The 56,222-nt window shown below is 43.9% G+C and overlaps 1 protein-coding gene across 4 annotated transcripts; it reads left to right on the plus strand.

Moving 5' to 3' along the window:
• Positions 1-21,800: 21,800 nt before the first annotated feature.
• Positions 21,801-33,052, plus strand: LOC106573055 (methionine aminopeptidase 2). Of its 4 annotated transcripts, none has more exons than XM_014147702.2 (11): positions 21,801-22,104; positions 22,857-22,973; positions 23,377-23,439; positions 25,371-25,473; positions 26,075-26,236; positions 26,716-26,897; positions 27,770-27,864; positions 28,218-28,314; positions 28,463-28,566; positions 30,263-30,378; positions 32,045-33,052. In XM_014147702.2, the coding sequence occupies exons 1-11, from the start codon at positions 21,951-21,953 to the stop codon at positions 32,364-32,366; spliced, it is 1,515 nt and encodes a 504-aa protein (XP_014003177.1). In that variant the 5' UTR covers positions 21,801-21,950; the 3' UTR covers positions 32,367-33,052. The 4 variants fall into 4 exon arrangements, with proteins under 4 accessions (XP_014003177.1, XP_014003179.1, XP_014003178.1 ...); XM_014147704.2 differs by having other exon boundaries at positions 32,114-33,052; XM_014147703.2 differs by lacking the exon at positions 23,377-23,439.
• The last annotated feature ends 23,170 nt before the right edge of the window (positions 33,053-56,222 follow it).

Raw genomic sequence — 56,222 nt, forward strand, 5'->3', positions numbered from 1 at the left:
CCCCGGCGTACAACGTTCGATCCATCCTGGATTCGAGACGTCGGGCGAGGGCCTTCAGTGCCCCGTGGACTGGGCGGGGGACGGTCCGGAGGAGAGATGCTGGGTTCCGGTGGAGGATGTGTTGGATCCTTCCCTGCTGCGAGAGTTCCATTGTCTCCATCCGGATCGCCCTGCACCTCGTCCTCCGGGTCATCCCCAAGGCTGGTGTCGACGCACGGCTGGAGCCGCGTCGGCGGGGGTACTGTCACGACTTCTACCGAAGTCAATGCCCCTCCTTGTTCGGGTGGTGCTCGGCGGTCAACGTCACCGGTCTTCTAGCCATCATTGATCCATTTTTCATTTTCCATTGGTTTTGTCTTGTCTTCCTACACACCTGGTTCCTATCCCATTAATTACATGCTCTGTATTTTACGCTCTGTTTCCCCGCATGTCCTTGTCGGAGATTGTTTGTGGTTATGTGTTCGTGTATTTTGTATTTTGTATAGGTGTGCGACGGGTTAGTTTACCCATGTTTAGTTTTTATGTACGTTGGTTTCTTGGAGTTTGTTTTATAAATACTAAACTACTCCAGTTACACCAAGTTGGTTTCTCCTGTGCCTGACTTCCCTGCCACCTACACATACGACAATGACAAGATGTAGAAGCACTGTGGCTAGGAAAAACTCCCTGGAAAGGCCAAAACCTAGGAAGAAACCTAGAGAGTAACCAGGCTATGAGGGGTGGCCAGTCCTCTTCGGGCTGTGCCGGGTGGAGATTATAACAGAACATGGCCAAGATGTTCAAATGTTCATAAATGACCAGCATGGTCAAATAATAATAATCACAGTAGTTGTCGAGGGTGCAACAGGTCAGCACCTCAGGAGTAAAGGTCAGTTGACTTTTCATAGCTGATCATTGAGAGTATCTTTACGACTCCTGCTGTCTCTAGAGAGTTGAAAACAGCAGGTCTGGGACAGGTAGCACGTCCGGTGAACAGGTCAGGGTTCCATAGCCGCAGGCAGAACAGTTGAAACTGGAGCAGCAGCACGGCCAGGTGGACTGGGGACAGCAAGGAGTCATCATGTCATCTATGTCCTCAGGCATGGTCATAGGGCTCAGGTCCTCCGAGAGAGAGAGAAAGAGAAAGAGAGAGAGCATACTTAAATTCACACAGGACACCGGATAAGACAGGAGAAACACTCCAGATAGAACAGACTGACCCTAGCCCCCCGACACATAAACTACTGCAGCATAAATACTGGAGGCTGAGACAGGAGGGGTCAGGAGACACTGTGGCCCCATCCTATGATACCCCCGGACAGGGCCAAACAGGCAGGATATAACCCCACCCACTTTGCCAAAGCACAGCCCCCACACCACTAGAGGGATATCTTCAAACACCAACTTACCATCCTGAGACAAGGCCGAGTATAGCCCAAAAAGATTTCCGCCATGGCACAACCCAAGGGGGGGCGCCAACCCAGACAGGAAGACTCAACCCACTCAAGTGACGCACCCCTCCTAGGGACGGCATGGAAGAACACCAATAAGCCAGTGACTCAGCCCCTGTAATAGGGTTAGAGGCAGAGAATCCCAGTGGAGAGAGGGGAACCGGCCAAGCATAGACAGCAAGGGCGGTTCGTTGCTCCAGTGCCTTTCCGTTCACCTTCACACTCCTGGGCCAGACTACACTCAATTATAGGACCTACTGAAGAGATGAGTCTTCAATAAGGACTTAACCTCTTTAGGGTAGGTGGCACCAAATCGTCCCACCTACGTAACAGCCAGTGTAATCCCGTGGCGCGTTATTCAAAAACCTCAAAAATGCAAAAACTTCAATTTTTCAAACATATGACTATTTTACACCATTTTAAAGACAAGACTCTTGTTAATCTAACCACACTGTCCGATTTCAAAAAGGCTTTACAACGAAAGCAAAACATTAGATTATGTCAGCAGAGTACCCAGCCAGAAATAATCAGACACCCATTTTTCAAGCTAGCATATAATGTCACATAAACCCAAACCACAGCTAAATGCAGCACTAACCTTTGATGATCTTCATCAGATGACAACCCTAGGACATTATGTTATACAATACATGCATGTTTATATCAAAAACCAGCTTTTTACATTAGCATGTGACTAGCATGTGACTAGCATTCCCACCGAACACTGCCGGTGAATTTACTAAATTACTCACGATAAACGTTCACAAAAAGCATAACAATTATTTTAAGAATTATAGATACAGAACTCCTCTATGCACTCGATATGTCCGATTTTAAAATAGCTTTTCGGTGAAAGCACATTTTGCAATATTCTCAGTAGATAGCCCGGCATCACAGGGCTAGCTATTTAGACACCCAGCAAGTTTAGCACTCACCAAAGTCAGATTTACTATAAGAAAAATGTTATTACCTTTGCTGTCTTCGTCAGAATGCACTCCCAGGACTTCTACTTCAATAACAAATGTTGGTTTGGTTCAAAATAATCCATAGTTATATCCAAACAGCGGCGTTTTGTTCGTGCGTTCAAGACACTATCCGAAAGGGTAAATAAGGGTGACGAGCATGGCGCAATTCGTGAGAAAAAATGTCTAAATATTTCATTACCGTACTTCGAAGCATGTCAACCGCTGTTTAAAATCAATTTTTATGCCATTTTTCTCATAAAAAAAGCGATAACATTCCGACCGGGAATCTGCGTTTAGGTAAACAGACGAAAGAAAATAAAGCATGGGGTCGACTCGGGCACGCGCCTAAGCCCATAGTACTCTGATCGGCCACTTGCCAAAAGCGATAATGTGTTTCAGCCAGAGGCTGCCTTCGATATCGTTCAGCTTTTTCCCGGGCTCTGAGAGCCTATGGGAGCCGTAGGAAGTGTCACGTTAGAGCAAAGATCCTCAGTCTTCAATAAAAAGAGCCAAGATGAAACACAACTTGTCAGACAGGCCACTTCCTGCATGGAATCTTCTCAGGTTTTGGCCTGCCATTTGAGTTCTGTTATACTCACAGACACCATTCAAACAGTTTTAGAAACTTTAGGGTGTTTTCTATCCAAAGCCAATAATTATATGCATATTCTAGTTACTGGGCAGGAGTAGTAACCAGATTAAATCGGGTATGTTTTTTATCCGGCCGTGTCAATACTGCCCCTAGCCCTAACAGGTTAAAGGTTGAGACCGAGTCTGCATCTCTCACATGGGTAGGCAGACCATTCCATAAAAATTGAGCTCTATAGGATAAAGCCTGCCTCCAGTTGTTTGCTTAGAAATTCTAGGGACAATTAGGAGGCCTGCGTCTTGTGACCATAGTGTATGTGTAGGTATGTATGGCAGGACCAAATCGGAAAGATAGGTAGGAGCAAGCCCATGTAATGCTTTGCAGGTTAGCAGTGAAACCTTGAAATCAGCCATTGCCTTAACAGGAAGCCAGTGTCGGGAGGCTAGCACTGGAGTAATATGATCAAATCTTTTGGTTCTAGTCAGGATTCTAGCAGCCGTATTTATCACTAACTGAAGTTTATTTAGTGCTTTTTCCGGGTAGCCGGAAAGTAGAGTATTGCAGTAGTCTAACCTAGAAGTGACAAAAGCATGGATTCATTTTTCTGCATAATCTTTGATAGAAAATTTCTGATTTTTGCAATGTTACGTAGATGGAAAAAAGCTGTCCTTGAAACAGTCTTGATATGTTCGTCAAAAGAGAGATCAGGGTCCAGAGTAACACAGAGGTCCTTCACAGTTTTATTTGAGACGACCGTACAACCATCAAGATTAATTGTTAGATTCAACAGAAGATCTCTTTGTTTCTTGGGACCTAGAACAAGCATCTCTGTTTTGTCCGAGTTTAAAAGTAGAACATTTGCAGCCATCCACTTCCTTATGTCTGAAACTCAGGCTTCCAGCGAGGGCAATTTTGGGGCTTCACCATGTTTCATTGAAATGTACAGCTGTGTGTCATCCGCATAGCAGTGAAAGTTAACATTATTTTTTAGAATGACATCCCCAAGAGGTAAAATATATAGTGAAAACAATAGTGGTCCTAAAATGGAACCTTGAGGAACACCGAAAATGTACAGTTGATTTGTCAGAGGACAAACCATCCACAGAGACAAACTGATATCTTTCCGACAGATAAGATCTAAACCAGGGCAGAACATGTCCGTGTAGACCAATTTGGGTTTCCAATCTCTCCAAAAGAATATGGTGATCGATGGAATCAAAAGCAGCACTAAGGTCAAGGAGCACGAGGACAGATGCAGAGCCTCGGTCTGACGCCATTAAAAGGTAATTTACCACCTTCACAAGTGCAGTCTCAATGCTATGATGGGGTCTAAAACCAAACTGAAGCACTTCGTATACATTGTTTGTCTTCAGGAAGGCAGTGAGTTGCTGCGCAACAGCTTTTACATTTTTTTTTGATAGGAATGGAGATTCGATATAGGCCAATAGTTTTTTATATTTTCTGGGTCAAGGTTTGGCTTTTTGAAGAGAGGCTTTATTACTGCCACTTTTAGTGAGTTTGGTACACATCCGGTGGATAGAGAGCCGTTTATTATTAGATTTACATTTACATTTAAGTCATTTAGCAGACGCTCTTATCCAGAGCCACTTACAAATTGGTGCATTCACCTTATGATATCCAGTGGAACAACCACTTTACAATAGTGCATCTGAATCTTTTAAGGGGGGGGGTTAGAAGGATTACTTTATACTATCCTAGGTATTCCTTAAAGAGGTGGGGTTTCAGGTGTCTCCAGAAGGTGGTGATTGACTCCGCTGTCCTGGCGTCGTGAGAAAGCTTGTTCCACCATTGGGGTGCCAGAGCAGCGAACAGTTTTGACTGGGCTGAGCGGGAACTGTGCTTACTCAGAGGTAGGGGGGCCAGCAGGCCAGAGGTGGATGAACGCAGTGCCCTTGTTTGGGTGTAGGGCCTGATCAGAGCCTGAAGGTATGGAGGTGCCGTTCCCTTCACAGCTCCGTAGGCAATCACCATGGTCTTGTAGTGGATGCGAGCTTCAACTGGAAGCCAGTGGAGAGAGCGGAGGAGCGGGGTGACGTGAGAGAACTTGGGAAGGTTGAACACCAGACGGACTGCGGCGTTCTGGATGAGTTGTAGGGGTTTAATGGCACAGGCAGGGAGCCCAGCCAACAGCGAGTTGCAGTAATCCAGACGGGAGATGACAAGTGCCTGGATTAGGACCTGCGCCGCTTCCTGTGTGAGGCAGGGTCGTACTCTGCGAATGTTGTAGAGCATGAACCTACAGGATCGGGTCACCGCCTTGATGTTAGTGGAGAACATTGTCCAGGATCACGCCAAGGTTCTTAGCACTCTGGGAGGAGGACACAAGGGAGTTGTCAACCGTGATGGCGAGATCATGGAACGGGAGGAAGAGCAGCTCCGTCTTGCCGAGGTTCAGCTTGAGCTGGTGATCCGTCATCCACACTGATATGTCTGACAGACATGCAGAGATGCGATTTGCCGCCTGGTTATCAGAAGGGGGAAAGGAGAAGATTAATTGTGTGTCGTCTGCATAGCAATGATAGGAGAGACCATGTGAGGATATGACAGAGCCAAGTGACTTGGTGTATAGCGAGAATAGGAGAGGGCCTAGAACAGAGCCCTGGGGGACACCAGTGGTGAGAGCGCATGGTGCGGAGACAGATTCTCGCCACGCCACCTGGTAGGAGCGACCTGTCAGGTAGGACGCAATCCAAGCGTGGGCCGCGCCGGAGATGCCCAACTCGGAAAGGGTGGAGAGGAGGATCTGATGGTTCACAGTATCAAAGGCAGCAGATAGGTCTAGAAGGATGAGAGCAGAGGAGAGAGAGTTAGCTTTAGCAGTGCGGAGAGCCTCCGTGACACAGAGAAGAGCAGTCTCAGTTGAATGCCCAGTCTTGAAACCTGACTGATTAGGATCAAGAAGGTCATTCTGAGAGAGATAGCAGGAGAGCGGGGCCAAGGACGGCACGTTCAAGAGTTTTGGAGAGAAAAGAAAGATTATTATGTTCAACATAGGAGGGCCAAGCACAGGAAGCAGCTCTTTCAGTAGTTTAGTTGGAATAGGGTCCAGTATGCAGCTTGAAGGTTTAAAGGCCATGATTATTTTTATCATTGTGTCAAGAGATATGGTACTAAAACACTTGAGTGTCTCCTTTGATCCTAGGTCCTGGCAGAGTTGTGCAGACTCAGGGCAACTGAGCTTTGGAGGAATACGCAGATTTAAAGAGGAGTCTGTAATTTGCTTTCTAATGATCATGATCTTTTCCTCAAAGAAGTTCATGAATTTATCACTGCTGAAGTGAAAGCCATCCTCTCTTGGGGAATGATGATTTTTAGTTAGCTTTGCAACAGTATGAAAAATACATTTAGGATTGTTCTTATTTTCCTCAATAAAGTTGGAAAAATAGGATGATCGAGCAGCAGTGAGGGCTCTTCGATACTGCACGGAACTGTCTTTCCAAGCTAGTTGGAAGACTTCCAGTTTGGTGTGGTGCCATTTCCGTTCCAATTTTCTGGAAGCTTGCTTCAGAGCTCGGGTATTTTCTGTATACCAGGGAGCTCGTTTCTTATGACAAATGTTTTTTGTTTTTAGGGGTGCGACTGCATCTAGGGGTTAAATTGAGTTCCTCAGTTCGGTGGTTAACTGATTTCTGTCCTCTGACGTCCTTGGGTAGGCAGAGGGTGTCTGGAAGGCCACCAAGGAATCTTTGGGTTGTCTGAGAATTTATAGCACGACTTTTGATGATCCTTGGTTGGGGTCTGAGCAGATTATTTGTTGCGATTGCAAATGTAATAAAAAGGTGGTCCAATAGTCCAGGATTATGAGGAAAAACATTAAGATCCACAACATTTATTCCATGGGACAAAACTAAGTCCAGAGTATGACTGTGGCAGTGAGTAGGTCCGGAGACATGTTGGACAAAACCCGCTGAGTCGATGATGGCTCCGAAAGGCTTTTGGAGTGGGTCTGAGGACTTTTCCATGTGAATATTAAAGTCACCAAAAATGTAAATATTATCTGCTATGACTACAAGGTCCGATAGGAATTCAGGGAACTCAGTGAGGAACGCTGTGTATGGACCAGGAGGTCTCTAAACAGTAGCTATAAAAAGTGATTGAATAGGCTGCATAGATTTCATGACTAGAAGCTCAAAAGACAAAAACTTTGTTATTTTTTTGTAAATTGAAATTTGCTATCGTAAATGTTAGCAACACCTCCGCCTTTGCGGGATACGCGGGGGATATGGTCATTAGTGTAACCAGGAGGTGAGGCCTCATTTAACACAGTAAATTCATCAGGCTTAAGCCATGTTTCAGTCAGGCCAATGACATCAAGATTATGATCAGTGATTAGTTCATTGACTATAACTACCTTGGAAGTGAGGGATCTAACATTGAGTAGCCGTTTTTTGAGATGTGAGGTATCACAATCTCTTTCAATAATGGCAGGAATGGAGGAGGTCTTTATTCCAGTGAGATTGCTAAGGCGAACACCGCTATGTTTAGTTTTGCCCAACCTAGGTCGAGGCACAGACACAGTCTCAATGGGGATAGATGAGCTGACTACACTGACTGTGCTAGTGGCAGACTCCACTAAGCTGGCATTCTGGCTAATAGCCTGCTGCCTGGCCTGCACCCTATTTCAATGTGGAGCTAGGGGAGTTAGAGCTAGGGGAGTTAAATCCCTAATACAGTCTAATAATTTATCAGTGGAGCTAAAATCCTCTGGTGACACTGAAATTTGAAGTTGTGTATTGTCTGTGTAGCAGTGAAAATCAATGCTGTGCTTTCTGATAATGCTGCTAAGGGGTAACATACTGTATATAAACTGAACAGTACCGGACCCAAAATCGAACCATGTGGAACGCGACATGTGATATGTATTTTCTCTGAATTAAGGTCACCAAGGGTTACGACCGAACTGGAGGAGAGGAAAATCAAGAAGTACAAATGCGATTTGGAAGACAAGAACAACGGACTAATATACCTCTGGTGAGATCCTGAGCACAAGAAACCACAAAACAGGAAGAGACAAGTGTGTCAGACGCAAAATTCATCTGTCAGACCAATTATCCACAGACAGCGCTAACTCTGGCTCCTCTCCCAACGTTGAGTGTTTTTTCTACAACAGAGGGTGGGGACCCCGGGGACAATGTCAAGGACAACACCCCCAGCATGTAAGAGGGTTCGGCGCATACGGCAGGGGAAGAAGAAATCCACTACCACCCTGCGACACCTACCAATTGAGTTACAGGACGGGCCCCCAGTCCAATAGGAGCTAAATGTCTTCAACTTATCAAGTAAGACCCTGACATCAGCTGTTGTTCTGGGATTGATGTGCACTTTTCACACCAAAGTACGTTCATCTCTAGGAGACAGAATGCGCCTCCTTCCTGAGGGGTATGATGACTGCGTGGTCCCATGGTGTTTTTACTTGCATACTATTGTTTGTACAGATGAACGTGGTACCTTCAGGCGTTTGGAAATTGCTCCCAAGGATGAACCAGACTTGTGGAGGTCTACAATTTTTTTTCTGAGATCTTGGCTGATTTCTTTTGATTTTCCCATGATTGCACTGAGTTTGAAGGTCGGCTTTGAAATACAGTACATCCACAGGTACACCTCCAATTGACTCAAATGATGTCAATTAGCCTATCAGAAGCTTCTAAAGCCATGACATCATTTTCTGGAATTTTCCAAGCTGTTTAAAGGCACAGTCAACTTAGTGTATGTAAACTTTTGACCCACTGGAATTGTGACACAGTGAATTAATTATAAGTGAAATAATCTGTCTGTTAACAGTTGTTGGAAAAATGACTTGTGTCATGCACAAGCAGATGTCCTAACCGACTTGCCAAACCTATAGTTTGTTAGCAAGCATTTGTGGAGTGTTTGAAAACCAAGTTTTAATGACTCCAACCTAAGTGTATGTAATCTTCCGACTTCAACTGTACTTACATTCAGTAATCTTGCTCTGATATGTCATCCTGAGGGTACCAGAGATCAAATGTAGCATAGTTTTGTTTGATAAAATCAATTTTTATATTCAAATGTGGGAACTGGGATCTATAGTTTGAACCCCTGCTATGTCTGGCTCCACACCCACCCTTTCCGGCCATCTAGATGTGTGAAAGTTAGTGTATAAGATAATCAACCATCATGTATGACATTCCTGGGAGCGTGTAAACTTACATTTTGTATTACCATTTAATTTTTGTATGTTCACTATAGTTATGCACTTGATAATGTATCAATTGACCCATTTGCCACATTTGGGCAGACTTGATACAAAATATTGTCCAGTATTTAAATGCTTCACTGGATCAATCTGAAACTTTGCACACACACTGTTGCCATCTAGTTGCCAAAATCTAAATTGCGCCTAAACTGCAATAATACATTATGGCCTTTCTCTTGCATTTCAAAGATTATGCTTTTTTTTTTTATAACGCATGTTTTTTTGTTTGTATTATCTTTTACCAGATCTAATGTGTTATATTCTCCTACATTAATTTCACATTTTCACAAACTTCAAAGTGTTTCTTTTCAAATGGTATCAAGAATATGTATATCCTTGCATCAGGTCCTGAGCTACAGGCAGTTATAATTGGATAAGTTACTTTATGGATTTTTTTTTTAATGGTTCTAAAAGCACCAGTGTGTGGGCCACTCTGCCCCTGGGGCATCTGCCTTGAGGTAATCAATGGAATAACAACCAAATTATTAATGTTACAACTACGTTTTCTGACAGTCTCCAATCTATCAGAATTGTAGGAGATAACAGTTTGTATAAACTCAGTAGAAGGCGGAGTTAAAGGAACATACAGTAAATTAGGTTACTCACAATAACCATAATGCCATTTCTACAGGAGTTGATATGCTTTCCAAGTCCTCTGTTGCTTATTCTTACAGGGAGAACTGGAGCACTACCAGACCCTGTCCGTCAGTCTAAAACAGTTTGCGATGTTGCTGGAAATAATCTTGGAATCTGTCACGTCCTGACCAGTAGAGGGTGTAGTTGGGTCAGGATGTGGCAGAAGGGAGTGTGTGTTTTTTATTGTTTCATTGATTTTGGCCGTGTGACTTCCAATCAGGCACAGCTGTAGAGGGTTGTGGTTGATTGGGAGTCACACATAAGTTGCCTATGTTTCCTTTGTGTTTCGTGGGTAATTGTGCTTGTAATTGTGGTTGCACCTGACAGGACTGTGTTGGCTGTCAGTTTTGTTGTTTTTGTAAATTGCATAGTGTTCGTTTAATTAAATATGACAAACCCTAACTCCGCCGCATTTTGGTCCACTTTTTCCTCAGACAGCCGTTACAGAATTACCCACCAAACCAGGACCAAGCGGCGGAAGAGGAAGGAGCAGCAGGAGTACAGCTTGATGGACCAATGGACTTGGGAACAGATCCTGGACGGAGAGGGACCATGGACTCAGGCTGGGGATTATCGCCTCCCGCAGTGGGAGATTGAAGCGGAGAGGCACTATTACGAGGAGAGAGAGCGCAACGAGCGCGAGAGGCAGCCCCAAGATTTTTTTTGGGGGGGGCACACGGGACAGTCGGTGGAGCTGAGGTCGGAACCAGAGCCAGTCGGGATGACATTGGAGGTGAGCGAGGGGTACGAGGCAGAGACTGTGACGGGGTTAATGGGGAAATTAAGAGAGAGAGAGATGAGAGAGGTGCTAGTGTGGTGCATAAAGTACGGCATTCGCCCTAATGAGCGTGTCGTGGGAATGATGTCACCTGAGGCAGCTCTCCATACTCGTCCTGAGGTGCGTGCTGGTTGTCTGGTAAAGACTGTGCCTGCGCCCAGAAACAGGCCTCCTGCATGTCTTCCCAGCCCTGCACGTCCTGTGCCTACGCCCAGAACCAGGCCTCCTGCATGTCTTCCCATCCTGATCAAGCCCGTGCCTCCTCCACGGACCAGTCCTCCAGTGGGTCTCCCTATCCTGGTCAAGCCCGTGCCTCCTCCACGGACCAGTCCTCCAGTGGGTCTCTCCACCCTGGTCCCTCCTGTGCCACCTCCTCAAACCAGGCCTCCAGCGGGTCTTCCCAGACTGGTGAGTCCAGGGCCTGCGCTCAGAGCCAGGCCTCCGTTATGTCTCCCCAGCCTGGTGAATCCTGAGCCGGAGCTGCCAGAGTGGCCAGACTGCCCGGAGCTGCCAGAGTGGCCAGACTGCCCGGAGCTGCCAGAGTGGCCAGACTGCCCGGAGCTGCCAGAGTGGCCAGAGTGCCCGGAGCTGCCAGAGTGGGCAGACTGCCCGGAGCTGCCAGAGTGGCCCTCCTGTCCTCCGGCCCAGCCCGAGTGGCCCTCCTGTCCTCCGGCCCAGCCCGAGTGGCCCTCCTGTCCTCCGGCCCAGCCAGAGTGGCCCTCCTGTCCTCCGGCCCAGCCAGAGTGGTCCGTCTGCCAGGGTCAGCCCCAGTGGCCCGTCTGCCCGGCGCAGCTATCGGCGCCACCGAAGTGGGCAACGCCGAAGGTGGAGCGAGGTCCACGTCCTGCACCTGAGCCACCTCCAGGATAGGTGGGTTGGGGAGGGAGGGTGTAGCACAGTGCCGTCGTTGACGGCAGCCACCCTCCCTTCCCTCCCTTTTTTTTGTTTAGGGGATTTTTTGGGGTTTGTTGTCGTTTTTTTTTTTTTTCTGTGTTTTGTGTAGATGCATTTCGGGGTATGCACCTTTGGGGGGGGGGGTACTGTCACATCCTGACCAGTAGAGGGTGTAGTTGGGTCAGGATGTGGCAGAAGGGAGTGTGTTTTTTATTGTTTCATTGATTTTGGCCGTGTGACTTCCAATCAGGCACAGCTGTAGAGGGTTGTGGTTGATTGGGAGTCACACATAAGTTGCCTACGTTTCCTTTGTGTTTCGTGGGTAATTGTGCTTGTCATTGTGGTTGCACCTGACAGGACTGTGTTGGCTGTCAGTTTTGTTGTTTTTGTAAATTGCATAGTGTTCGTTTAATTAAATATGACAAACCCTAACTCCGCTGCATTTTGGTCCACTTTTTCCTCAGACAGCCGTTACAGAATCCCTGCGGTTAGGGTGAATCCCGTCACTTTTAAAAAGTTCTGGTTGCTCCCAAAGCAAATAATTTTTTTTAAAAGAGACATTCTTGTCATTGCAAAGTATCTTCAAATCACATTTTATTGGTCTCTTACACATATTTTAGCAGATGTTATTGCGGGTGTAACGAAATGCTTATGTTCCTAGCTCCAACAGTACAGTAGTGTCTCACAATTTACAACAATGGTGATGGCAGCATCATGCTGTGGGGATGTTTTTCATCGGCAGAGACTGGGAAACGGGTCAGAATTGAAGGAATGATGGATGGCGCTAAATACAGGGAAATTCTTGAGCGAAACCTGTTTTAGTCTTCCAGAGATTTCAGACTGGGATGGAGGTTCACCTTCCAGCAGGAAAATGACCCTAATCATACTGCTAAAGCAATACTCAAGTGGTTTAAGGGGAAACACTTAAATGGTTTGGCCTTCGTGTGACATCGGGTGCTGTAGGTGTCCTGGAGGGCAGGCAGTGTGACCCCGGTGATGCGTTGGGCAGACCACACCACCCTCTGGAAAGCCCTACAGTTGTGGGCGGTGCAGTTGCCATACCAGGTGGTGATACAGCCCAACAGGATGCTCTCAATTGTGCATCTGTAAAAGTTTGTGAGGGTCTTAGGAGCCAAGCCGAATTTCTTCAGCCTCTGTTTGCTGTTTGCGCCTTCTTTACCACACTTGTCTGTGTGTATGGACCATTTCAGATTGTCAGTAATGTGTACGTCAAGGCACTTGAAGCTTTCAACCTTCTCCAGTGCGGTCCCATCGATGTGGATAGAGGCGTGCGCCCTCTGCTGTTTCCTGAAGTCCATGATCAGCCCCTTCATTTTGTTGATGTTGAGGGAGAGGTTGTTTTCCTGGCACCACTCCATCAGGGCCCTCACCTCCTCCCTGTAGGCTGTCTTGTCATTGTTGGGAATCAAGCATACTATTGTTGTGTTGTCTGCAAACTTGATGATTGAGATGGAGGCGTGCGTGGCCATGCAGTCAGGGGTGAACAGGGAGAAAAGGAGGGGGCTGAGCATACACCCTTGTGGTGCCCCAGTGTGGAGGATAAGCGAAGTGGAGGTGTTGTTTCCTACCTTCCTGGGGGTGGCCCGTCAGGAAGTCCAGGACCCAGTTGCACAGGGCAGGGTTCAGACCCAGGGCCCGAGCTTATTGATGAGCTTGGAGTGTACTATGGTGTTGAAGGCTGAGCTGTAGTCAATGAACAGTATTCTTACATAGGTATTCCTCTTGTCCAGAAGGGATAGGTCAGTGTGCAGTGCGATGGCGATTGCATCGACCTTGGATCTATTGGGGCGGTATGCAAATTGAAGTGGATCTAAGGTGTCAGGTAAGATAGATGTGATATGATCCTTAACTAGCCTCTCAAAGCACTATGATCCCCAATTAGAGACAATGATAAACAGCTGCCTCTAATTGGGAACCATACTCACAAACAAACGTAGAAATATCACGACTAGAACACCTGAGTCACGCCCTGACCAACAGCACCATAGAGAACCCCGAGGGCTAATTAGTACCTAAGTGTGCGCTGTACTTCACGTTCATTGGATGTTTTCTTGTTTTTGTTGTTGGTCAGGGCGTGACAGTACCCCCCCCCCCAAAGGTGCGGACTCCGGCCGCAAAACCTGAAACCAGATGGGGAGGGTTGGGGGAGTGACTAGCGTTGGTGGTGGCTCTGGTGCAGGTCTTATCACCCGCCCAGACCATGGATCTGGTCATGGAGCCGGGCTGAACGCCGTGCCCGGGCTGGGCACCGGAGCAGAGGAAGACTCCGGCCATGGAGCAGGACTGGACGCCATGCCTGGACTGGGCACCGGCGCAGAGGAAGGCTCCAGCCTAGGAGCGGGACTGGACATCGTGCCTGGACTGGGCACCGGCGCAGAGGAAGGCTCCGGCCATGGAGCAGGACTGGACGCCGTGCCTGGGCTGGGCACTGGTGCAGAGGAAGGATCCGGCAATGGAGCAGGGCTGGACGCGATGCCTGGACTGAGCACCACCCCAAAAGAAGGCTCCGGCCATGGAGCAGGACTCGACGCCATGCCTGGACTGGGCACCAGCGCAGAGGAAGGATCCGGCCATGGAGCAGGACTGGACGCCGTGCCTGGGCTGGGCACCAGTGCAGAGGAAGGATCCGGCACTGGAGCAGGGCTGGACGCCATGCCTGGACTGAGCACCACCCCAAAAGAAGGCTCCGGCCATGGAGCAGGACTCGACGCCATGCCTGGACTGGGCACCAGCGCAGAGGAAGGATCCGGCCATGGAGCAGGACTGGACGCCATGCCTGGAAGCTCCGGGCCGTTGACCGTCACTGGAAGCTCCGGGCTGTTGACCGTCACTGGAAGCTCCGGGCCGTTGACCGTCACTGGAGGCTCTGGGCCGTTGACCGTCCCTGGAGGCTCCGGACCGTTGACCGTCCCTGGAGGCTCCGGACCGTTGACCGTCGCTGGAGGCTCCGGACTGTGAACCGTCGCTGGAGGTTCCGTGCTGTAGACCATTGCTGGAGTCTCCGGACCGTACACACGCACTGATGGACGAGTGCAGGGAGCCGGCACAGGATGTACCGGGCTGGGGAGGCGCACTGGAGGCCTGGTGCGTGGAGCCGGCACAGGTGGCACCGGACTGATGACACGCTCTTCAGGGCAAGTGCAAGGAACCGGCACAGGTGGCACCGGATTGTGGAGGCGCACTGGAGACCTGGTGTGTGGAGCCGGTACAGGTGGTACCGGACTGGGGAGGCACACTGGAGACCTGGTGTGTGGAGCCGGCACAGATTGCACCGGACTGATGACACGCTCTTCAGGGCGAGTGTGAGGAACCGGCACAGGATGTACCGGGCTGGGGAGGCGCACTGGAGGCCTGGTGCGTGGATCCGGCACAGATGGAACCGGACTAATGACACGCTCTTCAGGGCGAATGTGGTGCAGAACACACCTAACTAGCATTTCTCTCCTTTCTCTCTCCTCCAACTGCTCCATCAGCTCACCGATGGTCTCTGGCTCTCTCCGCTGCTCGACCGACAGCCCTTTGTGCCCCCCCCAAAAAAAATCTTGCGGTTTCTGTGGCCGCGGACCCCGGCGTCGTCGCTGCCCTTCCACCTTCCTTGGTGTCTCCTTCCAAGGAAAGGTCTCACATCCTCCCAGGATTTCCTCACATGTCCAAAACTCCTTAACCTCCTTAACACGCTGCTTGGTCCTGCGTTGGAGGGATATTCTGTCACGATCGTCGTACAGAGTGGACCAAGGCGCTGCGTGAGTTGAGTTCCACATAATTTTAATTCACAGTGAAACAACAAAAACAACAAAACATCCAACGAACGTGAAGCACAGCGCACACTTAGGCACTAACTGAAACAATATTCCACAAAGCAGGTGGGAACAAATGACAACTTAAGTATGATCCCCAATTAGAGACAACAATAAACAGCTGCCTCTAATTGGGAACCATACTCACAAACAAACAGAAATATCACGACTAGAACACCCGAGTCACGCCCTGACCAAAAGCACCATAGAGAACCCCGAGGGCTAATTAGTACCTAAGTGTGCGCTGTACTTCACTTCATTGGATGTTTTCATGTTTCTGTTGTGACAATTCCGCCATAAGCAAACAAGAAAACGCTCACCCAGAGGCGGCGCTCCTAGTAGCGGGGGACTTTAATGCAGGGAAACTGAAATCCGTTTTACCAAATTTCTATCAGCATGTTAAATGTGCAACCAGAGGGAAAAGAACTCTGGACCACCTATACTCCACACACAGAGACACAACCAAAGCTCTCCCTCGCACTCCATTTGGCAAATCTGACCATAATGCCATCCTCCTGATTCCAGCTTACAAGCAAAAATTAAAGCAGGAAGCACCAGTGTCTAGATCAATAAAAAATGGACAGATGAAGCAGATGCTAAGCTACAGGACTGTTTTGCTAGCACAGACTGGAATATGTTCCAGGAGTCCTCCAATAACATTGAGGACTACACCACATCTGTCATTGGCTTCATCAATAAATGCATCGATGACGTCGTCCCCACAGTGACCGTACGTACATACCCCAACCAGAAGCCATGGATTACAAGCAGCATCCGCACTGAGCTAAAGGCTGGAGCTGCCTCTTTCAAGGAGCGGAACTCTAACCCGGAAGCTTATAAGAAATCCCGCTATGCCCTCCGACAAACCATCAAACAGGCAAAGCATCAATACAGGACTAAGAGCGAGTCATACTACATCGGCTCTGATGCTCGTCGGATGTGGCAGTGCTTGCAAACCATTACAGACTACAAAAGGAAGCACAGCCGAGAGCTGCCCAGTGACACGAGCATACCAGACGAGATAAACTACTTCTATGCTCACTTCGAGGCAAATAACACTGAAACATGCATGAGAGCACCAGCTGTACCAGAAGACTGTGTGATCACGCTCTCCGCAGCGAATGTGAGTAAGACCTTTAGACAGGTCAACATTCAGAAGGCCGCAGGACCAGACGGATTACCAGGACGTGTACTGCGAGCATGCGCTGACCAACTGGTAAGTGTCTTCACTGACATCTTCAACATCTCCCTGTCCGAGTCTGTAATACCGACATGTTTTAAGCAGACCAGCATAGTGCCTGTACGCAAGAACTCTAAGGTAACCTGCCTAAATGACTACCGACCCGTAGCACTCACGTCTGTGAGAATGGCTGGTCATGGCTCACATCAACACCATCATTCCCAGAAACCCTAGACCCACCCACTCCAATTTGCATACCACCCCAACAGATCCACAGATGATGCAATCTCTATTACACTCCACACTGCCCTTTCCCACCTGGACACCTATGGAACACCTATGTGAGTATGCTTTTCATTGATTACAGCTCATTGTTCAGCACCATAGTGCCCTCAAAGCTCATCACTAAGCTAAGGACCCTGGGACTAAACACCTCCCTCTGCAACTGGATCCTGGACTTCCTGACGGGCCACCCCAGGTGGTAAGGGTAGGTAACAACACATCCGCCACGCTGATCCTCAACACAGGGGCCCCTCAGGGGTGTGGGCTCAGCCCACCCACTCCAATTTGGGAGTGGGTGGGCCTGTACTCCCTGTTCACTCATGACTGCACGGCCAGGCACGACTCCAACACCATCATTAAAATTTGCCAATGACAGAACAGTGGTAGGCCTGATCACAGACAACAACGAGGCAGCCTACAGGGAGGAGGTCAGAGACCTGGCCGTGTGGTGCCAGGACAACAACCTCTCCCTCAACATGATCAAGACAAAGAAGATGATTGTGCACTACAGGAAAAAGAGGACTGAGCACGCCCCCATTCTCATCGACGGGGCTGCATTTGAGCAGGTTGAGAGCTTTAAGTTCCTTGGTGTCCACATCACCCACAAAATTAGCATGGTCCAAGTACACCAAGACAGTCATGAAGAGGGCACGACAAAACCTATTCCCCCTCAGGACACTGAAAAGATTTGGCATGGGTCCTCAGATCCTCGAAAGGTTCTACAGCTGCACCATCGAGAGCATCCTGACTGGTTGCATCACCGCCTGGTATGGCAACTGTTCAGCCTCTGACCGCAAGGCACTACAGAGGGTAGTGCGTACGGCCCAGTACATCACTGGGGCCAAGCTTCCTGCCATCCAGGATCTCTATACCAGGCGGTGTCAGAGGATGGACCTAAAAATTGTCAAAGACTCCAACCACCCTAGTCATAGACTGTTCTCTCTGCTACCGCACGGCAAGCGGTACTGGAGCGCCAAGCCTAGGTCCAAGAGGCTTCTCAATAGTTTCTACCCCCACGCCATAAGACTCTTGAACAGCTAATCAAATGACTACCCAGACTACTTGCAATGCCCCCCCCCCCCACCCCCTATTGTACGCTACTGCTATTCTCTGTTTATTATCTATTCATAGTCACTTTAACTCTATCTACATGTACATATTACCTCAATTACCTCGACTAACCGGTGCCCCCACACATTGACTCTGTACCGGTACCCCCTGTATGTAGCCTCACCATTGTTATTTTACTGCTGCTCTTTAATTATTTGTTACTTTTGTTTCTTATTTTTTACTCATCTATTTTTTACTTAACACGTATTTTTCTTAAAACTGCATTGTTGGTTAAGGGCTTGTAAGTAAGCATTTCACTGTAAGGTCTGCACCTGTTGTATTCGGTGCATGTGACAAATAACATTTGATTTGATTTGGTCCTCCTGGTTCATCTCTGGTATTTGAGGCATTCCATTCCACCATGAACGCCAGGCCGTCCCTCCTCCTCCTCCTGCTCCTCCCCCCCTTCTCCTCCTCCTTCTCCTCCTCCTAACTTGTGGCTTGAAGTCTCCATAGGGGCGGAGGATGGGTGGTTTGTTTAGGCCATTCTCTGCTTGCTTGGTTGTCTGCAATTTTCTGTATTAAATGAAGTCATACTTTATGAGAAAGAGCCCCACCTAACTCAGAGTGAAGTGAGAGGTCACACACATATTGATAAATTGACACACTCAAGTAATTGAAACAGTAACTACGGGAAATATGGATGTCTTGTGTTGCAGGCAAAGGTATAGAAATAGATCAAATAGAGTAGAATTGAATATAATAGAATACGAGCCAGTCTGGAATACATACCTCCTCGCTCCTCTGGTACTGTAGAAGCAAACTCCCCCAACTCGCTCAACAACTGAGGGGCCACATGCTTGTATGCATCCATTGGGTTCATGTCATCCAGCCAGTCCACTGGCACAGCTGGCACAGCTGGCACGTTGGCGGCCTCCAGATTCTTCCCACCACCCATGTTCATTACTCCGTTAACAGTGGGGAGGTATGAGGTTTATCACTTATGAAGGTTTTATTTTGAACTTTGTGTGCATTATCGTCGTTTAAAAAAAAAAAAAATTGATAACTCATCCTTATCCTCAACACACTCACTGTGCGTGCAAAGGCTATCAATAAATGAAAAGAATACAAAATATAGAAATGCCAAAAAATAACAATAATATTATTAACCACTAAGCAACAACAACAAAAAACACATACTTAATGCTCCAAATTTGCATTACCAATAAAGACCTACTTTGGATAAAGGACATACCTTTGTTTGTTGCCAAAAGTGCAACAGCATTTGCAGTGGTGGAAAAAGTAGGCTTACCCAATTTTCATACTTGAGTAAAAGTAAATATATGTTAATAGAAAATTACTCAAGTAAAATTTAAAGTAATCCATTAAAATACTACTTGAGTAAAATTCTAAAAGTATTTGGTTTTAAATATAATTAAGTATCAACAGTAAATGTAATTGCTAAAATATTCTTAAGTATCAAAAGTAAAAGAAAAAGTATAAATAATTTCAAATTCCTTATTTTAAGCAAACCAGACAGCATGATTTTCTGTTTTTATTTTATTTACAGATAGCCAGGGGCACACTCAAAATCTCAGACATAATTTACAAACAAAGCATTTTCGTTTAGTGAGTCCGCTAGATCAGATGCAGTAGGGATGACCAGGGATGTTCTCTTGGTAAGTGCATGAATTGGCCCTGTCCTGCTCTGCATTCCCCTTACGAAAAAAGATTGCAGTCAGTTAGAGTGCAATATAGCTGAAGTATGCTGCAAATACTGTGTTCAAAATAATAATGTAAATACTGCATCCAAAATATCACAGTCGACTGCAGGTACTGCACTTTTACTGCAGTTTCAAAACTGCAATCTTTTTTTGTAAGGGGCAAAATGCAAAAAGTACTTTTAGGTGTCAGGGAAAATGTTATGGAGTAGAAAGTACATTATTTTCATTAGGAATGTAGTGGAGTAAAAGTAAAAGTTGTCCCAAATATAAATAGTCAATAAAGTAAAGTACAGATACCCCCCCCCCCCAAAAAAAAATACAATGTAGCCCTTTCCTGCAGTCAAATGACCTAGTTGTCATAAGTTTCTTCATCTTCCGACGATATAGAGAAATCGTCGTCTGAGAACGTGGACCAATACGCAGCAGAGTTGGTGCTCATCATCTTAATTTATTAAATGACGTTGAACACGAGAAAACAAGAAAACAACAAGAACGACGAAGGACAGTTTCACAGGCTAAATGAAGGCTAGCAGTGCGAAATACAAAAGACCAGAGACCACATAGAAATACAAACATAGAACATTACCCAAAAACCCGGAAATAATAAATCAAACGCCCTACTAAATAAACCACCACCCCGAACCACATAAAACAAATACCCTCTGCCACGTCCTGACCAAACTACAATAACAAATAACCCTTATACTGGTCAGGACGTGACACTAGTGGCCTCATGGGTGGAATGTTATTCATATTTTTATTATTTCATAATTAATAAACATTATTTCAAAAACCTTCCAAAAATCCAGTGTTTCTAATGCCAAACGGTTTTGCTATATTTTAGTCTTCTGTGATGTATATAATGTGTAATATTGAAATGCAAACTCAAAATTGAATGCATTTCAACTCTTTATCTGACATGGTAAAGGTGACTTATTTTCTTTAAACCCATAAACATCTGTGTGAGGTATAATTTGTTTCAAAGTAGATTTGTTTAAGACTACCAAGAAACACTGTGTGACCCTGATTTACCCCACTGCAGTAAATGGTTATTAAGTAGTGCTTTAAAGTCATTTTACTGAAGTACTTTACAGCACTGTTCATTTGCCAAATCAAAGGAATGATCGATTCAACTGCATTCTCAAGGCCTCCTGCATCCGTGTCCTGTTCGCAAGAGAGGTGTAAAGTTATGATTAGCCTAATTATCCCATGTTTCCTCTATATTGCAGAATTATAGAACATTAATCATGTCCGTTGGTTACCTCACCTGGTCAAAGAAATACAGTGGTCGGGGGTCTTAAATCTGTCAATATTAATAATTCCACTTAATTACAAACTCAACATATTGTCTCGATCTGGTGCCAAATACACACATTTGAACCCAAGTAGAAGAAGAGAAGCGAGTGCAGGTGTCAGTCAGAATAACATTGGACAAACCTCCCTTTTCATCTAGCTATTAGTGTAAATGTAACCTTCATCCTTTTAGTTTGATTTTTGCGGAAACGTGTTGCTTGGATACACTGCACAGGGCGGTCTATAAATGTGTTCACGCACCAGAAATGATCAAATCCTGTAAACAATCTGAAAGCATAACATCGACAATACAAACCACCGGATCACTCCTCTTCTAAAAAATAGAATGTGGCTCGAGCGCTTGATAACTTGCAAACACAAGTTATGCGAAACAAAGTGGTCCCCGTCCCCCAGTGCACAGAGAGAGCCAAGTAACTTGAGATGGACGCGCTAGCACATATTTGGATGATAATTGTTCAAGAAAGAAAGTGGTGATTTGATTCTGGCCTGCATCCCTTATGGGCCATTCATCGAGGACATCAGAAGTGTCTCATGCCAGCTGTAGGCTAGTGAGTGATAACATTTTATAGACTTTGTCATTTTATATGTCATTTTAATACAGTTTAGATCAAGGGCTCTCTTTAAGATGTATTTATTACACATTTGAACGACAAGTGTCATAGTGATAATGTGTATGTGCATTTGATCATCTATTTGACTTTGATAGCACATCATATTTCATTTCATACTATATCTTGAAATGGGTCTATGTTTGGAACACAAACATCAGCAGAGTTAGTATAGAATCGCAAACTCAGGCTCTCCAAACAGCATTTATGCACTAGCCTACACTCCTATCTCGTCATTAAGATAGGACGGGTTTAGTTTTCTCTTGAGGTCAAGAAGTTGCACAAAGTGCCTAATAGCTCATTAATGGCTCAGCTGCCTCTGCCGGGGCAGGCAGGCTCTCCCTCGAGCACAGCCAGCTACAGGCTGCAGCTGATGACTGTTTCAGAATCTGTCCACTGGAGGCTCCCAGCAGTTCATGCGTCACTTCATTCCTGCCGCTGATCATGGCGGAGCTTGAGACAATGCAGTCTGAACTGGAGGCGCCCGAAGTTCTCAATGGGGACGCCGGCGAGAACGAAGAGAAAGAGGACGAGGAGCCCTCGGAATCAGGGAAGAAAAAGAGAAGAAAAAAGAAAAAGAATAAGACTGCTGCTCCAGGTAAGACGCATGACATTGTGGATAAATGCCGTTTTGAAAATAGCCAATTATTGAGGGCTCACATTTGTGCCATAGCGTAAAAAAACAGTAAAGTCACATTTGTCCCGTACCTGTAAGTGAAAACCGGGTCCCTGTCCCGTTATGAGGGCTAACTGGCGGATGCACATCTGGAAACTGGGCAATGCCTCTCTCGAGGCTTGACATGTCTCTTCTTCTATTGGTTTGATGGAATGCTGTCAAATTCGAATATTGAAGGATGTTGCTTTCAACGGGAATAGGCAGATACCATATCAATTGTCTGTGCATGACCGTGATATTCCAGTACTTTTCAGCACTTGCCTTGCCTTATAAAAGAGCTCCACTAGGGATAAAAATAAAGCATGCTTTAGCATTACATTAATTGCTGACAAAACTATGTGACAAGCAAAGGCTATCTTATCTTGTAAAAACACATGTGAACTTGATCTTATTTCCTGGAGCACGTTTAACTATTTCTCTACAGACTAGAGTAGTCCAGTTTCAGAAGGGCTAAATGGCATGGCATAATCCTGCAAGGTACCTACATATGCCCTTGGGATATTGATTCCTAAGGTATAGATTGAAATTATGCATGGCTCCTGCCAAGTTCTGATCACAGTAGATGCACTTTCTCAAAATGACTCAGAACTATGAACAATTTACTCACTGAGTGTGTGTGTGTGTGTGTGGGTGTGTGTGTGCGCACATGTGTGTATGTGTGTATGACTTTGCAGCAGGGACAAATGAGGCTGAGGGGGATGGAGATACCGGAGGTGTTGGTGATGTGACGAAACAGTTGAAGCAGCAAGCTCTGCTGGAGGACAAAGAGAAAGAGGACGATGGAGTGGATGGTACGACTCTTTGACTTCATCATCATCATCATCATCATTCACTATCATCATTCTCATACTCAAACTCAACATGTGACATGGGCTTGGTGTCATTTCGTGTGGTGCATTAACATACTACATTAACTGCCAGAACTGCACTGGGTATTGTGACTGAACCACTTCTCAAGTCCTCTTTCACTTCATTATCATCATTGTCATTATCATTCTCACACGGATCTTGATGTCCCGATTTGCTCCTTTAATCGAACAAACTCAGAATTTGACGTGACATGAGTTGGCATCTTCGGTGGTGGTGCATGAACGTAACTTCTTAAGTGTAAACAGTTAACTGCAAGCACTGTGAATTGTGACTGAACACGCCACGTCATGTTTGTTAAGGGAATAAACAATGTGTTTTCAACAGATGGGGAAGATGTTGAGAACTCAGCAGGGAAAAAGAAAAAAAAGAAAAAGAAGAAGAAAGGAGGTGATGTTGGCATTTTTTCCTCCACTGCATGGTTTGAGTTCCTTCTGTTACATCAGTGGGTACAGGACAACCTTTGATGGCTCACAGATGGCATAAAAAAACATGTTGGCATTTTTTGACCCGAGGAGGTTTGTTTCTTGAGAAGAGATTGCCTCTAGAACACTGTTTGTACACCTGTAATGTTATACACGTAACATTATACATTGTAAGCATACATTGTCATACTCCCTGTAGCACAGGGATCCCTAATTACATTCAGCCTTAGGAGGATTTTTCCTTCAGCTGATGGTCTGGGGGCCGGAACATAGTTATAAATAATTTGTACATTCCAAATTGACCTCAAGAATCCCAAACAGACATAATATTTGACATAAACAGAATCATTTCAGTTCTGCATTACATTGGGATACGATCAGATACAGTTGAATTCGGAAGTTTACATACACTTAGTTTGGAGTCATTAAAACTCGTTTTTCAACCACTCCACAAATTTCTAGTTAACAAACTATAGTTTTGGCAAGTCGGTTAGGACATCTACTTTGTGCATGACACAAGTAATTTTTCCAACAATTGTTTACAAACAGATTATTTCACTTATAATTCACTGTGTCACAATTCCAGTGGGTCAGAAGTTTACATACACTAAGTTGACTGTGCCTTTAAACAGCTTGGAAAATTCCAGAAAATGATGTCATGGCTTTAGAAGCTTCTGATAGGCTAATTGACATCATTTGAGTCAATTGGAGGTCTACCTGTGGATGTATTTCAAGGCCTACCTTCAAACTCAGTGCCTCTTTGCTTGACATCATGGGAAAATCAAAAGAAATCAGCCAAGACCTCAGAAAAAAAATTGTAGACCTCCACAAGTCTGGTTCCTTGGGAGCAATTTCCAAACGCCTGAAGGAACCATGTTCATCTGTATAAACAATAGTACGCAAGTAAAAACGCCATGGGACCAGGCAGCCGTCATACCGCTCAGGAAGGAGACACGTTCTGTCTCCTAGAGATGAACGTACTTTGGTGCGAAAAGTGCAAATCAATCTCAGAACAACAGCAAAGGACCTTGTGAAGATGCTGGATGAAACAGGTACAAAAGTATCTATATCCACAGTAAAACGAGTCCTATATCGACATAACCTGAAAGGCCTCTCAGCAAGGAAGAAGCCACTGCTCCAAAACCGCCTTAAAAAAGCCAGACTACGGTTTGCAACTGCACATGGGGACAAAGATCGTACTTTTTGGAGAAATGTCCTCTGGTCTGATGAAACAAGAATAGAACTGTTTGGCCATAATTACCATCGTTATATTTGGAGGAAAAAGGGGGAGGCTTGCAAGCCGATGAATACCATCCCAACCGTGAAGCAAATACTAATTGAGTGTATGTAAACTTCTGACCCACTGGGAATGTGTTTAAAACTGAAATAAATCATTCTCTCTACTATTATTCTGACATTTCACATTCTTAAAATAAAGTGGTGATCCTAACTGACCTAAGACAGGGAATTGTTACTAGGATTAAATGTCAGGAATTGTGAAAAACGAAGTTTAAATGTATTTGGCTAAGGTGTATGTAAACTTCCTACCTTAACTGTATGCCTCTCTATTTATGCGTTGAAATATTGGGGAACAGATTCCCTAAATTAAAATCACTTTGAGCTCCTTTTCTGGGGATTTTACAGTCTTTTATGTCCATTTTTTTTTCTCTTTTGCTCAGAAAACTTGGGGGGGAAATAAAATCACCGGCGGGCCGCTTATTGGGGAACTCTGCTGTAGCATGTGCTGTGACTATATGTTACCATGTGTTGCTAATAGCAACAATGGGTTGGACATCTGCAGAGGCTAACCTCTCTCTACTTCTCTTCCCCTGTCCTCCTCTCTTCTCGTCCTCCCCTCCCTCCTTCCTCTCCTCCCCTCTCCTATCTGGGCCACAGTGAAGGGACAGACTGACCCTCCCTCCATCCCTATTTGTGAGCTGTATCCCAGTGGAGACTTCCCAAAAGGAGAGGAGTGTGAATATCCCCCATCTAAAGACGGGTATGTCACCTCTACCAAGTGCATTGGCTTTATGCAGTGTGGTGGCCATAGATCTTATCGAGGCCTCTGTGGTTTACAGTCCATCATACTTCATACTCTGAAACCTAATAAAAATATATGATGTGCCTCAGTCACCCAACATAACATAACATTTCTGTCTTTATTCACTTTATTGGTTAGATCAAGGTTAAATATAATAATGAATTAGACACAAACTCATCTATAGCTGCATACACTGCATTAAAATGTACACACTCTACCGGTATGTTAATCTATACCTGCATTATAAACTGCAGTGTATGCTGCATCATTTCCTGAACGTGTTGTTTCACATCATAATCCCATTAGAAAACATTTGCATAATGAGACGATAAAGAATGTGCTGTCTGTGGGGTGTGTGTACAGTATGTGTGTGTGTGTGCGCGCATTTGTGACTGTTCATACATGTCTGTGTGTGTATGTCTCCATGTGACTCCATGTGACACCGGCGTGTGCGCACACACACACACACACACACACACACACACACACACACACACACACACACACACACACACACACACATACGAAAACGCACATGGAGTGTGTTCCTCACCATCAGGCGCAGTGCAGCGTGGAGGACCACCCATGAGGAGAAGAGGGTCCTAGACAAGGCTAACGAGGAGATGTGGAATGACTTCCGTCAGGCTGCCGAGGCCCATAGACAGGTCCGAAACTACGTCAACACCTGGATCAAACCTGGGATGACCATGATCGACATCTGGTGAGGTTCATTCACAAATCATATAGGCCTTGGTACTTTACAAACTGTCATGTTATACTACTGTACTGTACTTGGCTGTTGTTCACAGTCATATTGTTGTATGCCCGCATAGGATAACAATTCCCCCATCCACAGGACACTAGTGGTCACTGTATGGTTTGATGAGCATGAATACTATGTAAACCATATGCCATGGCCGTCTCAGTCACCAGATCGTAACCCAATTGAACACTTATGAGAGATTCTGGAGCGGTGCCTGAGCCAGTTTTCCACCACCATCAACAAAACACCAAATGATGGAATTGCTCGTGGAACAGTGGTGTCGACACTTGTGGAATATATGGCAAAGTACATTGAAGTTGTTCTGGCTCGTGGTGGCCCAACACTTTATGTTGGTGTTTCCTTTGTTGTGGCAGTTACTTGTATGTTGCTGAAGTGAACATATCCTGAATATTAAACCTGACCTCTTGTGTCAACAGTGAGCGGTTGGAGGGCTGTAGTAGGAGGCTAATCAAGGAGAATGGTCTGAAGGCTGGCCTGGCATTCCCCACTGGCTGCTCCATCAACCACGTTGCTGCCCACTATACACCCAACGCTGGAGACCCCACAGTACTGCAGTATGACGACGTCTGCAAGATAGACTTTGGCACGCACATCAACGGTCAGTCAACACACTGACACTCAGTTTCTGTTCAGTCTGTGGTTTTGTTTTGTGTTACTTCAATCAATTAATCAATCAATCAATCAATCACATTTATTTATATAAATACACTTTGTCACACACTTACATGGTCAGCACTGGCACTGAGTTCTATCAATCTCTCAATAAAATGTTTTTAGAAAGCTTGTCTCAAATCAAATGTTATTTGTCACATGCGCCAAATACAACAGGTGTAGACCTTTCAGTGAAATGCTTACTTATGAGCCCTTAACCAAGCATGCTGAGTAAAAAAGAAAAAAAAAGTGTTAAGTAAAAATGGATTAGTAAAAAGATGAAAATAGAAAATTAAAGTAACAAATAATTAAACTGCAGCAGTAAAATAACAAGCAAGGCTATATACAGGAGGTACCGGTTAGTTGAGGTAAAAATGCAGTTGTCAGCAGTTGTCACAAAGTGCTTTACAGATACCCGGCCTAATGTCTGTATCTGGTTGCACTTGCATTTTGAAGCAATAATAGTCAATCCGCAATACTGCAGGTTTTGTTCCAGCAATTGAATCCCATCACATCTGATTCAACTTATCAACTGATCTTCAACACCTTGATTAGCTGAATCGGGTGTTCGTTCCACTGCTGAGCTGGTACAAAAACCTGGAGTACTGCAGTCTCTCCAAAAGCAGGATTGAGGATCCCTCTTACTGTCTTGCCTTACCTGATACACTTGTTTAAATATAAAACGGTCCAATGGTACTGTAGTTGCATGATAATTAGCTAGTAATTACACTATTTGAATATCACAATACCAGCTGAAACAAGCCGTCAGAAAAAGCATTACCTCCTCATGTCCTTATGTTCATGTTGTTGGTGTTTTAGGTCGAATCATTGACTGTGCCTTTACCGTGACCTTCAACCCAAAGTATGACAAACTACTGGAGGCTGTAAGAGATGCTACCAACACAGGCATCAAGGTAACTCAACCCATTCATCCATGACTTTGGTTCCAATGGCTCAGCGGGTTAGAGCATGACGCTGGCAACACTATGTGGGTTTGATTCCCACATGGGCCACAAATACTGAATATACTGTATCTGTCACTGTTAATGTCGACATGTCTGTAAGCCGCATGGATAAAAGCTTATTCTAAATGTCCATATCTTGGATACTAGCTAACATAAAAGGATGTGTGATGTAACTCTCACTCATCACTCGTCTGATAATGAGCTCTGTAGAGATGGTTGATGAATGCTTGTGTACGTGTCACCTCTTGTCCATTTGTGATCCCTGTGGAGAGAGCTTGTTTAAGTTGAAAGCATTTCCCCAGTGTGCAGGGATAGATGTGCGTCTGTGTGACGTGGGTGAAACCATCCAGGAGGTCATGGAGTCTTATGAGGTGGAGATAGATGGGAAAACATACCAAGGTATCAGGCTCCTTCTGTTTGTCTGTCTCTCTGTTTGTTGGTTGTTTATATAGGAAACTGTTTGCCTCTTTATGTTTGCTGGTTTGATTTTGGGAAATTACAATGACAGATATATTGCAATATATATATATATTTTCTCCCTATGTAGTAAAGCCAATCAGGAACCTCAATGGCCACTCCATCGGACAGTACAGGATACACGCAGGCAAGACTGTTCCCATCGTCAAGGGAGGAGAAGCTACCAGGATGGAGGTAACCTTCATCCTCTTATGCTCATTTGTACTGAAGGTTTTTCAGATACTTCAGTACAATTTAATCAAACAGGCTCCAGTCTTTTCAGAGGCGTGGGTTCAAATTCCACTGCTGCCACCAAATGTAATAGGGACTGGATGTGAAAGCAGTTGAACTCGCCTCTTATTCATTTGAACAGAAGGTTTTTTGAGATGTTACTTCGGGTACAATTTAGTAAAACAACTTCTTTTTCTTTTTTCCCTGCCATGTTTGCAACAACAAACTCAAGGTACACATCTCCTCTATTGCAAGTTTGATCAGTTCAGAATGTCTATCTTTTAAAAACGTAGCATATAATTAAAACCCTTGATTAAGTGTTATTGAAAGAACATCTCTAGACTATGTAGAGTTACAACACAGTGTCGAGATGAGCTCGGATTCACATCTCTCTCTCTCTCTTGCTCTCTCTCTCTCTCTCACACACACACACACATACACGCACACACTCCAACACCTCCTTAGGCACCCTCTTCGGGGCTTTAATTACACCTTTAATCACATTACCAGCCAGAAGCATCAAATAGTGAGTAGCGCCACTTGTTGAAACTCCTTATTGCATCTCGAAGCACATTACGTTTCCACCACTCAAAGTCAATTAATGACCATTTACCTCACTAAAGGAGAAGATATTGCCTAGATACCTGCATAGATACCTGCCCCAGGAAAGGTACCGTGGTCCCAGATCTGTTTGTGCTGTCTAGTATTCCTGTGCTCTTTGTTGGCAGGACAGCACAAACAGATCTGTGACGAGGCTACTGGATCTGAGTAGGTTGAGGATGGAAATGTTGGGTGTGGTTGAGGTTCACTAGCCTAGGTTCACAAATCTAGGCTAGTGGACCCCCCCTCCCGGACAGCTGCAATGCTCAACTCAGTTTGGACAGAATTGAACCATTTTAATTGGCAAGCTGCTGAGTGGTGCGTTTTGCTGATGTTTCCAACGAAGCCAGGGAGAGAGGCAATGAGTTGCTGATGTGGCATGTTTGAGGGTTATATTTTTAGCCGGAGTGAGTGTTGGTGCGTTAGGGCCATTACCCTCTTTGTGTGAGGGTGTGTGTGTGTGTGTGTGTGTGTGTGGTGTGCTTGCTTTCATGGTGGTGTGTGCTTGTCTCTCTCTATGTGGAGTGTATTGGTGTCAGCGGGGCGTGCCACGGGGCTGCTCTCATTTTGAGTGATTATCTGAGCAGACAGAGAGGGAGGGAGGGTGTCGCAATGTTATCAGCTAACACCACAGGGCCTTGAACAACCACAACGGCCTGATAGAGAGCTGATGAGCTCTGTGTGTGTGAGCGGGGAAGGAGGGAGTGGTGTGTGTGTGATAAAGACCTCTTCAATAGATCACACCCAGATTGTGTGTGTGAGAACACTATAAGAGACGATGGAGTAACTGTAATGACATTGACAAAAATGTTAGCTCATCTATGATGTTGATTCTTGTAAAAAAAAAAACGCTATTTAATCTCTGAATATCTACATTCGTTAGCAGAAGGCTGTCAATGACACCGCTCCCTGTTTCCTTGTGGCTGTTCCCAATTGCCAGTAGCGGCTTTCAGTTTGAAGAACTTTGGCCTCATGTAAATTGCAGATGGATTACGGTCAATCAGTTGTTTCTGGGATCTGCTGAGTTTACTGTGTCCTCGTCTACCCTTATTCTCCACAGGAAGGTGAGGTGTACGCAATCGAGACATTTGGCAGCACAGGGCGGGGAGCGGTCCACGATGACATGGAGTGCTCGCATTACATGAAGAACTTCAGTGTTGGACACGTGCCAATAAGGTTGGTCGCACGGTTCGGTCGGTGCTCGCTGAGTGAGAGCCTCACCTGATTTTAATGCTGATTGATGACACGGGACATCAATGCTAAGAACGCTACACTGAGTGTACAAAACATTAGGAACACCTGCTCTTTCCATGGCATAGACTGACCAGGTGAAAGCTATGATCCCTTATTGATGTCACCTGTTAAATCCACTTCAATCAGTGTAGATGAAGGGGAGGAAACAGGTATGCACAATCCCTGAGACATGGATTGTGTATCCTGGCCATTCAGAGGGTGAATGGGCAAGACAAAACATTTATGTGCCTTTGAACGGGTTAAGGTAGTAGGTGCCAGGCGCACCAGTTTGAGTGTTAAGAACTGCAACGCTGCTGGGTTTTTCACGCTCAACAGTTTCCCATGTGTATCAAGAATGGTCCACCACCCAAAGGACATCCAGCCAACTTGACACAAATGTAGATAGCATTGGAGTCAACATGGGCCAGCATCACTGTGGAACGCTTTCAACACCTTGTAGAGTCCATGCCCCGATGAATTGAGGCTGTTTTGAGGGCAAAAAGGGGGTGCAACTCAATATTAGGAAGGTATTCCTAATGTTTTGTATACTCTGTAGATTTAATTTGGTCTTGACTCTGTTAAAGACATCAGAGACACTCATGGCACTCAAGGGCATTGACACTGTGCAGAATGACAGCTTTACAAATTATCTCGCTTCCCAGATAACTACTCATTATGCGATAAAGATTTGTGAATTATTCTTACACTATGACTACACCGGCCCTGAGCGTGTGTTGATTTTGTTTATCCCACCAGACATTATCTTGACACTCAGGTTAAAATACCAAAACCAACTGTGAACCAACTGTATTCATTTGGGGACAGGTTGAAACACACATGAAACATTCATGGACATTTAGGTAGATAGCTGTCGCTAGCAGTTTGTCCTGGCAGATGAACATTGGGTTGTTATTTTACCTGATCATGCACATGTTCCCCTTTTTATCTGGTTCTTTGTAGAATTTTGACCCGGATCATACAAAAATCGTGTGTTTCTCTATTCCCAAAGATTATTCCATCAATAAAAAAGGAAACCTAGTTAGTTTTTGATTAATCTTTGATTAATATCTCCTCGTTCGTCTTTCAAGCAAACAAGTGAGGTTGTATCTTCGTGGAAACCAATAAGGAAGATGGGAGAGGCAGGACTTGCAGCGCGTCTAGCGTCTCAAATTAACCTAACGTAGCAGGCATAAAAGGAACGCCTGAACGGGGAAAAGAAAGCTAGGTTGAAGATACTGTATCCCTAAAAGCCAGATGTTACCGTTTTGTATCATCCCCGCTGAGGGTGGCCTCAAATAGAACCAAGTTCTATTTTAGCGTTTGTCATAGCATAAGCTCATTAACATGTGCGAGTAGTGTAGATGAAATGATTGACTAACATGTATGTGTACATTTATGTTTGCAACACTCACGCATACAACGTGGCCGATGTAGTCAGGGGTGTTAGGACTGTACTGACCTGTTATTTCAAAAACCATACTTATCATTGAAGGGCATTGGTGCACACCTCACATTTTCTACTGCTTGAGTACCGGAATATTCACTCTAAAGTATGAACACCGGTACTAAATTAAAATGAGTACTGGCACCTTTTTCATTCCACTTCAAGCGCTGCTGAAGGGTTACTGTCAGGCCTTTCCTGTGTGTTCCCTCTCCTCTCTCCCTGTTCTGCGTCAAGACTTCCCAGGGCCAAGCATCTGCTAAATGTGATCAATGAGAACTTCGGGACATTGGCGTTCTGCCGCCGCTGGTTGGACCGGCAGGGAGAGAGCAAGTACTTGATGGCCCTGAAGAACCTGTGTGACCTGGGCATCATAGACCCGTACCCACCGCTCTGCGACACAAAGGGCTCCTACACCGCTCAGTACGAACACACCATCCTACTCAGGCCCACCTGTAAGGAAGTGGTGAGCCGTGGGGATGACTACTGAGCATTTTCCGTAGGCCGGCTGACCTCAAACCAGGAAGAACAGGAAGAGAAAGAATGAGAGAAGATAAATCAGGGTCCTGTTCATTAGGGAACAAAACTTTTTAAATGTTTTGCAACAGAAAATGATATTGAGTGTTTCTTATTGGACAAGTCCAGTTAGTCCCTCTGTGTTGTTTCTTCTTCTTCTTCCGTTTGGTGCCTAATGAACACAACCCAGTAAAACACAGACAAGAATCCCCACTAGACATTTATTCAACGTTGTTGTGACGTAATTTTAAGTTGCCTAAATCCAAACCTTTAGTAGCTTCAAGAGTTTTAGCAAGAGCATGAGACTGGTGTCAAGGAAGTAGCTTACTTATTACATGTATTATTTCAAAGGATCAAGCCAATAAATAAGGGCATATAAAAAGCAAGAAATATAATCTTGACATTTTCTTCATCATACTTACTTGATTGCTATATTGCTTATTTAGAATAAAATGAAATATGCAAAATTTCTCCCTATGTTTTGGGTGGACACCTCAATATATTACTTAATACTGCAAAGCTTCAATGCCTTGGAAAGAACCTGTGGAAAATATATATACCTGCTATGAAAGTATTTATATTTCTATATTTTGTTTATCTGCTGTATTTTATTTTGAGGCAATTTTTTTTTATAAATAAATTGTATTGTTACAAATCTTATATCTGTCTTTGTTTCTATGGTCTTCAAATTTGACTGCATCATCAGATAGCCACTGTATTCAGTGAAAGACAAGAGCTTATAATTGTTCAAATTGTGTAATAGAAATTGTATTCTTTGTATTCTCATTTTTAACCAAAGGAGGGCGATATTATTACATGTACTCTCCACTTGGGTTCACAGGCAAGAGAACTAACAGAATTTCACATTACACAATTGCGCTTCAAAGATACAGACTTGTTACTCACTATGAAACTTAATGCATATACAGTAGTACGTAAGAAAGTATGTCGAGAAAACTAATGCTATGATAATGGCATTCATAACCATTGGATCCCATTGGACTACCTGTGCACTATTCACAGCATGCAAATTCCAACCCATTTATGTCCATTTAATACAAAAATATAGGACATAGGCCATGGGCATGACACTTAATACATACAGTTACAGTATAAGGCATCACATTTTATATACAAGACATACAGATGATATGATTGTGACACAGAATTCATTCATGTATCCCGTCACAACTTTATCCACCACATGCAAATTCTAGCCCATTTATGTCAAAACTCCCTCCTGTTAATAGTCTTTGGTATAAGGACATAGTCTAACTGATTATGTCATAGTAAAGGGGATGCATCATATCTCTCCAGCCAGACCAGGCCAGCAGCTACTGACCTAGCTAGTCCTTAGAGACAGCAACACAGGACTCCTTATGCCTGTTGTCTGGGTCAAATGCTATGTATTGTATCTATCTAGATCTAATACTCTCTAGATCAGACGCACAGTGACGTCAATTCAGCCCTTACTTTAAGTAGCTCATTGTTTATTCGGAGATTAATAAGGGGTTGTTGGGTTGGTTACTAATGAGAGAAACACATGGAGGTCAGTTTCTGTTGGCGAACTTAAGTCTCCCAAAACAACCTGATATGGAGTGGAATCCGTGTTGAACTGGAGAGTAAACTCAGGTAAACTCAGTGTACCTTTCAAATGCTGAGTACATGGTCATCTCCCAACTTTTCCAGAGTCCTGCTTCTGCAGTGAACCATATGATTTGACCACAATTGCACCCAATAAAATAAATGTATTGAATTAGGGTTTACACCTATTTTTAGGCACTGTGTTTACCCACCAGTTATCTACCACTACATCCCTGAAAGAAGTAGAAGTGGGCCTTATGGAGACAGACCACCACGAAAGTAAGTAACCCTCGTTATGTCATATTTCGATATTGAACCTGACAAAGATCCATTTACATCAGATACAATGGTTGATAGAGGACATGAGTGGAGTCAGTTCATTTCTAAACTGAGAGCGTGTTTGTAAGTTTGGCGTTCTAGAGTCTAGTCCATGGGGCAGATTCAGCGCTGGATGTGTGTTCCCTCTGTCAGGCAGACAGGGGACTGGGGGAGCACACACACACAGGCGAGAGGGAGAGCTCAGGGAACTGAAGAGATTAGCCAATTTATCCCTTTAATGTTTTGTTTTTAATTCTCTCTTCTGTTCTCTCTCTTCTACCTGTTTGGGCCTACTGAGTTCCAGTCTGTGGTTGAATAGCGGCAACTCGGTTACCGAGATTTGCCGAGATCTACCGTCGAAAACCACTTACTTTCCCCAGGATAAATAACTGAAAAAACAGTAAATTATAATAAATTATTTATATCAACAACATGACGTGAAATGGAAATGTTCAATTCTATGCAATGTCTAAATATGCCTTCTCTACAGCCTTCTCTCTGCTCTCTGTATGATCAATCATCAATGCTCATTTTGGGGACAGACTGCCCATCTCAGTATGGAGTGCAGTTAACAATGCATGCAGACCTATCATCTCATCATGGTAACTTTTGTTCTTGTGATAGGTAGACCTACATTTGCTGCAGCATAGCCTATGCTACAGTAATATGCTGTAAGGACCGAATGCCCGTCTAATTTACACATCTCCTTCTGGCTTTCAGGGGTTACCATCTTCTTTTATTGTAAAACAGCCTATCACTTGAAAATTGTTGCTTTAAATCAGAGCATGCGTGACATCAATTCCTTTAAAATTGCATCCAAAATAGATAATCCTGTTCAATATATATACACTGCTCAAAAAAATAAAGGGAACACTTAAACAACACAATGTAACTCCAAGTCAATCACACTTCTGTGAAATCAAACTGTCCACTTAGGAAGCAACACTGATTGACAATACATTTCACATGCTGTTGTGCAAATGGAATAGACAACAGGTGGAAATTATAGGCAATTAGCAAGACACCCCTAATAAAGGAGTGGTTCTGCAGGTGGGGACCACAGACCACTTCTCAGTTCCTATGCTTCCTGGCTGATGTTTTGGTCACTTTTGAATGCTGGCGGTGCTTTCACTCTAGTGGTAGCATGAGACGGAGTCTACAACCCACACAAGTGGCTCAGGTAGTGCAGCTCATCCAGGATGGCACATCAATGCGAGCTGTGGCAAGAAGGTTTGCTGTGTCTGTCAGCGTAGTGTCCAGAGCATGGAGGCGCTACCAGGAGACAGGCCAGTACATCAGGAGACGTGGAGGAGGCCAACAACCCAGCAGCAGGACCGCTACCTCCGCCTTTGTGCAAGGAGGAGCAGGAGAAGCACTGCCAGAGCCCTGCAAAATGACCTCCAGCAGGCCACAAATGTGCATGTGTCTGCTCAAACGGTCAGAAACAGGCTCCATGAGGATGGTATGAGGGCCCGACGTCCACAGGTGGGGGTTGTGCTTACAGCCCAACACCGTGCAGGACGTTTGGCATTTGCCAGAGAACACCAAGATTGGCAAATTTGCCACTGGCGCCCTGTGCTCTTCACAGATGAAAGCAAGTTCACACTGAGCACGTGACAGACGTGTCAGAGTCTGGAGACGCCGTGGAGAACGTTCTGCTGCCTGCAACATCCTCCAGCATGACCGGTTTGGCGGTGGGTCAATCATGGTGTGGGGTGGCATTTCTTTGGGGGGCCGCACAGCCCTCCATGTGCTCGCCAGAGGTAGCCTGACTGCCATTAGGTACCGAGATGAGATCCTCAGACCCCTTGTGAGACCATATGCTGGTGCGGTTGGCCCTGGGTTCCTCCTAATGCAAGACAATGCTAGACCTCATGTGGCTGGAGTGTGTCAGCAGTTCCTGCAAGAGGAAGGCATTGATGCTATGGACTGGCCCACCCGTTCCCCAGACCTGAATCCAATTGAGCACATCTGGGACATCATGTCTCGCTCCATCCACCAACGCCACGTTGCACCACAGACTGTCCAGGAGTTGGCGGATGCTTTAGTCCAGGTCTGGGAGGAGATCCCTCAGGAGACCATCCGCCACCTCATCAAGAGCATGCCCAGGCGTTGTAGGGAGGTCATACAGGCACGTGGAGGCCACACACACTACTGAGCCTCATTTTGACTTGTTTTAAGGACATTACATCAAAGTTGGATCAGCCTGTAGTGTGTTTTTCCACTTTAATTTTGAGTGTGACTCCAAATCCAGACCTCCATGGGTTGATAAATTGGATTTCCATTGATTATTTTTGTGTGATTTTGTTGTCAGCACATTCAACTATGTAAAAAAAAAAGTATTTAATAAGATTATTTCTTTCATTCAGATCTAGGATGTGTTGTTTAAGTGTTCCCTTTATTTTTTTGAGCAGTATATATATATAAATAATAATAATAGTAGAATTATTTCTTTCAGCCTTTATTTCTTTCAGCACATTCCCAGTGGGTCAGAAGTTTACATACACTCAATTAGTATTTGGTAGCATTGCATTTAAATTGTTTAACTTGGGTCAAACGTTTCGGGTAGCCTTCCACAAGCTTCCCACAATAAGTTGGGTGAATTTTGGCTGGTGTAACTGAGTCAGGTTTGTAGGCCTCCTTGCGCATGCTTTTTCAGGTCTGCCCACAAATTTCATAAGGATTGAGGTCAGGGCTTTGTGATGGCCACTCCAATACCTTGACTTTGTTGTCCTTAAGGCATTTTGACACAACTTTGGAAGTATGCTTGGGGTCATTGTCCATTTGGAAGACCCATTTGCGACCAAGCTTTAACTTCCTGACTGATGTCCTCATGTTGCCATCTATTTTGTGAAGTGCACCAGTTCCTCCTGCAGCAAAGCACCCCCACAACATGATGCTGCCACCCCCATGCTTAACGGTTGGGATGGTGTTCTTTGGCTTGCAAGCGTCCCCCAAGGATGAACCAGACTTGTGGAGGGCTACCTTTTTTTTTAGCTTATTTCTTCTGATTTTCTCATGATGTCAAGCAAAGAGGCACTGAGTTCAAGGTCGGCCTTGAAATACCTCCACAGGTGCACCTCCAATTGACTCAAATGATGTAAATTAGTCTATCAGAAGCTTCTAAAGCCATGACATCATTTTCTAGAATTTTCCTAGCTGTTTAAAGGCACAGTCAACTTAGTGTATGTAAACTTCTGACCCACTGGAATTGTTTGTTAAGAAGAAATATATGGAGTGGTTGAAAAATGAGTTTTAATGACTCCAACCTAAGTGTATGTAAACTTCCGACTTCAACCGTATATACAGTACCACTCAAATGTTTGGACACACCTTCTCATTCAAGGATTTTTCTTTATTTTTACTATTTTCTACATTGTAGAATGATAGTGAAGACATCAAAACTATGAAATAACACATATTGAATAATGTAGTAACCAAAAAAGTGTTAACCTAATCAAAATGTATTTTATATTTGAGATTCTTCAAAGTAGCCACCCTTGGCCTTTATGACAGCTTTGCACACTCCTGGCATTCTCTCAACCAGCTTCATGAGGTAGTCACCTGGAATGCATTTCAATTAACAGGTGTTCCTTTTTAAAAGTTAATTTGTGGAATTTCTTTCCTTAATGCATTTGAGCCAATCAGTTGTGTTGTGACAAGGTAGGGGTGGTATACAGAAGATAGCCCTATTTGGTAAAAGACCAATTCCATATTATGGCAAGAACAGCTCAAATAAGCAAAGAGAAATGACAGTCCATCATTTCTTCCAAGACATGAAGGTCAGTCAATACGGAAATTTCCAAGAATGTTGAAAGTTTCTTCAATTGCAGTCGCAAAAACCGTCAAGTGTTATGATAAAACTGGCTCTCATGAGGACCGCCACAGGAAAGGAAGACACAGAGTTACCTATGCTGCAGAGGATAAGTTCATGAGAGTTACAAGCCTCAGAAATTGTAGCCTTTATAAATGCTTCACAGAGTTCAAGTAAGACACATCTCAACATCAACTGTTCAGAGCAGACTGCGTGAATCAGGCCTTCATGGTCGACTTGCTGCAAAGAAACCATTACTAAAGAATAGCAATAAGAAGAAGAGACTTGCTTGGGCCAAGAAACACGAGCAATGGACATTAGACCGGTGGAAATCTGTCCTTTGGTCTGATGAGTCCAAATTTGAGATTTTTGGTTCCAACCGCCGTGTCTTTGTGAGACACAAAGTAGGTGAACGGATTATCTCCCGCATGTGTGTTTCCCACCATGAATCATGGAGGAGGAGGTGTGATGGTATGGGGGTGCTTTGATTGTGACACTGTTGGTCATTTATTTAGAATTCAAGGCACACTTAACCAGCATGGCTACCACAGCATTCTGCAGCGATACGCCATCCATCTGGTTTGCGCTTAGTGGGACAATCATTTGTTTTTCAACAGGACAACACTCCTCCAGGCTGTGTAAGGGATATTTGACTAAGAAGGAGAGTGATGGAGTGATGCATCAGATGACCTGGCCTCCACAATCCCCCGACCTCAACCCAATTGAGATGGTTTGGGATGAGTTGGACCGCAGAGTGAAGGAAAAGCAGCCAACAAGTACTCAGGATATATGGGAACTACTTCAAGACTGTTGGAAAAGCATTCCAGGTGAAGCTGGTTGAGAGAATACCAAGAGTGTGCAAAGCTGTCATCAAGGCAAAGGGTGGCTACTTTGAAGAAACACAAAAAATATATATATTTTGATTTGTTTTTGTCACGTCCTGGCCAGTATATAAGGTTAATTGTTTTGTAGTTTGGTCAGGGCGTGGCAGGGGGTATTTGTTTTCTGTGGTTCGGGGTGGTGTGTTTTGTGTAAAGGGTGTTTGATTTAGTAATTCCGGGTTTTGGTTTATGTTTAGTAATTCTATGGTTAGTCTAGGTTGTGTGTTTCTATGTTTGGTTGATTGGGGTTGGGACTCTCAGTTGAAGGCAGGTGTTGTCTATCTGCCTTTGATTGAGAGTTCCATATATTAGGGTGTGTTTGTATGTGTGAATTGTGGGTGATTATTCTGTGTATAGCCTTGTGCCTTACCAGACTGTTTATTTGTCGAGTGTTCGTTTTTTTTGTGTTTTGTATGTTCGGTTTTGAAGATAATTAAAAATCAAGATGAGCATTCACGTACCTGCTGCGTTTTGGTCCTCATTCACCGACAACAACCTTGACAGTTTTACTCTTTTTTTGGTTACTACATGATTCCATATCTGTTATTTAATAGTTTTAATGTCTTCACTATTATTCTACAATGTAGAAAATAGTAAAAATAAATAAAAACCTTTAGATGAGTAGGTGTGTACAAACATATATACATGCAGTGTATATATATATATATATATGTCACGATTGTCGTCTGGAAAGGACCAAAACGCAGCGGGTTGTATACTCATCTTCTTTTAATAGGAGAAAGAAGGAAAACCAAACAAACACGTATACAAAAATCATGACCGACGAAATACAGTCTTGTCAGGCATAGACAGCGAAACAAGCACAACCTCCCACAAATCACAAACACACCCTAATATATAGGACTCTCAATCAAAGGCAACTAGACAACCCCTGCCTCCAATTGAGAGTCCACACCCCAATTAACTAAACATAGAAACAGACTAACTAGAAAGAACATAGAAATAGACTAACATAGAGCAGTGACCAAAAAACCCGGAAATAATAAATCAAACACCCTACTACATAAACCATCACCCCGAAACACATAAACAAAATACCCTCTGCCACGTCCTGACCAAACTACAATAGCAAATCATCTTTATACTGGTCAGGACGTGACAATATATATATATATATATATATATATATATCATAGAATGCTCTGGTGAACCAGATTAAGGTTGCAGTGAGTCATCTAATGTAAATAAGTCTAGCGTGCGAGGGCCAAACAAGGCAGGCATGCATCCAGAGATGCCAGAGAAAATTATTATTGGGTAGGAAGCAGTCAAGGTCCAGTTGCCTGACCAACTACCTGTGCAAAATGCAAGCGCTCACCTGGGTTGAGGAGGGGGCAGATGCACCCATGGGTGGTCCAGGACTCTGGGAAAAGGGTGATGTGACCTCTCTGGATTCTCGCCTGGCTGCTGTGGTATATGACCTTCTTTACCTTGACCTCCACCTCAGCATGTGAGCCCTGATCATGGGCCGCCACGATCCTCACCATCAGCACTATGGAGAAGAGATCAATCGATCTCTGTTCAATACTGTTGGTATCAATCCCTATTAAATTCTGCTGGCACCATCTACTACTGCCTCAAACATGCAGTGTATTAGCATTTCCTTTCCAATTCTGTTGGCATCATTCACTACAGACTGGTCCCAGATCTGTTTGTACTCTATAGCCAACTCCTATGGTTGTTGTTATGCATACCACCAGCCATTGGAGTTGGCTAAAATAGCAGTTGGCTAACCTCAAACATACAATATATTAGATTTCAATTTGAATCTACAGGGTTCTCTTTACATATGCATTATCTGAGATTATTTTCATCTCCATTTTACAGTAAATTCTCAGAGAAAGAGGAGTACAATGCCAGGTGGAGCCACAGGAGACAATGTATGACATCATTCCTGGCTAATGCTAAGATGATGTAGTTGTGAAGGCTTTTCCCAGGAACTTTTCCCACGCGTATCTTTCTTAATCCCACCTACCATAGTCATACTCCTTGGCACAGATGAGTTTGGGTTTGCCAATAGTCATCTCCTTACACTCACATTTTTCTGTGAAGAAAGAGAGAAGATGTTCATGTCTGTGTGTGTATGTGTGTCTGCTTGCTTGCGTGTGCACGCACCTGCATGTGTGTGTAATGACCCATGGGTTCGAAAAGGTGCTATATATCTTAACATAATGTCAGAGCTGACAATGGGCATAACTAACCTTCTACTACTGAATGTTTTTGTTACGGCTTAGTGCCTTCATCACACCTGATTCAACTAATATTCAACACCTTGATGAGCTAAATCAGGTGTTTCATTGCTGAGCTGGAGAAAAAAAACGTTCACACAAAAAAAAACTACTCAAGACCATGATTGACAATCACTGCTGTTATGTTGACCATGGCAACCCATACCAGGCAATAGTAACAACATAGTAACAAGTCACACATAAGAGGGAGGGAGATGTGGATACCACCACAATGGACACCATCATCAACATGGAGATAGTTGCCCATGTCAGGCCAAAGTAATAACATAGGAACAAATAATTCAGATAACAGGTAATCATTCCTTTTCTCTCTTACTTGTGCAAGAGTCAGAGGCTGAGGGTTAGGGTTAAAAAACAAGTAACACATCATAACAGGGACAGACAGAGGGATAAGTGTGTACTCTTACATGTGCAGGAGTCAGGGACGGAGCTGAGTTACAACATAGTAACATAGCAGGGACAGAGAGAGGCAGGCAGAAGTACAGTGCTTTCGGAAAGTATTCAGACTCCTTCCTTTTTTCCACATTTTGTTACGTTATAGCCTTATTCAAAAATATATGAAATACATGTTTTTCCTCAATCTACACACAATACCCCATAATGACAAGGCGAAAACAGGTTTTTAGAAATGTTTGCACATTTATTAAAAATAAAAAACAGAAATACCTTATTTACATAAGTATTCAGTAAATCCTTCTCACTGTGCAGCGTCACTCCCCATCCAACCTGACAGAGGTTGAGGGGATATGCAGAGAAGAATGGTAAAAACTCCCCAAATACAGGTGTGTCAAACTAGGGTCATACCCAAGAAGACATGAGGCTATAATCGCTGCCAAAGTTGCTTCAACAAAGTACTGGGTAAAGGGTCTGAATACTTATGTAAATGTGATATTTCAGTGTTTTATTTTTAATACATTTGCAATAAAAAAAAAATCTATCTACACACAGTAACCCACATTATCGGGTATTGTGTATAGATTGATGAGGGGGAAAAACGATTTAATCAATTTCAGAATAAGGCTGTAACGTAACAAAATGCTGAAAAAGTCAAGGGGTCTGAATACCTTCCAAATGCAGTGTATGTGTTCTTACATGTGCAGCAGTCGGGGGCAGAGGTGGGTCTGTTGGGGTGTCTGTAGGACCCTCTCTTACAGATCTGGCACTGCCTGCCCTCTGTATTGTGGCGGCAGGAGTCACACACACCCACTACGCCATCCTGATGCCGGCAACACACCCCGGTCAAAGTGACAGCTGTCTGCATGGCTGTTACACTTACACTCTAAAAAGAAAGAGTAAACACATTTCTGTTGTCCTATAGACCTTATTCACACTGCGACAATGATCGACGTGAAAATATGTTGGTCCGCACAGGAAAAATAACAAGATGTTTGACAGCGTTCTAATCCAGTGCGATTCGGGTTCAATCTGTTTTCTCAAAAAGGTACAGATAATAGGTTTCACTAATATTTGCATCGATAAATCAATGGCATCCTGGCAATGGCATCCTGAATAACAAAAATAAAATGTACTGTACCTATTGAATCATACAACTACTAGTGAAGATGTCTGGCTGTGGCTGTGTATATTGTGTAATGCATGTGGTTTCGCCTGTTGACCTTCCTGACCCTGTAAGACTCACTCTTGCGTTCATGCGGTGCTCCTATGATACCGTTGGCAGCTTGCCAAGGCTGTTCGTTGTAGAGGGGAGCACAGCGCTCACAGTGGTCGCCGGCTGTTTAGTGACTGCACACACACCTCCCGCGGACCTGCCACAAGGGAGGGAGCAGTGTATTACATATGTATTACTGGATTACTGTTACAGACAGATACACACAGCTACACACACACACCCTGTGGATCTGCCACAGGAGTAAAAGAGGGAGACAGAAAACAGTGTTCACACACACACACTTAATCCCTAATCATCTTCCTACCCCTCCTTGATTAACTTCAAAACCACTGTTACCTGCCAATGTTAACACTATGAGCCATTTTACCTCACAGTTATTACACTGGTGTTCCTTCATTTACAATGAAAAACATGTGGGCTGCTGTTTAAGCAATAGGGTTTTACTACACTATAATTAAAAATGTTTCCTCATACTGTAATCCTGTAATGGGATTTTTTAAAATGTATTTATTTCACCTTTATTTAACTAGGCAAGTCAGTTAAAAACACATTCTTATTTTCAATGACGGCCTAGGAACGGGGGTTAACTGCCTTGTTCAGGGGCAGAACGACAGATTTTTACCTTGTCAGCTCGGGGATTCAATCTTGCAACCTTACGGTTAACTAGTCCAACGCTCTAACCACCTGCTTTACATTGCACTCCACGGGGAGCCTGCCTGTTACGTGAATGCAGTAAGAAGCCAAGGTAAGTTGCTAGCTAGCATTAAACTTATCTTATAAAAAACAATCAATCAATCATAATCACTAGTTAACTAAAAACTGGTTGATGATTTTATTAGTTTATCTAACCTGGCCTGCGTTGCATATAATCAATGCGGTGAGCATTCGCGAAAAAGGACTGGCATTGCTCCAACGTGTACCTAACCATAAACATCAATGCCTTTCTTAAAATCAATACACAGAAGTATATATTTTTAAACCTGCATATTTAGCTAAAATAAATCCAGGTTAGCAATATTAACCAGGTTAGGCAATATTAACCAGGTGAAATTGTGTCACTTCTCTTGCGTTCATTGCACGCAGAGTCAGGGTATATGCAACAGATTGGGCCGCCTGGCTCGTTGTGAACTAATTTGCCAGAATTTTACATAATTATGACATAACATTGAAGGTTGTGCAATGTAACAGGAATATTTAGACTTAGGGATGCCACCCGTTAGATAAAATAGGGAATGGTTCCGTATTTCACTGAAAAAAAAAAGTTTTGTTTTCGAGACGATAGTTTCCGGATTCGACCATATTAATGACCTAAGGCTCGTATTTCTGTGTGTTTATTTTAAATTATAATTAAGTCTATGATTTGATATTTGATAGAGAAGTCTGACTGAACGCTGGTAGGCACCAGCAAGCTCGTAAGCATTCATTCAAACAACACTTTCGTGCTTTTTGCCAGCAGCTCTTCGCAATGCTTCAAGCATTACGCTGTTTATGACTTCAAGCCTATCAACTCCCAAGATTAGGCTGGTGTAACCGATGTGAAATGGCTAGCTAGTTAGCGGGTGCGCGCTAATAGCGTTTCGCTCTGAGACTTGGAGTAGTTGATCCCCTTGCTCTGCATGGGTAACGCTGTTTCGAGGGTGGCTGTTGTCGATGTGTTCCTGGTTCGAGCCCAGGCAGGAGCGAGGAGAGGGACGAAAGCTATACTGTTACACTGGCAATACTAAAGTGCCAATAAGAACATCTAATAGTCAAAGGTATATGAAATACAAATCGTATAGAGAGAAATAGTCCTATAATTCCTATAATAACTACAACCTAAAACTACTTACCTGGGAATATTGAAGACTCATGTTAAAAGGAACCACCAACTTTCATATGTTCTCATGTTCTGAGCAAGGAACTTAAACGTTAGCTTTCTTACATGGCACATATTGCACTTTTACTTTCTTCTCCAACACTTTGTTTTTGCATGATTTAAACCAAATTGAACATGTTTCATTATTTATTTGAGGCTAAATTGATTTTATTGATGTATTATATTAAGTTAAAATAAGTGTTCATTCAGTATTGTTGTAATTGTCATTATTAGAAATAAATAAATAAAATTGGCCGCTTTTTTTGGTCCTCCAATAATCGGTATCGGCGTTGAAAAATCATAATCGTCGACCTCTAGTTTGTACTACCAAGTGTTTGTGTTTATGAGGCGGCTTATGTTTTTGCCTCATTTTGTGTGTATGTTGATGTGTGTATCCTTTAAGTTTGTTTTATTGTGTGTATCTGTGCCAGGGTGTGTGTTCAGGTGTTAGTGTCTCAGTCGCTCTTTGTGTTCCCACCACTCCTTGTTCTAAATCTGTGTTGTGGTGTTTGGATGTGGAGGCTGTGCGCTTTACTGAAGACAGAATTTCTACCCACAGCTTTACCTTACTACATTTGCACACACTGTATATAGGTTTTTCTATTGTGTTATTGCCTGTACGTTTGTTTATCCCATGTGTAACTCTGTGTTGTTTGTGTCGCACTGCTTTGCTGTCACGTCCTGACCAGTAATAGGGGTTCTTTGTTATTGTAGTTTGGTCAGGACGTGGCAGGGGGTATTTGTTTTATGTGGTTCGGGCTGGTTGTGTTAGTTGTAGGGTGTTTGATTTAGTATTCCGGGTTTTGGGCACTGTTCTATGTTTAAGTATTTCTATGTTCAGTCTAGGTATTTGTATTTCTATGTTTAGGTAATTGGGGGTTGAACCCTCAATTGGAGGCAGGTGTTTTCTCGTTGCCTCTGATTGAGGGTTCTATAAATAGGTATGTGTGTGTTTTAGTATTTGTGGGAGATTGTGCTAGGTATAGCTTTGTTGCCTTACCGGCCTGTTATTAGTCGTTGTGTTTTTGTTGTGTACGTATTTATTTTGGTTTACCTTCTTTGTCCGTTTAATAAAAAGAAGATGAGTGCACATTTCCCCGCTGCGTCTTGGTCCACTTTAACCTACGAGAACCGTGACATTTGCTTTATCTTGGCCAGGTTGCAGTTGCAAATGAGAACTTGTTCTCAACTGGCCTACCTGGCTAAATAAAGGTGTAAAAAGAAAAAAACCGCCAAATCGGTGTCCAAAAATACCGATTTCCTATTGTTATGAAAACTTGAAATCGGCCCTAATTAATCGGCCATTCCGATTAATCGGTCGACCTCTAGTACAAACACACATACACAATATCCCTGACTGTTTTCATAACAGAACAAATTGTGCTTAATTATCACAGTGTTTTGGCGCATTGCTAATATGACAAAGAGAGAAGTTTTCGGTTGTGATTTGTTACTGGTGGTGTTTCTCACACTTACTCACCACATGATTGGTCTTCTGCCTGATGGGGCGGTACCCGCCGGCTGGTACACAGTGCTCGGCGTGCCCATTGCAGAGGCAGCTCCCCTTAATGATTAAGTCATAGATGGCATAATGGGCCGTGGGCAGGGCTTGGGAATCTGGGTCTTTAGCTTGGTAGGGGCAGGCTGATTCTGGAGCAGATGCACAAGCAGGTTGGTGAGCATCAACTGATTCTGGCCAACCGGCCCGTAGGGGTCCAGGGAGTGCCAGGGGGACAAGGCACGGTAGATTACCTGAGGATAGGGGCAGATTGGAGATGGTCAGACACAGGTGAAGGATGGAGGGGTCGGTTAGTTTGGCTCGTGATGGGCACCTATAGACAGGGACAGACTGTAGTTGCTCAGAGGTTGGCACGTTAGATCACCTAGAGACAGACAGGGGGGTTGGTCAGACAGGTGGCAGAGTGGAGGGGTTGGTCGGAGTTATTCAGGGGCAGAGTGGAAGGGTTGGTTAGTAGTGCCAGAGGGAAAATAGGAACCAGGCATTAATCTGGTTCACCTTTCATTCTCTCTCTCTCTCTCTCTCTCTCTCTCGCTCTCGCTCTCTCTCTAACAATGTCACATCCAAAAACGCCTCAGGGCGCAACGTCAAAAGAATAAAGGGAAAATGTATATTCTATTCATGCATGATGTTATCATGAGCTTTGTGTAACTGAGTATGTGTCCTGTAATGTACGCCAACCACTGGTGTACATTACAACAGACTTCTCCCATTGAAACCAACCAGAGATCTCAAAACACTCACCTCTCCTAGGGCACAGGGGAACGCTCCTGAGTACTTGAAGGTACAGGCTGCCACACTCTCCCCCATCCTCTGCCAGGCCGAAGGTGCCCTCACAGTCCCTGGCAAAGTACCTGGGTTAATAAAATTAGGTGTATTTGATCCCAGAGCATAACACATCAAAGTATTAATTAAAACACTTATTTCCAAAGTGGTCCTTGATGGTACCTGAGGGTCTTCCAGGTCTGTTCATGGTCCTGGGAACGTTCCAGCAGCATGGCAGCGAGGCAGGGGGAACGGAACACCAGGATCAGGTGGGTGAAGTCGAAATCTGTCTCCAGGTCTAGTTGGAGGGTCTCGGTCTCCACCCTCTCTGCAGACTGCCACCATGTATGAGAGCTGCAAAATCTGGACCCCTACAAATCAGCCGGGCTAGACAATCTGGACCCTTTCTTTCTAAAATTATCTGCCGAAATTGTTGCAACCCCTATTACTAGCCTTTTCAACCTCTCTTTCGTGTCGTCTGAGATTCCCAAAGATTGGAAAGCAGCTGCTGTCATCCCCCTCTTCAAAGGAGGGGACACTCTTGATCCAAACTGCTACAGACCTATATCTATCCTACCCTGCCTTTCTAAGGTCTTTGAAAGCCAAGTCAACAAACAGATTACCGACCATTTCGAATCCCACCGCACCTTCTCCGCTATGCAATCTGGTTTCAGAGCTGGTCATGGGTGCACCTCAGCCACGCTCAAGGTCCTAAACGATATCGTAACCGCCATCGATAAGAAACAATACTGTGCTGCCGTATTCATTGACCTGGCCAAAGCTTTCAACTCTGTCCATCACCACATCCTCATCGGCAGACTCAATAGCCTTGGTTTCTCAAATGATTGCCTCGCCTGGTTCACCAACTACTTCTCTGATAGAGTTCAGTGTGTCAAATCGGAGGGCCTGTTGTCCGGACCTCTGGTAGTCTCTATGGGGGTGCCACAGGGTTCAATTCTTGGGCCAACTCTTTTCTCTGTATACATCAATGATGTCGCTCTTGCTGCTGGTGAGTCTCTGATCCACCTCTACGCAGACGACACCATTCTGTATACTTCTGACCCTTCTTTGGACACTGTGTTAACAACCCTCCAGACGAGCTTCAATGCCATACAACTCTCCTTCCGTGGCCTCCAACTGCTCTTAAATACAAGTAAAACTAAATGCATGCTCTTCAACCGATCGCTGCCTGCACCTGCCCGCCTGTCCAGCATCACTACTCTGTACGGTTCTGACATAGAATATGTGGACAACTGCAAATACCTAGGTGTCTGGTTAGACTGTAAACTCTCCTTCCAGACTCACATCAAACATCTCCAATCCAAAGTTAAATCTAGAATTGGCTTCCTATTTCGCAACAAAGCATCCTTCACTCATGCTGCCAAACATACCCTCGTAAAACTGACCATCCTACCGATCCTCGACTTCGGCGATGTCATTTACAAAATAGCCTCCAATACCCTACTCAACAAACTGGATGCAGTCTATCACAGTGCCATCCGTTTTGTCACAAAAGCACCATATACTACCCACCACTGCGACCTGTACGCTCTCGTTGGCTGGCCCTCGCTTCATACTCGTCGCCAAACCCACTGGCTCCAGGTCATCTACAAGACCCTGCTAGGTAAAGTCCCCCCTTATCTCCGCTCACTAGTCACCATAGCAGCACCCACCTGTAGCACGCGCTCCAGCAGGTATATCTCTCTGGTCACGCCCAGAGCCAATTCCTCCTTTGGCCGTCTCTCCTTCCAGTTCTCTGCTGCCAATGACTGGAACGAACTACAAAAATCTCTGAAACTGGAAACACTTATCTCCCTCACTAGCTTTAAGCACCAGCTGTCAGAGCAGCTCACAGATCACTGCACCTGTACATAGCCCATCTATAATTTAGCCCAAACAACTACCTCTTCCCCTACTGTATTTATTTATTTATTTTTGCTCCTTTGCACCCCATTATTTCTATTTCTACTTTGCACTTTCTTCTACTACAAATCTACCATTCCAGTGTTTTACTTGCTATATTGTATTTACTTTGCCACCATGGCCTTTTTGCCTTTACCTCCCTTATCTCACCTCATTTGCTCACATTGTATATAGACTTATTTTTCTACTGTATTATTGACTGTATGTTTGTTTTACTCCATGTGTAACTCTGTGTTGTTGTATGTTGTCGAACTGCTTTGTTTTATCTTGGCCAGGTCGCAATTGTAAATGAGAACTTGTTCTCAACTTGCCTACCTGGTTAAATAAAGTTGAAATAAAATAAATAAATTAAAATGTATCTGGGTATTCAAAGGACGAGTCGGTCATGGCAGTGGCTAGGTGGGCCTGGTGGGGGAGGGCTGCGTTGCACTTGCTGCTTTTGGGTACTGCTGGGCAGGAAGACTCCTTGTGGGGAGAACTAGAAGTCTGTTGGTAGGAGCAGTAGGACTCTGTGAGGTTTGATCCACACACAGACTGGGTGAGTAGTCCTCGACCCAAGGCTAGGTTCCCCGTGCGAGGGTTACAGGCCCTGCCAGCACAGCGCCTCTGGCTCTCCACTGCTGGATCTCCACTTCTGGAAAGAGCTGGAGCGAGAGAGAGTATGTTCTTTTTGAAATGATCTATTTCACTTGCTTTGGCAATGTAAACATATGTTTCCATGCCAATAAAGCCCTTTGAATTGAATTAAATGGGGGGGCAGGGGGGGGGATTTAATGGAGAGAAATAGAATTATCGGTTTAGAATGGATTGGCATTAAACATAAAATCCATATTCTCCAACTAAAATGCATTTTCACAGATTTGATTACCGGTACCTGGTTACCAAATATAATTTTGAAAATATAAAATCAGCAGGACAAACTTCAAAGACTTTTCTAGATAGAATGCATTAGACAGGCAACAAACATTTCAAAGCAACATACTCTAGGCGAAAATCAATCACTAAAATCACCCTCAATGCTTTCATGCGCACTTATTATAGACACGCTGAAGTTTGCAAGCACAGTCTGAATCCAACCGGAATGGTGAGGGAGGGAGAGATACTTTATAATGTTTTACTTACCAGCCAAAAGAGGGAACGCACAAAGAGGAATCACAAGTAAAGTCCACCGTCTCATCTTGAACATCCTTGATGACAGTTCTAGAAAATAGTGAGCTAGCCAGCCTGCCTGCCAGGTAGCCTAGCTGCTTCTTGTGTGAACAGTGAGAGAAAAGCGATGTAGTTCTGTTTTTATAGTGAAGTGAAGGCACGTTCTCAGACGATTGACTTTAGCCAAATGAGATGTCTCCTCGGCGGCACGCAGCTTTCTCATATAACATTCACTATCGATCTATATCATAAATGGTATGCGCTACCTATCCAATATCGTTGCATAAAATGTAGGCTTTATGTATGATTTGTAAAAGGTGACCATTCCTGAGTCCTTCAATCCATTTTCACTGTTTGAAAGAAGTCCATGTTTTTTTTATGGGACGATAAGACATTTTAAATATGGAAAGGTGGAAAGCCCCGCCATTTAGTAGTCTTTTCCAATGACTGTATGGGTCTTTCCCAACCGTATACCCTCCCTCAGCCCTTTTAATATGATATAATCTCAAATGGCACCCTATTCCCTGGTGCACTACTTTTGACCAGGGTTCGTAGGGCTCTGGTCGAAAGTAGTGCATTGAAGGGAATAGGGTGCCATTTGGGACTTAGCATGTATCTTGGTCATTCCCAACACTCTACACATGACTGAGTTGATTGTATCAGAAGTAGAAATTAGAGCAGAATATTCTCATTATGAAAATACTGAAATTAAAGTAATACATTATTGATACGATGTTTGTTTTATTAAATGTGTATATTAATAAGTGTATGACAATACAATAATTATTTCCCTTGACAAAATACTCCTACAAGTCTTTGATATATTCCATCAAGACTTAATAAAAAATACACGTTTTTCTGTATGCTAACCTCCGTAAACCATCCACCCAGTAAGTTAGCTGGACTTTTGTTTATAGGCCAGTGTGTCATTCTGGTGCATTCCTGCTGCATACCCCTGCTTATTACCAACTGTCACTTATTTAGAAATCACACCTACTGTCACGTCCTGACCAGTAAAGGGGTCATTTGTCATAGTAGTATGGTCAGGGCATGGCAGGGGGTGTTGTTTCTGTGTGTTTTGGGGTTTGTTTGTTTCCAGGGGATATGTTCTAGTTTTCTTTTTCTATGTTCATTTTCTATGTGTGGCCGAGTATGGTTTCCAATCAGAGGCAGGTGTCTTTCGTTGTCTCTGATTGGAAGCCATACTTAGGCAGCCTGTTTTTCCTTTGGGTTTGTGGGTGGTTGTTTTCGGTATAGCCTATGTGCCTTACGGAACTGTTGATTGTCGGTTTGTTATTTTTGTTTAAGTGTTCACTTTATTACGATAATATAAGAAGATGAGCACTATACCCGCTGCGCTTTGGTCCCCTTTCATCGACATATGTGACACCTACACTGAACAAAAATATGAACGCAATATGTTAATTGTTGGGCCCATGTTTCATGAGCTGGAAAAGAAGATCAGAGAAATGTTCCATACGCACAAAAAAGCTTATTTATCTAAAGTTTTGTGCACAACTTTGTTTACATCCCTGTTATTGAGCATTTCTCCTTTGCTAAGATTATCCATCCACCTGACAGATGTGGCATATCAAGAAGCTGATTAAACAGCATGATCATTACATAGGTGCACCTTGTGCTGGGGACAATAAAAAGCCCCTCTAAAATGTGCAGTTTTGTCACACAACACAGTGTCACAGATGTTTCAAGTCTGTCATTTGGCATGCTGACTACAGGAATATCCACCTGTTGCCAGTTAATTGAACGTTCATTTCTCTACCATAATCTGCTTCCAACACTGTTTTAGAGAATTTGTTGTGCCATTCATCTGCCACAATCACCTCATGTTTCAGCATGATAATGCACAGCTCCATGTCGCAAGGATCTGTACACAATTCCTGCAAGCTGAAAATGTCCCAGTTCTTCCATGGCCTGCATACTCACCAGACCAATGTCACCCATTGAGCATGTTTGGGATGATCTGGATTGACGTGTACGACAGCGTGTTCCAGTTTCCGCCAATATCCAGCAACTTCGCACAGCCATTGAAGAGGAGTGGGACATCATTCCACAGGCCACAATCAACAGCCTGATCAACTATGCGAAGGAAATGTGTCGCGCTGCATGAGGCAAATGGTGGTCACACCAGATACTACACTGGTTTTCTAATCCACGCCCCTACCTTTTTAAGGTATCTGTAACCAACAGATGCATATCTGTATTCCCAGTCATGTGACATCCATAGAATAGCGCCTTACGAATTTATTTCAATTTACTGATTTCCTTATATGAACTGTAACTCAGTAAAATCGTAGAAATTGTTGCATGTTGCATTTATATTATTGTTCAGTATACATACACACACACACACACACACACACACACACACACTACACACACACACACACACACACACACACACTGAGACACATAAACATCACCTGACAGTTGTCAGCCAGACTACCCTGGACCTGGGGTTATCTGACCCTTTACCCCAATAATCAGCCATTTGTGAGCCAGTTGTTTAAGTCATGATAATATCACCAGAGTCAAAGGGGAAGAAAGAGAGAAAAAGAGAGCTTTCAGCAAGAGGTGATACACTGTATGTGCGTGTTTGGATGCGTGCGGGTGTGTTTGCTTAAGTTCAACTGCATTGTCATGAATAGGTTACTACTTTGATATATCACAACAGTGCCTTCAGAACATATTCATACCCCTTGACTTATTCCACATTTTGTTGTGTTACAGCCTGAATTCAAAATTGATTAAGTATATGTTTTTCTCACTCATCTACACACAATACCCAATAATGACAAAGTGAATATATGTTTTTAGATTTTTTTCAAAATGAAATATCACATTTACATAAGTATTCACAGCCCCTGAGTCAATACATGTTAGAATCACCTTTGGCAGCAATTACAGCTTTGAGTCTTTCTGGGTAAGTCTCTAAGAGCTTTGCACACCTGGATTGTACAATATTTGCACATTATTGTTTTTTAAATTCTTCAAGCTCTGTTAAGTTGATTGTTGATCATTTTTATACATTTCTATACATTTCTACCATTTTCAAGTCCTGCCATAGATTTTCAAGCCGATTTAAGTCAAAACTGTAACTAGGCCACTCAGGAACATTCAATGCTGTCTTGGTAAGCAACTCCAGTGTATATTTGGCCTTGTGTTTTAGGTAATTGTGCTGTTGAAAGGTGAATTTGTCTCCCAGTGTGTTGGAAAACAGACTGAACCAGGTTTGTCTCTAGGGTTTTTCCTGGGCTTAGCTCTATTCCGTTTCTTTTTATCCCCCAAAAAACTCCCTCCTTGCCGATGACAAGCATACCCATAACATGATGCAGCCATCATGATTAAAAATATGAAGAGTGGTACTCAGTGATGTGTTGTGTTGAATTTGCCACAAACATAACGCTTTGTATTCAGGACAGAAAGTTCATTTCTTTGCCACTCTGTCATTTAGGTGAGTATTGTGGAGTAACTACAATGTTGGTGACCAATCCTCAGTTCTCCTATTACAGCCATTTAACTGTGTAACTGTTTTAAAGTCACCATTGGCCTCATTGTGAAATCCCTGTGCGGTTTGGAAAACCTCCCTGATCTTTGTGGTTGAATCTGTGTTTGAAATTCACTGCTCGACTGAGGTACCTTACAGATAATTGTATGTGTGGGGTACAGAGATGAGGTAGTCAGAAGAAAAAAAAATTAACCTATTGTTGCACACAGAGTGAGTCCATGCAAGGTATTATGTGACTTGTTAAGCACATTTGTGCTCAAATCCGTCTTATGTAGCAAAATTTGAAATTGTGTTTTTTACATTGGATAAAAGTAGAGACCCAGAGCTACAAAATGGTATATAATACACTGCATTTTTGAGGAACAATGGGAAAGGAATTCTGCTTTGAAAGTTGATAAACTTGTAAACTCCCTTTTGAGAAAATGGCCTTTAAATGTTTTGGTACCTAGTGAAGAGCTCTTCTTTGTCTACACCCATTTAGCACCATTCACACCTTCTTAAGCTTTAGCCCCACCCATCTCGGTTCGCTCTTGGAGCGTTCAGAGCGCACACTTGATGCTCTGGCCGATGATTTGTTTACCTCTGTATAACATGAAAACAGCCTAACCAGCAACAATTTCATGATGCTTTTTTGCCAACGTTTACTGACACCGGCCATATTCAACGGGTGTTGTGCGTTCGTAAATTCATCAGTTATTCTGCACTCTGGCATACTCAGACTGAATTTACGAACGCACCCGAAATAGTGGAGTCTTTTGTTAAGACATGTAGCTAGCTAGATAAACAATGAACCTAGCTAAGTAAACAGCGTGTAAGACCATACAATGTGTAAGATCATACGTTAGCTAGCGAGCCAGCCAGCTAGCTAACATTATGCTCTAACTAGCTAAGCAAACAGCTCTGGGATATGAATAATAACATCATACATGTAACGTTAGCTAGGGAGCCAGCCAGCTAGCTAGCTAACAGTACACTTTAGCTTGAAATGAAATCACTTTGTCAAAATTAGAAACATGTAATATCTGAAAATGTAGCTAGCTAGACTATCACGGATGCCATGCCATGGTTGCCCTTAGTTTGAAGATGAAATCCGGAGACAGGTGTTTTCTCCATCTCTTTAGCTATCATACTCTAATTCCACTGATTTCAAAACTCAATCCTCCAGAAAGTGGAGATCAACACTTATGCAGCTCCACTACACGATACATTTTTAAAAAAATGTAGAGTTTGACAGGATTACCAACACAGACTGACCAGTTCAAATAGACAGAAGTCTTCTATATGGCAGACCAATCTGAACTCTTCTCTCGGCATGTACAGCCCACTCATTATCTCAGCCAATCATGGCTTGTGGGAAGGTTGCTGACTTTTTCTGTGGCTTAACCTACTAGGCTCTAATTTAACAATTGTGTTCGTATTTACAGATGGCATACAAGTGTGTTATTAAAGCACATGAAAGTTCACATGTTCCAGAAGGCATTTCTGCCAAAAAACACATTTTGATAAATCAAAAAAGTTTACGTTCAAATGGCTCCTGTGAACTAGTGACCCACGACATACGCCTAGTTTCCTGAAACAAGTCACATTTTGACTCCTGAACTTATTTAGGCTTGCCATAACAAAGGAGTTGAATACTTATTGACTCATGACATTTCAGCTTTTAATTTAATTAAATGTGTAAAAATGACAAAAAAACATAATTCCACTTTGACATTATGGGGTAATGTGTTTATGCCCATGACAAAATCTCAATTGAATCCATTTTAAATTCAGGCTGTAACAGAACAAAATGTGGAAAAAGTCAAGCGGTGTGAATAGTTTCTGAAGGCACTGTAGATGATTGATGATGAGAGTGAGTCAGAGAGAGTGCGAAAGGACTGATGGGCTAAGATAAATAGGTGAGGGTGTCAGAGTTCAGGTCATGGCTGTAAATACATGAGGTCAGGGGTAATTGCTTCTCACTCTGAACACGACTCGCCACTGTCTCACTGAATCATCCGCACTCTCTACGTTTTCTCACTTTGGCCTGACTCTTTGTCGTGTGTAGTTAGTACACCGGGGTCAAACTCATTCCATGGAGGCCCGAGTGTCTGCGTGTTTTCACTCCTCCCTTGTACTTGATTGATGAATTAAGGTCACTAATTAGTAAGGAACTCCCCACGTCTGGTTGTCTAGGGCTTAATTGAAAGGAGAGAAAAAAACCTGCAGACACTAGGGCCTCAATGGAATGAGTTTGACACCCCTGTGTGAGTACATATCATGTTGGAGGGAGGAGTGTGTGTGTGTATGTGTGTGAGTGAATCATTATTTCTTCGAGCCCGACCTGTCACTGGCTCACTGAATCATTCTCTTTCTGTTTTTCTTACTTTGGCCTGACTCGAGCGTGTGTGTAAAACTGCGTCAAAACAAGGCTCGTCTTCATGCACAATTTGTTCTGTTACGAAAACATTCAACGATGTTGTGTGTCCTATGTTGTAAGGTTTGTGTTCATGTTTCAGTGTGTGTGCGTGCGTGTGTTTTGTGTCGGAGGTAGAAGAGAGAAGCATTCTGTTTTCCCCCCAGGCATCCCAATCCTAGCGGATCAGATTCAGGACATTCT

Source organism: Salmo salar, chromosome ssa16 (assembly GCF_905237065.1).
Source record: "Salmo salar chromosome ssa16, Ssal_v3.1, whole genome shotgun sequence".
NCBI lineage: Eukaryota > Metazoa > Chordata > Actinopteri > Salmoniformes > Salmonidae > Salmo > Salmo salar.

Coding starts and splice junctions, on each gene's coding strand:
- LOC106573055 (XM_014147702.2), top strand. CDS start 21,951: ATGGCGGAGCTTGAGACAATGCAGTCTGAACTGGAGGCGCCCGAAGTT. Junction 23,440..25,370: donor GAAAAAGAAGAAGAAAGGAG/GTGATGTTGGCA, acceptor TCTGGGCCACAG/TGAAGGGACAGACTGACCCT. Junction 30,379..32,044: donor GTTGGACACGTGCCAATAAG/GTTGGTCGCACG, acceptor TTCCACTTCAAG/CGCTGCTGAAGGGTTACTGT.